The following is a 52,507-nucleotide window of genomic DNA, read 5'->3' as shown; positions in this document are numbered from 1 at the left end:
ATCCTTCTATACATGCTTGATATAGTTCCTATTCACAACTCAATGCACAGATCAAATACCAAGTGATTTGTCATTATCAAAACCGGATTGGATTCATAGAGTCAACAATCTTTCTTACTGAGAGGTGTCTCATCCCGTTGTACAACATATCTTTTCAGGGAATCCTAGGTATCGAGTTTAGTGGGATCCAAGGGTGGAGACTAGTTTAGTTACCTTTTGTGAGTGTCTTCAAGAATTTAGATATGAGTAGTTTATGTAGTATGCCTTCGGGCTTATATTAATGATCGAGTGGACCAATTTAGTTGACTTACTGTTATGAGATGTAATATGTGAATGGAAGAATCTTGATGTATATTGTAGTTTAGACTCTAGTAATAGAAAATGGAAAATGTTTCATTATTCCACTGCATATCTTGTATGTTAAGATGGTATCAGGTATACAAACATTACTAAAGTAGCACCCTAGGCCCACCTGTCGGGTCGGGGCATTACATAATCCATTTGACATTCACAAAACCATTTCTCCTAAAAATGAACTCCCTATTATAAAACCTCCTGAAAAGGAATCTCCTGAAGAGAAAACTTATGAAGAGACACCCTTGAAAAGGGATAACTACCTGAAAATAATAATGAGATCTCAATTCATTACACAAGAGAAATGTGGGATAGAAATAAAGTTATTGTCTGTCAATAACGCATTTGCATATGCAGTAGCTACTGACATTACCAGATGTAATGAGGATCCTGAATCTAAATCTGTTAATGAATGACGATATAGAAGTGATTGGCCAAAATGGAAAGAGGCTATCACATCAGAATTAAACTCTCCATAAAAAAGAGAAGTTTTTGGACCTATAGTCCGGACACCAAAAGATGTCCAACTCGTTGGATACACATGGGTCTTTGTGCGCAAATGAAATGAAAACAATGAAATTACTTGATATAAAGTAAGACTTGTGGCACAAGGTTTCTCGCAGAAACCTAGAATTGATTATGAGGAGACATATTCTCTCGTAATGGATGGAATCACTTTCAAATTCTTAATTGGGCTAGCAGTTGCTGAACAGCTGAGCATGCGCCTTATGGACGTAGTAACAACATACCTATATGGATCGTTGGATAATGAAATTTATATGAAAATCCTTAAAGGATTTAAATTGTTGGAAGCAAAACCCAAAACATTATATTCAATTAAACTCCAACATTCTTTATATGGATTAAAGCAATTTGGACACATGTGGTAACCTTGTGAAAGAAAGTTTCATAAATGATCCAATCTGTCCATGTGTTTTTGTTAAAAGATCAGAATCTAGATTTACTATAATTGTTGTTTATGTTGATGATTTGAATTTAGTTGTGACTCTTGAAGAGCTCACTAAAGCTGCTAATTATTTAATGACTAAATTTGAGATGAAAGATTTATAAAAGACAAAATATTATCTTAACCTACAGATTGAACATGTAAATGGCGAAATTCTTGTTCATCAATCTAAATATATCAAAAAGGTATTACGACAATTCTATATGGACAAAGTTCATCCTTTGGGATCTCCGATGATGGTTCGATCAATTGATGTTAAGAAATATCTATTTCGACCTCATGATGAGGGGAATGAATTACTTGGGTTTGAAGTACCATATTTAAGTGTTATCGACCCTCTAATGTATCTGGCCAATTGTACAAGACCCGGAATTGCATTTGCTGTAAATTTACTGGCAAGATATAGTTATGCTCCTACTCAATGACACTGGAATGAAATTAAGCACATTCTACGCTATTTGAGAGGTACATCTGATTTGAGTCTATTCTACTCATTTGATTCCAAATCTCAATTAGTAGGATATGCAGATGTTGGATATCTATCTAATCCTCACAATGCTAAATCTCAAACTGGATATGTATTTTTTTACGGAAAAACTGCTATATCTTGGAAATTAGTAAAGCAGATGATTACAGTAACATCCTCCAATCATTCTAAAATATTAGTTATCCATGAAACTAGTAGAGAATGCGTATGACTCAGATCAATGATTTTTCATATTCAAGCAAATTGCGGTCTTCAATCAATCAAGGATATTCTAACAGTTTTATATGAAGACAATGCTGCATGTATAGCTTAACTAAGATGATGATACATAAAGAGTGACAGAATAAAGTATATCTTTCCAAAATTCTTCTACACACATGAACTCCAAAAATATGGTGATATAAATGTTTAACAGATTCGATCAAGTGATAATCTTGCAGATTTGTTAACCAAAACTTTGCCTACTATAACATTCAAGAAATTAATTAATCTTATCGAAATGAGACATCTTAAAGATTTTAATAGAAGGAGTTAATATATGAGTGACATCCAAGAGGGAGTATTATGAAATATATGTATGTCACCCCATCTTCCATCTCTTAGATTTTCACCCCAATAAATACTTAACTATCCATATTGCCTTATAAAAGGACACCCTCCCCTTCTACTTTGGGACACATACATTTGATGCTTCCATGTAAGTAGATATATAGTGAGGATAAGAGAAGAAGAGTGATAAAGTGAATAGAGATATTTTGTGGAGGGATAAAGAGAGAAGTGATATTTTGTACATGGTCGGTTCCAAACAATCTTATAATTCCACCTGAGATAGTGAAGTTTTTGATCCCATTCATCCGTAGAGTAGGTATATCCAAATAACATAAAATTTTTGTCTCGTCTTTATTTATTTTCTACATCTTTTATAACAAATTATAAAATATGGTTCATTTTGAGTTGGTTTGATTATTGAGGGAGTTGGGTTATATTGGCGGTTTAACCTTTTCAAAGAAGAAGAGTTAGAAGAATTAATGTAAAGGAATATATGAGTTTAAAAATTAGAAAAACATGAAAATATACATCACCTTGAAAATAAAAGTTTCATTAAAGTTAAATAAATATTAAATTTCTAATTTTTTTTAAAAATAATAATATCAATTATCTTACTAATATATTTAGGCATCTTTACTATTATTTCATTAACATTCGATTTGAATTGTAACGGGTAGGTCTTACATTAACCCTATAATACAACTCATATTTTTAATTTATACATAAATTAAATCTTCAACTACTCTAGGAAGCCATTATATTAATTTTTCATTTAATGAGGTTCCTTGATTTTATTTTAATTTTTTTTTCAACCAAACTCGAAGAATGATCCTTGAGTTTGCACTTACTATGTTTTTGAGAGGCTGAAACTCTAATTTTGCTCAATTTTTTTGGGGGAAAATTGTAACCGGAGTTCAATTCAAAAGATTTTAAAAAATTGTGAAAAAAACTCGAATTTCGGTCCCAGAAAAAGAAATACGAAACCCGTTTGGCTTCAAGGGAACCCCTCCTGCAACAGTCCGTCGAGCGGAGGCAGAGGCGCACTCAGAGAGAGAGAGAGAGAGAGATGGAGGGAGCGTCGTATCAGAGGTTTCCGAAGGTGAAGATCAGAGAGGTGAAAGATGACTACATGAAGTTCGAGCTCCGGGACACCGACGCCAGCATGGCCAACGCCCTCCGTCGCGTCATGCTGGCGGAGGTGCCCACCATCGCCATAGACCTGGTGGAAATCGAGGTCAACTCCTCCGTCCTCAACGACGAATTCATCGCCCACCGCCTTGGCCTCATTCCCCTTACCAGTGACCGCGCCATGAGCATGCGCTTTTCCCGTGACTGCGACGCCTGCGACGGCGACGGTCAGTGCGAGTTCTGCTCCGTCGAGTTTCACCTCCAGGCCCGCTGTATTAACGACCAGACCCTGGATGTCACCAGCAAAGATCTCTACAGCTCTGATTCTACTGTCGTTCCTGTCGATTTCTCTGATTCTTCTGGTTTCGACTCCTCCGAGCAGAGGTCTGACGACACATTTCTCTCTCTCTCTCTCTCTCTCTCTCTCTCTCTCTCTCTCTCTGTCGTCTTACATATTGCCTTATTTATTTATTTATTTTTTCATTTTGGGTCGTAATGCAATATTCTCATTTTTTTTTTATCAATATTTTGCGTTTAAGATCACACTGAATTTTTTTATTTTTTGGGAGGCTTGAGTGGAAATTTCCCAAATTATTCCGCTCTTCAGCTGGAATGAGAAATTACACCGAAATTTGTTATAGTTTTTGTTACATTATGCTCCAATTGGTTGTTGAGAAGGGAAATAAATGGGAAGGAAAAAAAATCAGAAATTTATATATCTTTTAAGTTTAGGAAATGGGAAAAAAGCAACTGAATGGTGCATAATATGATTTAAGTTGAGGTTTTCTTTCTGAAGGGCAGCATGTGTGCTTTATTTTGTTCTTGCATCCCTTTTTATTTTTATTTTTATTTTTATTTTTCATTTCCGCTGTTTATAGCAGCGTGAGTAAGCCCAAGGATTCTGATGTTGATATTCTTATGTTTCATTTTAATCACTTATCCTTCTCCATAGTTGGTGACTGGATATAAAGCTGTTTATTTTCAATGTAGGTTGCATTGAAAATTTGCAACATTTGGGGTTTGTAGGATTGTGGAATACAGTTCTCATTTTCCATTTTCAAAATTTCAAATCATTTGAAAATGCCACCTGTTTTCCCGTCCTTAATGTTTGTATTGAAAAGCTGGACAACATCTTTTTTTTTTTGTTTCGCAGCTTTCCCGTATAAATACTGGAGAATGGGAAAACAGTGGCATTTTCATAAATATTTGGAAACTGAAAATAGAAATAAAAACTATTTTTTACAGCTGCACATGCCCTTAGGATTGCTAGCGATTTATTGAATCCAGAAATGGATAGAAATGTTTATCGTGAAATGATGAGTTAACTTTGCACGTAGGGGTATAATAATTGTAAAGTTACGTCGTGGGCAAGAACTGAGATTAAGAGCGATAGCCAGGAAAGGAATTGGGAAAGATCATGCAAAATGGTCACCTGCTGCAACTGTCACTTTCATGTATGAACCAGAGATCCACATCAATGAGGATATGATGGAAACATTGACGCTGGAGGAGAAAAGAAGTTGGGTTGAAAGTAGCCCTACCAAAGTGTTTGACATTGATGCTAACACCCAACAGGTACAATAATTATTCTGCTCATCCTTATAATGTCTTTTCTGTTGCTTGTTAGAGTTTAGATTTATCTAGACTGTTGCTGTAGATTGATGTTTTATGGGGTTTTGATTTGTAATTTTATGTTGTTTGCATTTCTATATATTGTCCTTATGATGCTTACGCTACAAGCCTTCCAACTTTATTTATCTTCTTGCTGAAACTGCAGAAAAGAAATGGTGCTTTGTGGATTTGCACTTTGCAGTACCTAAGTATTTGATTTAAGATTCTTATCTTTTCAAGGTTGCAAGTCCTAAAAAAATTGCTTGTTTATGGCACATCACCCTTTACAAAATGTCTAGGTTGAATAGTAGTATACTGAAAATAATTTGAAAATGCATGCCACAAAATGAATAAATAAATAAATAACGTGCTCATCCTAAAACCTCACCAAAAAAGGGGTTGAGGGCAGCTTGGGGGGAGGATTGATGGTGGTAAGTAAAAAAAAAATTATTATTGTGAATAATTTAGAATTTATTTTTTTCCTTGGAGAGGACAAGATATCCTCCTTCACAGCAAAAACATAAGGAAAAAGAATTGATGTACTTACAGCAATGGTGGCTTCCAATCCCTTTGGATATCAGACAGCAAAGTACCCTCAAAACCCAAAAGAATAAGCCCAAAATGCAGCCAAAAATGAAGCTTTCTACCAAATAAAATGCATTGGAGTCTTCTGATCTCCGAATATCTTGCGTTCTTTTCAAGACAGAGAGTCCACAATATAGCGAGAACAACACAAAACCAAAACCTTTTCCTTTTCTCTTCCTTCCAAAGCCCCAAAATTGTATTGATAGAAAATCATAAGTAGTCTTTGGAGCCACCCAATCCTCACTGCTGCAGGCAAACAAATTATTCCACAGCGCCCTGGCCACCTCACAATGTAGGAATAATGACAATTAGTCTCATTTCCCTTTCCACACAAGAAACAGAAGCAAGTCATTTGTATTTACCGAGCTGAGAACTAAAGTCCATTGAAAGCTCGAATCTTAGAAGCAATAGCAATCTTCCACGCTATTTTATTCAGATGAAAAGGACTGGGAATAATAGGTTTGGCCAGATGAACAAAAAATGACTTTGAACCCGCAGAGTCCCCAATTCAAAGGCTACTATCCCACGTAGTCCTTGGTTTTGGGATGGGATGAATTTATAACGCTCATCAGGCTAGTGAGCTCTTCTATCTCTGTCTTATTGAGATTCCTAAAGAAATGGAAGTCCTGAGACACAAGACCCTTCTCAAAAGAATAGAGTACAAAAATAGGAGCATAATGTGCAGATGATAGTATACAATCGTGGCACAAGGTATCCAAGCAAGTCATTTGTATTAACCCTTTTGAGAGCTAAAGTCCATTGAAAGCTCAAATCTTAAAAGGAACAGCAACCTTACTTGCTATTTTATTTAGATGGAAAGGTTTGGGAATATGAGGTTTGGTTAGATGAAACAAAAAATGACTTTGAAACCGAAGAGTCCCCATTCCAAAGGCTACTATCCCCCTATCCCTAGTTTTGGGAATGAATGAATTCAAAATGCTCAATAGGCAAGTGAGCTCTTCTATCTTTGTCTCTCATTGAGACTCCTAAAGAAATGGATGTCCTAAGACACAAGACCCCCTCTTAGAAGAGTAGAATTCAGAATAGGAGCATCATGTTCAGATGAAAGTCTATAAAATCGAGGCACAGGTATTCCAATGAAGTCTCACCCACTCAAATATCTTCCCAAAAGCGAACCCTATCACCAACACCAACAGAAAAACGAATGAGAGGAAAGAAAAAAAAAAAAAAAAAACAGAAACTGAGAGACAAATTTCCAAGGGCATGCATGAGATCCAATTCCACTCCCCTTATTATCCCACCCATTCGTATGAATACCATACATACTCTTTATTACTTCATGCTGTAAGGAACCAAACTCTAGCAGGAATCTCCATAACTATTTGCCTATTAAGAAATGTTTTTAGAAACAAAACTATTGATGTCTAGGCCTCCCTCAGATTTTGGTCTCTTAACCGCTTTCCAACTGAAAAGATGATCCCTCTTATCTTCCCCAATACCAAACCATAAAATATCTATCATAAGCTTCTCTAAATTCCTGGCTACTTCCATAGGAATTTTAAGAAGAGAGGTAGTAAACAAGAATATAGAGAGACAAGCGCTGATGAGAATAATACTAACACCCAAGGAAATAGAGCCTTCTTCCACCCTTCTAGTCTCTTCCCTACTCTCTCAAGCACCAGATCACAAAAAAGCGGTGGAAAAAGGATTACCCCCAAGAGGAAGTCCAAGATATGAAATGGGCCAAGACAAGAAATCTCACTCCACAAGAGATCTAAAATCCTCCAATTCCCTATTGCTCAAACTAACACCATCCAAACCACCTTTAACCAAATTAATGTTTAGTACTGAAATCGTCTCTAAATGTTTTAGCAAAGTGAGTACCTTTTAATTTCTCTGTACTATTCTTGAAAAAGAAACTAGTATCACCTGCAAATTGTAAGTGAGACACCTTCACCTCATCCCTACCTACCCCTCCAGACCCCTAATCACCATAATGCTGAGCTTGCGACACCAGCCTCCTCAAACCATCCACTACAAACGTGAACAAGAATGGAGATAATGAATCCCCTTGTCTTAACCCCCTAGACATCTCAAACCACTCCCTAGGCTTACCATTAATAATTACAAACAAATTGGCTGATCTAAGGCAACCTTTGATCCATTTATGCCATAAGAACCCAAAGCCCTTCTTAACCATTGCCTTATACAGGTTTCCCAATTAACCATATAATAAGCTTTCTCAAAATCTAATTTAAAAATAATGCACTGATTACCTCTCTTTTAACATCCTGTACCACTTCATTAGCTATCAGAACCGCATCCAAAGTTTGTCTCTTTAAAAAGTGCGAACTGGGCTAATGTAATAGTATCCCCCTATACCTCCCTAAGTCTCCTTGCCTTTATATTTTATTGTTAGCTTTTAAGGATATGGGAATCAACTATTTAGGATTCGAGACTTGGACATCCACACACGTTCACTCAACGCTAGTAAGAGTTAGGTTCAATTGCTTAAGTTCGATAATGTGAACCTTCTGTGTTATTATACTTTGTCAGGCGCTACATTATTAAGATTTATATTTATATGGATAAGTACGCATCTATGAAGGAGCCTTGTCCATGTTAGTCATTTTTTGGACACCCTTTTGACACTCCTCTATGTTTCTTTGACGCACCAATAAATTGAATATTATAGGTATACTTGTGGTTTAGAAAATAATTATGACGTTTGTTTATTTAAAATCATTATAAACTTGGCTACATTTACAATAGAAGTTACAAAAATTCTTTGGATTTGTGGCATTGTATAAATGCTAGGGTATATAAACTGCACAATTATTTGGCTTGCTTGTAAATGGGTGGGATTCTATTTTGGGAATACAATGTTCTTTTGATAGTCCTTGGAGGTGTGTTTCACAACTCTAGTCTCTCTTTATTCCTTATACTAATTTTGTTACGGGGAATGGTTCTCTTATTTGTTTATGGGAAGATAATTGGGAGGGTAACTTTGCGCCTTTCATTTCTTTTCCTTTTTTGTATTTTCTTACCTTGGTGTATGATGGTGTCATTTTTTTGCGATCTTAAATTGTCAAAGTTTCTTTTGGGATTTCCTTTTTCACAAATCTGTTAATGATAGGGAAATGGAGGAGCTCTATTCTTTTTTGTTGTTGTTGAGGCCTACTTTCCTTCCAATAAGTGAGGATTGATGGTTGTCATTGGACAAGAATTTTTATTGTGAATAATTAAGAATTTCTTTTTGACCTTTAGCTTTTGCCTTGGAGAGTTTTGCTTCAAAAAGCCTTGGGATTTATTGAGTTTTTTGACATTTGTAAAGTCTTTGTCTTCCTCACTTGTGACGTTCTAAGAGTTAGTCTAAGAAGGGTGTTTCTTATGGAGGATTGTTCTTTTGCTTTGTATCAAGGTGCTTGCTGCAAGAGCTATGAGAATCTTTAAATAATTAGGGACTAGTTGGACAAGGTGTTGAGAAGAAGGCTTTTATTGTTTATTGTTAGCTGTGAGGGATATGGGAGTCAATTATTTAGGATTAGAAACATGGACATTCATGTGCATTCACTTAACTCTCGTAAGTGTTAAGTCAGTTGCTTAAGTTTGATAACGTGAACCTTTTGTGTATTATACTTTCTCAGAGGTTAATTAAGATTCATGTTCATATGGATAAATACACATCCATGTAGTGCGAACATATAAAGGAGCCTTGTCCATGTCAGACGTTTATTGGACATCCTTTTGACACTTCTCAATGCTTCTTTGATAGTCTAATTCCAATAAATTAAATATTATAAATATAGTGTGTGGTAATGGTTCCGAATAAAGTGCAGGTTCAAAATTTTGCTCTTGGATATTCGGAAATGAGTATTGGGGAGGACTCTAAACATTCTGCTAATGGAATCCAAATCCAGCATACAATTTTCTGAGATTTGAGTTGGAATGACCAACAAGTTCAGAATTCTAGCAGCATATTATATTCTAAACAAGATCATGGGGTGACAATTGTGTCAAGTATTGAGGAGGTATTAGAAGGCGGTTAGAAAAAGAGTAAAAAATAAGACGCTGGGTCTGCGGAGAAATCTGACCATCAGAGTCTTAATGTTGATAGATTTGAGGGTAAAAAAGTTTATGCTCATAGCAGGGCAGCTTGTATGGGTGCTGAAATGAAGGTTTTTGAAGAAAAGAGAGAAAATTCTGGTGAGTCAGTGCTTAAGCTATCAAGGAGAAATTCTAAAGGAGAGTTGAGTTCCACCTTAGTTAAAAAAAAGAAGGCTGGATGCAGTAATGAGGTTAGTAAAGGAAAGGTGGGACCCGGGCGGGTGGGGGAGATTTTTCAGATTCAGAGAGTGATAATATTAGTGGGTTTGATTGTAGTGAGGGGTTGTTATTGTTATTGAATGAGATTCGAGAACAATATGGGTACGTTGGTGGTGCTTGCTATGAAATAAGGGATTTATCATATGTCCATCCACCCATTGGAAGGCTTGGAGGGAGTTTCTATTTTTGACAACAATAGGTTGGTGAACATGTTACGGAGTAGGGATGGAATTTTTCCTACAACCATGATGGAGATTCCTTAGAAGGATTTAGAAGCTCAAAATCTTTTGCATAAAATATATTAAGTGACATTGCAGGAAATGAAGTGTGTGTGGATGGTGGTAAAATATGAAGGGATAAAGGGAATTAGCTAATTTGAAGAGCTCAGTAAACTATGATGGAAAGGGTTGGAAAAGGGGGTTCTTTGGCTAATGTTGTTTAGTTTTATATTTATTTGTTTATCTCTCTCTCTCTCTCTCTCTCTTTGGTTATTTGGTGTACTTTTTGTCCTCGCATGTTGTACCTTCTTTTCTTTTCATATAATATATCTTCTTTTGTTATAAAAAAATTATTACATTTGTTTACTTAAAATCATAATAAACTTGGCTACATTTACAATATAAGTGATTATGTTAAAAAATTCTTTGGATTTGTAGTATAAATGCCCGGATGATAAGACCATGCAATTGTTTGGCTTGCATGAAAGTTGATGCGATACTAATTTGGGAATACAATGTGCTTCTGATAGTCCTTGGAGGTGTATTCACAACTCTACTCCCTCTTTAATCCTCATACCAAAATTGTTGTGGTGAATTGTTCTCATATTTGTTTATAAGAAGATAATTGGGTGGGAGACTTTGCGCCTTTCATTTCTTTTCCTTGTTTGTATCGTCTTTCCTTTGTGCATAATGGTGTCATGTCTTCTTTCTTGATCTCGGATTTCCAAAATTTCTTTTGAGATTTCCTTTTTATAAGTCTCTTAATTATAGGGATTTTCAGTCCTGAGTATTATATTCTTTCGGGATGTATTCTTGCAAATCGTTTTCTGGGCATTTGATTCGTGCTAATATGTCCGTTCCACTTCGTTTCAACGAAAGAGAGGTTGATAAGCTTACTATTCTTCTTTATTTGTTGGATTAGGATAATCCTTCTATTAGTTTTTTTTTTTTTGATGAGCAAAGAAAATTATCAGAAAAATGATGGGCATCAAGAAGATGCCAGTCAGGTACACATAGAAAACTAAGAAAAACAAAACACCAATCGCTGAAGTACATTGAGAATATCCAGAATTACAGCAAAGTCTCTCTCAGATATCCCACTATGCGAACTAGAGATCATAGAAATCGAGATATTGACAGTGTGTAGAGAAGAGTTCATCCCATTGGAAGCCCTTCTGTTTCTTTCTTTCTAAACCACCTAAAAAAATAGTGAGGGGAATAAGGGAAAGAGCTCCCTTTTTGAGTTTGTTGGAGCGGGTCCCTTTCCAAGCTCAAATCTCACCTTTTACCGAAGCTGCAATGACCCAATTTTGACTGACCATGGAAATGGCCAAGCTCCAGAGGTTCCTAGTCTAGGGGCAGTGAAGGAGGATGTGATCCATAGATTCCACTTCATCAAGTGACAGGAAACACCCCTTCACAATAGTGGAAGTGTGAAACCCTTTTTTTGGAGGTTGTCAAGAGTTATCTTCCCAAGAGCAGCCTCCCAAGTAAAACAGCAACCTCGCAAGGGGCTGCTGTTTTCCAAATGGGCTTCCAGGGAGGAGAACTGATGCATTTCACTTGGCAAGGTGGTTATAATAAGATTTGACTATGAAAGTTCCTTCCTTGCTCAGGGACCATATGGGTTTATTGGAGTCGTCCTGGCTCTGAACATTGTAAAGGATACTGTAAAAATTTATGAGAGTATCTATCTCCCAATAAAGAACACTCCTGATCAGGGGGATACTTCAAATGGCCCCATGGATTGAGCATCCTCAGTGATGGCAAATGATGGCATTTTTATAACATGCAAGTTTGTAAATAGATGGGAATGAGGCACTAAGCTGGTAGCCACTGCAACAGATGTAATGCCAGAAAAACACATCCACCTGTGAGAAAAGTTCTCCCACGCTCCTGTTAAATTTCCAGACACTTGTACCATAGCCATCAGATGCCTCCCCGGAGGCCCAACATTGTGGTGAAGGCCATATTTAGTAGCAATAACTTCCTGCCTAAATTTCTTTTTTCCTCAAACATGAACCTCCAGAGCCCCTTCCCCAAGAGTGCCTTGTTAAAAGAAGGGATCTAAGTCCAGGACAACCTTTTGCATGGGTTGTTGGACCACCACCCATGTCACTAGACGATAATTGAAATCCTCTCCTGTGTTTCCCAAAGGGAATCTTCTTTGAATGCCCTCCAATTTACTGGCCACTGTACTAGAGATGGGCAATAGAGGCATAAAAAAACTAGGAAATTGGCTAAGGTGATTTCGATAAGAGCGAGTTTGCCACCCTTGGAAAAGTCGTTCCTTTTCCGACTAGCCGTTTTCCTTTCAAATATGCCAATAATAGGATCCCAAACACCCTGGTCTTTAAACTTGGCTCTTAGAGGGAGTTTTAAGGTAAGAAATAGGAAAGCTTTCAAGGTTGCAGCCTTGGATGCTTGCGAGGAGAGGGCCACAATCACAGGCCCCATAGCAATGATAACACTATTCCCCAAGTTCACCTTCAGATCTGTGACTGCTTCAAACCCAAGAAGGATGCATCTGAGGTTAAGAATTTGCTGTGGATCGTCCTCACAAAATATAAATGTTGTCAGAAAAAAAGAGATGAAGCCTGCAAAATTACCATTGCTCCCTCCAATGTTAAGCCCCTTGAGCAGGCCGCCTTCCTTTGCTTTGGATATCATATGACTCAGAATCTCCATAACCAAGATAAATGAGAGGGGTGGGGGGAGAGGATCTCCTTGCCTCAAATTGCACAGAGATCTGAAAAAATCCATAGGGCAGCCATTAAGCCGCACAGAGAATGAAGGGTCAGAAACACAATGACTGATTCAACTGCACCAAATTTATCCAAAACCAATTCTTTTGAGAGTATAAAGCAGACAGTTCCAGTTCACAGGTCAAGGGCCTTTTGCATATCCAATTTACAAATGGTTCCTCTTTTTCCTCCCTTTAAATAGGTATCCACAGCCTCACTCACAATGGGGGCAGCATTCATGATCTGTCGGCCAGTCACAAAGGCATGCTGTTTTCTTCCCAATCACTTGTGATATTGCCAATTTGAGCTTGGCAGATAGAATTTAGGAGAGGAGTTTATACATGCTACCAAATTACTGATGGAATAAAAATCTTTTATGCTTAGAGCTTCCTCTCTTTTCGGGATTAGAGAGACAAAGGTTGAATTGATGCTAGTCACAAATCTGCCTGAGCTTTGAAATCTTTAAAGATTCCAATAATGTCTTGTTTTAGGAAGTCTCAATTCCTTTGGAACAATGCCATGTTAAAACCGTCAGGTCTTGGGGTCTTGTACCTGTAGCTCTTGAGAGCTAAAACTATTTCCTCTACCTCAAACTGTCTCTCAGGCCACGGAGCCTTGGAGTAACTCAGTTTTTTGAAAGAGATACTGTTAACAGTTGGTCTCCAAGATTTCTTATTGTAATATAAATTTCTGTAGTAATTGCAAGTTCCCCTTCAAATATCTCCCTCTTCCTCAAGGAGTGTGCCTTCTACTTCAACTTTTGTCAGCAAATCAAATCTTTGATGCACGTTAGCTGGATGGCGGAAAAAACTGGTGTTCCTGTCTCCTGCTTTCAACCAAAGGGCCCTAGATTTTTCTCCAGGCTATCTCCTCCAACTAATCTCAGGAAAGTCTTTCTTGAGAGCAATTCAAATGACTCTATCTTCAGCATTAAAGCGTCCTCTAAACTCCTGATTGCCAAGCTCCTTTATGCCTTTCATGATCCCTCATTTTCCCTCTGATATTGCCAAAGATATTTTTATTTCATGACTTTTAGATTTTCTTTTAGCAATTTTAATTTTGATATGGCCCGCACAGCTGGCCTTCCCTTCAATTCTCATGTTACTCCACCAATTCTTTACTAGATCGCGAAAACCTTTGTGTTTAAGCCACATGTTCTCAAAACAGAAGGGGGTTGGCCCCCACCTGATTCCTCCCATGTCAAGTAAGGTGGGAAAGTGTTCTGAAATGGGCCGATAAGGATTGTGTCACTTTCGAAAAATGTTCCTCCCAATGAAAGGAGATAAGGAATTTATTGATCCTTGACTGAGAGGGGGACTCCCTAAATTTAAACCGCATGAAAGAGCCTTTAATGAGGGGGTGGTCAATGAGGTTACTCACAAAGTCATGAAATTCCTGCACATTGGATGCGTCTGAGGATCTCCCACTCCTTTCATACGGACACAAAACCAGAAAATATCCCTCCCCCTTTCCCCCCCAAAAAATCCCAGGGGGCCTTCCCATTTATTTATAATTTCCACAAGATCATTCCAAAAGAGATGGCTGGAAGGGCCTTCTCTAAGACCATAGACCCTGGTGTAAATCCTCAAGAAGTTGCCATCCAAGTTCTTGAACAAGCAAGACACCAAGAAGGAATTAATGGAATGATCAAGTAATTCTGCAACCCAATGGTTCCACATTATGAGAATCCCTCCTGCTGTTCCTGTAGCTTTTAATGCAATCCATCTGTAGCTTTTTGCACCTCATAAGCTATTTACCAACCAGCAGTTTTGAGTTTTGACCTTAGTTTCCCGAAAACAGATGACATCCCCTTCCAATCATTGAGAATTTGAGAAAGGATCTAATAATTGCTTTTTTGGCCTTGTCGTTTAGTCCTCTTACACTCCCAGAGATTATTTTCCTCAACATAAGTCCACAATAGTCCTGCTACTACTAGCAGCACCCGTGTCTGAAGCTCTATCTTACTTATCACAGTTGATGGAACATTCCAGTCTTTTTAGCTCCCTATTCGTGTCTTTTTTGCGGTTGCTACCCTGTTGTTTTTTCTCGCCAACCAATCCTTCATCTCTTCTCCTTTTTTTTTATTCCCAATTTTCTCAAGGAGACACAAGGCCCTTTTCTCAAAACCTCAAAGGAAACACCAATGGCCTGACCCACTAAATTCATTTTGTTGAGAACCTAATCTGAAACCTTCAACTTGAAGGTGGAAGTGCCAAAATCCAGTTGATTAAGATCAGTCAAGGGAATAGAGGGGTGGAAGTCTGCAGCATTAGAAGGATCAGGCTCCTCCATAGGGATGATAGCTAGATTGTCCATCTGATTCCCATGCTGCAAAAACTCCTCCCTTTGCTGATCTTCGGCCAAGACAATAGTCGAAGGCGAAGGATGATCAAGACGAGGGACAAGGATTCTAAAAAGAGGCTTAGGCCTTGCTTCTGGATGGGCCAACAGAAGAAGGGAAAGGGGAGAAGGCATTAGGCTTGGAAGGTGGCAAAATTCTAAAATGATGAAGAGGGGGGGGGGGGGGGGGGGGGGAATGGGCCTGCTGAAAGATAAGATCCTGCATCTCTGAAACAAGTAAAAAATTTTCGCTGAGGTGGATAAGGCCCAGGAAACTCAAAAACAGTTGACTGCAGGTGGACCTGAGATCCACCACGAACAGCAATCGCAAAGGAGTGCGTGCCTCCACTCATCATCTCCAATGCCAGCAACTTGGAGATGGAGAAGTTCGGGCAGCCACTGCAATGAGGGCAGCCACATGAGGCTGTTGTTGAAGGAGTAATGCTGACTTGATATTTCGAAAGGGGAGGAAACTTGATTAGAGCCTTTGAATTCTCCAAATTGGGTCTGGAGTGAGCATGGTGGCTGGGGAGTTTGTCTGCCTAGCTCCAACAAGGCTACAAAGAACTTGAACCACCCTTCTGAGCCAAAACCCTTGGGGAAGGCTACGAGTCTACGACCCTCCGTCCACCTTCATTAGTCTTTGTTAGGGCAGGAAATCTGCTAAATCTTTTTTTTTGCAGGGGTCAAGTTGAAGGGTCTTCTTCTTTTCACTGATGCGTTTCCTCCCAGAAGAGGGAAGACATCCCTCCTTACAGCAGCCCCAGAACTCCTTGAGCACTAAGAGGAGCCATTCGACTTCCCCCTTTCTCTAGGAAGATCGACGTTTTCCTTCCTTTTTGATTCTCAGTAATCTGGTGGAGATTGACCCTGTCCCCTTCAATTGCAAGGTTGAACGACTGTCACTTGATGAAAATAGAGATTATCCTATTACCTCTCGTGGCAGCGTTGCCAGGTGTCACGGTCCGCCTTTTTCACACCGTTGTGAAGGGCCGTGCGGCGCTAGCTAAAGCACTCTTGCTTAACTAGCCAGCCTATCGTTTACCAACATTCATCCACGAAGCACTTTCATTAACATTCAATCAGATAGCAGCGGAAATTATAATCAATTCATGAAAGCCGTGGCAACCAAGCAGTAAATATTGAAGCAAACGTAATTCATTAACAAATCCTCCGTTGACATGTTGTACTTAGCGAGGGAGGCAAGTAGGCTAAGCACGTTGACAATTGCTAGTGAGTTTTACAATGATTGATGAACACTCACCCTCCCCTAAAGAGCTTTCTAGGCCATTCTCACTCTGGCACTAGGAAACATCAAAGTGACCGAGGAGTCATACTGCCTTATTTGGCTTACAATGAAATAAATACTAGAAAATAACCCTACACTAGTATTTACATGATGGAAACCCATCCCAAACACACGAGATAAGCAGTCATAGGCAAGCATAATGCCCTGAACAAGCTTAGCCCGTGACACCAGGCACAAGGCAGCAGAGGTGCGATGTTTAGGGGATTTATTAGTGAGGATGAGAGAATGTGGGAGGGTGATTCTTCAGTTTCTTAGGGTATGTTTACTTTTAAATCTTTTCTGTCTCACCTTTTGAAATCTCCCTCTTCAAACCTTTTTCTTTCTAGGAACATTATTTGGAGGGCTAAGGTGCCTGGAAGATTTGACCTTTTTGTCTGTATCATGATCCCTAGAAAGGATTAACAGTTTAACACACATGATTTGCTTTAGAGGAGAAGGCCCTATAAGGCTCTCAGTCCTGTCATGTGTACCATGCGCTGTGAAAGCAACGAAATGGATGCCCATCTCTTCATGCATTGTAGGTTCCGCATTGCAGCTTTTGAACACCCTTTTTTCATTCGCGGGGGGACGAGTGGGTGGCTCTGGGGAAGGCGGGAGAGCTGCTTTTGGTTAATTTCATGGGTTTTAGAAATAATAGAAATGGTAGAGCTTTTTGGAGTGTGGTTGTTTGCACCATCCTTTGGACCTTGTGGATAGAGAGGAATGATAGGATTTTTAAAGGTTGATCAACCTGCTCACGGCTTTTATGGGAAAGACCAAATTTCCTTGCCTCCTTTTGGGTGCCGGCCCCAGGGTTCTTTTGGGAACTTGCTGTGTGATCTTGTAAGAGACTGGAGGGAGTGCTTTTGTAATGGTTACTTGTATTGCTTTTTATGTTTTTCTTTGCTGCATTACGGATTTACTGCTTTTCTAGTTTTCTTGGTAGGACTCTTTGTCCTCTAAAATTCTAAATCATGTACTCTGGCTCTCAGTTTTGATAATATTATCTTTTATAAAAAAACAAAAAGAAAAAGGATGCCATAAACTTCTAGGATTATGGAGATGTGCATCTTATGTGGTGTTGTGGGGTTTATGGCTGAAGCATAATGGACTTTTTTTTTTTAGTACTTAGCCTCGCTTTAGTGTGTTTGTATGGGGTGCTTTAAAAGGAGTGAGCTTCTTTGACATGCATTGAATTGGCTGTCTTTTGGTTTGATTAATATTTTTCTTTCCCTTTTCCTACTTTTTTTTTTTTCAGTCTTTTCTGTTTAGGAGGATTTCTTATTCTCCTTTACCGTACATTCTTTCTTTTTTAATGAAATCATCTTCTTTTGTTATCAAAAAAAGAAACATTTCTTTGGGGTTATTTTATTTTATTTGGATTGTTTTGGGGTTGCTTTTAATTTTTAGTAGTTTTATTGTTTCTTAGTTGTGTATAGGCATAGGCTTATGGTGTAAGAATAAAGAGCTTTTGATGATTAATTGAATCTGAAGTTGTTTTTCCCTTTCTGTCTCTTATAGTAGTCCTGTCTTCCTCTTCTTCATGTCTATTGTTTCTCTCTAACGCATCTTTACCATTAATTCTCTCTCTGTTTCTCTTTCGGTATCACAGCCAACCCTGATTCTCCACCATCTGCACTGCACTCCCCTTCATCCTACCCATTCAGTTGCTGCCTTCTGAATCACCAGCAACAGTTACACTTACATAGCCCTTCAGAAAAACCCTCAGAAAACAAAACACTAACCCTTTTCTCCTTTAAAAAAAGGCCCAGAAAACTAAAATCTAACCCTTTTCCATTCAGCAAAACCCCAGAAAAAAAAAAAAGTCTCTGTTGCTGTGACAAGGAAGACCGCAGCAGAAGCATAGGAAAATGGCCCCCGAAAAAGTGAGGATTTATTGCTGGTGCAAAGGGAAGACTCTTGCGGGGGCACTCAAGCAGGAAAAAAAAAAAAACCACAATCAACCAAAGAAAGTTATAATAACCTGGAAAAAAAAAATGGGGGAAAAAAATAGAAAGAAGGCAGTAGGCAGTGCTCTGCTGCTTCAAAATTCTAACGGGGAAAGAAGTTTGGAAATAAGTGCTTCATCACAACTACTGCCCTACCAGAACTTCTTGTTGTTTGAGCTAACAAACAGCAGCAGCATCTCCTTCACATCTCTGAAATCTGTCCTGAATAGACCCTTCTGGTCATTGACTCAACTTGCATCACTGGCTACCCATCCTGAAATCCTTCAATCTTCACAGCTCTTCTAACGTCGCAGTCCATTCATGACAACTTTCAGTTGCAGGTTGTCAAAAGCCCTAATCTGCCCCTCCTATTGTTATTCTTCCAGTAAGAGTTTTCTACTTAGAGTTGCAAATTTTCAACCCCTATTTTGTTTGTATCCTGGCCTTGTTTTCTAAAATACATTTACATCCGCCCTCCGCCCTTCCTACCCTACTACCCATAACTGGTGGCTGAAGCCTAGTTATTTTGAACAGATCTGGCATGAGAAACTGTATATAAAGAAGTGATATTTAAAATCCTGAGAGTGATATTTTGTCTACAACCACAAGATTGACTGTATCCAAGGAAAATTGGAAATTTGCCTTGAAGAATAGTGAAGATGTTTGATCTAATCACAATATATTGAAGATTTGCTTTTAGATTTTCTGAATAATGATATAATGAACTGATCCTGCCAACATCAGTTATAGATTTTCTTATCTTGCTTGCATCCATTCTAGATTTGCTGCACAGTTTGGAGTATTAGTGTGATTAATTGACTGCCATTGGGAGATTTTGACGCTGGTCTTATAATTCAACTACAAGTGTTTGATATATATTCCTGGATGAAAATTCGGCACTGTGAGCACCTAAAGTCAGATATGAATTCAGGAAATGTTACATGGGCCTCTATGCTTTGTCTTGATGATATTGTGTGTTTCATTGGAATTTTTCCAAGATGAGAATTAACAGATTGGCTGTTTTATCTTGATGCTTATTTTGAATCTTGTCTACACGAGGAACGAGAACAAGGTTTGCATCTTATTAGCTTGTGAGCTATCCAGCTGAGTGGTGGAATAGAACCATAGAATACAATATTACTGAAGACAACGAGGTAAGACTCAGATTCTTTTTGTTTAGAATGAAAATTTTGTTAATATTATAATTTTTCCTAAACGGCTATGGTGAGATCATCTTCTATCTCATATAAGGAAGAATACTTATGTTTAGGGGTGAGCAAACGGTCGGTTCGGTCAAATTCGGTTAATTAACCGAATTAACCGAAATTTTCGGTTAATGATTTTTATTAACCGAACCGACGGAATAAGAGATGTTAACCGAACCTCACCCGACCGAATTACCTTTTCGGGTAATTCGGTTAACCGAATTTAACCGAATTTATTTTAAATTAATTATTAAAAATAGATTATAATTATAACTTTTTTATCAATTCTGGGGCTCATTTATTAATTTTATTAAAAAAAGATATTTTGCTTCTATTAATTTTATTAATAAAAAAGAATATTTTACTATTAATCTATAAAAGTGGAATTTATAAATCCTGTTTTCCAGATGATATGCAGTCATAGAAACGGAATGCATTCCCCCTGGTGACTTCTAGTGGGGTTACTACAACTCAATTCCATAATTCTAAGAGAGCAATGGACATGACCTCATCATCTCATGGCTTTCATTTGTGGGAAATGACCTGGCTGTGTTATTGGAACATTCATCACAAAGAATAAGTTCCTCCTTGCATCAGATCCCATCAAATCATCAATTAATTGGCTGGAGATTATTTCTATATTTTCCATTAAGGTGGCATTGTGCCACCACCAGGGCATGGATATGTGGTGCATTTATTTTGCAGGCCAACCTTTGGACAACAATTTATTTTGCAGGCCAGCCTTTGGAAAACAGTTTCTGGAGGCAAGAAAAATGTAGGCACAGGCGCACAGCCGCACAGAGACACGGTTAATAAAACTGCCCCCGCCTTTTCCCCATCCCGCGTATATATATATTATTAGTTTATATTTAAATTTTAATTTATTATTATTTCGGGTAATTCGGTTAACCGAATTAAAATTTCTCTTAACCGAACCGATAACCGATTAACCGAAATTTGGTACATCCATAACCGAACCGAACCGACCTATTTTTTAACCGAACCGAACCGACCGAAATTGATCGGTTAATTCAGGTTTCCCCGAATTATGCTCACCCCTACTTATGTTGGATAACACGAGCTTCCAATCTCAAAACAGCCTATAAAGTATGAAGCAGCAATTGTTGTTGTTGGCCGACACATATGATGATAGGGAAAAAAATTGCAAGTGAATGTGAATGTGTTGTTGTCATGGATTTGTGGATGGTAGTCCACATGATGTCCATACCTGAAGAGAAAGCAAATGCAGTGGGACAAAAATTCAAGTTGTAGAAGGGTCAAGGAGCAGGAAGCAAAATTCAATGTTAAAATTGGGAGTTCAATTCAAAAGCAAGAGCTTTACGAATATGAAATTGTTGAATCTTGTGATACATAGGCCTCAAGTCTTCAATCATCATCCAAAATGTGATAGTTCTTGACCTATTGACTTTATTAGGATGGGAATCTTGAGGAAGATTTCAATAATTTGTTGTTGACTTTTGCATGCCAACTGAAAATGGACTGCATGTCAATTAAAATTGGACTATGTGAAACTAGAAGTTGTATGGCTCATGGATTTATATTCCCCTCTATTGTTGCGCCATTGTAAAACTCGAGGTCAAATTTTCTCTTATGAGGGGAATTTGATGGAGGATGCCTGCGGATAGTTCTAGGTGATCAAATTTGGTTTGAAGATTTTAAAACTAGAGATTTTAGATTAGTTTGTGGATATTTGTTTACTTAAGTAATTCAATTACTTTGGAGTTATTTTATTTATTTTTGATTGTTTTGGGGTTATTTTGTAATTTTTAAAATATTTTTATCACTGAGGTTTCTTAGTTGCCTAAAAATATAGGCTTATGATGTAAGAATAAGGAGCTTCTCATGACTAATTGCATTTCATGTTTTCTTTCTCACAACAGCCACTCTCTCCCTCCTTCTCACGTCTATTCTTTCTCTCCCTCCTTATGTATTCCTTCTTTCTTCTTTTTCTGCCCTTAACCATGCTCAAACTTGTTTATTAGGGTTAGGAAAGAAAGTGAAAATGAGCTCTTACTAATATTGACTTCCCCCCAACTAAGCCAGCCTAGCCTTGGGTGTTGGCCTTGTCACTAAATTCTGGTTATGAAGTTTTAGTTTAACAAGCCCATGTTGAGACAAGACCTACTTTTTAGCCTGCTGCAATTGATTAGGACTAATTCGGCTTTATTAAAAAAGCCTTGAGCCTAATCCAAGCCTGTTAAATGATCCCATGCAAGACTATAATTGAGCTGCACACGAGCCGAAAAAAGCCAAGCCTGTTCATGTTCTGGTAACGAGCCTTTACATTGGGCTTGGGAATCACTCATTTATATAATGAGTGAGCCAAGCTGAGTTCCCGAGCTGCTCGTGAGCATCTTGGTTTGTTTGTAACCCTAGGGTAGGACTCTAAATGAGCCAAGCCAAGCTTTACCATGCTCAAACTTGTTTACTAAATTTTTAATTAGAGCTCGAGTTGAGCTGATCTTGGATATACTTGCGCAAATTTGTTCATTTTTGCAAGTGAACAAGCTGAATGAGCCTTTATTGAGCCGAACTACGAGCTATTCACGAATGGCTTGGTTCTTTTGGAACCTCTCGCTGTGAGATGCAAGAGGCTTTTCAAGTTTAAAAGTGAAGGAGGACTAGTACTAATACTATCTTAGTGTTTCTTTGCCCTTATTAGGCCAACATATTAAACTTGGGCCTTGGCTCTATCACTGAGTTCAGATTATGGAATTTGGGTTAAAAAAGTTCACGTCCAAACAATCCCTACTTTTATGCTAAATAAACCTACTACATGCATTCAAACCCTGTTCAACCATATTAAGCGGGCTTGCCTAATCTGAGCTCATTAACGAGCTTAACCAAGCCTAAAACCGAGTCAAACAATTGAGCGTTCATGTTCAAGTTTGGCTCATTTATTAAACAAGCCCCAAAATTGGGTTTGAGAATTGCGTATCTATGTGATGATCGAGTTTGAACAAGCTCTTATCGAGTTAAGCTCTTGGGCGACCATGAGTGGTTGGTTTATTTACAGCCCTATCTGAGTACAACAATTTTTTTTATCCTCCCTTCTTTTTTATTCTTGTTCTCTCCTTTTGTCTCCATTCCTCTCCCTCAATTCTTTCACTCATTTTCCGTTTCTATACAATCCTACATCACAAGGATGAATGACAAAGGAAAAAGTGGATCTCATTGCTTTAAGTCTCTTGAAGACTTAAAGAAGTCCATTGGACGACCTTTTTTGAGAATGGAGAAACTATATGTGGATGTGGAGTTTTGAGCCAAGAAACCCATTTTTCTTTGAGCCCCCAATCTTCTCATCATAAAATGGATAATGTTCCAACTTAACATGCTCAAGGACCTTCTCCATGTCAAGATTGCAAATACCACCCATCTCATCCCGGATAATCTGGGAGTCGACCACTTCATTGGCCACGAGTTCCTTGTCATGAATCCACCTCCGTTCAACAAAGGCATTTTGGAGGGTTCTATCACTGTGCTTATCGTCTTTTTTTAACCCTCAAGAGTAGGACTTTTGAGGTGATTTTATGAGAACTCTAGACCAAGCTGAGGGGTGGTAATCTTTTATGTTTTACATTGTCCACAAATTCCCTGGAGTTGTGAAGCTCCTCAAACCCCCCATAAAGTTATTTTTTAACAATTCCCATTAGCTTTCCAAAAAGCCATTATAAACCTATCTGGTCTCCATTGCTCTCCTTGAGGGCTTAAAAACTTCGTCATCAATAAGAGGCATGCACAACCATTTAGATTGCTCTGTACCATTTGGAAGTCAGGGCTACTCAAAGAAGGCCTTCCTTACATTGATTCAACATATAACCCCTTCTAGAGGTTACATTGGATTCGTCATACCCCTTTAATCTTCAAATAATTCTCCCTCGACAACCACCTTATCAATGAATTTTGGGTTCTTGTGATCACTGGTCATCTTATGAAAGAAAATTGCCTTTTTATCTCCCTCCAGCTAAATGGTCTGTTATTTTATTTATTTATTTATTTTTTCTAACGTTGAGTGATTTCTTCGAGCCCAATTATCTTGTTAAGATCCCTTAAATTCATTATGTTGGAGATGTGACTCATATTTGAGTGGAACACATGCACTGGGGAAAGCTTAGTGATGCAAAGAATGGGGAGACTAGTTGCAGGATCAAACCATGGTTTTAGCCTTGATATCTTTCCGTCGACTGTTTGCCTAAAACCGTCAACGGTTTCGTTCGGCGCAAGTCACGGAATTTGAATCGGAGATCAGTAGATTGGGAGATGTTGAAAGATTTTCCTCCGAGGGATCGCTAAAGAAGTGTTTTAGATGTAGTATAAGTCTTTTGTACGCATGGGGTTAGTATTTAATCCATATTTGTAACCCTAGTTTGATAGGCTTGATGTAAGCTTCACATGTGATAGTGAAAAACAACCACTAGCTCTTGTGGACGTAGGCAAATTGCCGAACCACGTAAATTCTTGTGTCTTTGATTTTGTTTGCTTTCCTTTATTAATTGTGGTTGTTAATTTCCGTATATTCATCGTTGAGTGCTTGCATTACTTGTTCTGGATTGATTTGAGTTTGTGAGGTCTTCCGCTGCGCATTTGCATCAACAATTGGTATCAGAGTGCCAATTTCAACAATTGGTAGTAGAGCTATTGGTTGCATTGGCTGGGATCTCTTCGGTGAAGTTCAATGTTAGTAAGTTCGATGGAACGGGAAATTTCAGACTTTGGCAAGAGGAGGGTTAAGGACTTGTTGGTGCAGTAAGGTATGGTGAAGCCACTATGCAGAAAGAAGCCGGAAGGCATGGCCGACATGAGTTGGAAGGAGTTGGAAGCAAAAGTTATGTCTACTATCAGACATTGTCTTGCTGATGATGTGATGTATCACGTCATGGATGAGGAATCGCTAGCAGTGGTTTGGCTAAAACTGAAGAGCCGGTACGTGTCCAAGTCATTGACGAACAAGTTGTATCTTAAGCAAAAACTATATTGGCTTAAGATGAACTTGACTCAGCACATCAACGTATTCAATCAGATCATTAGTGATCTGAAGTGAGTTGATGTGAAGTTTGAGGAAGAAGATAAGGCGTTGATGCTGCTTAATTTCATACCTATGTCTCTTATGTACGGGAATCTCATTACGACTCTGACATGGGGGAAAGAAACCCTGGAGTTGGAGGATATCACGAGTGCATTGTTGGGGTTCCAGTGGAGGAGGGAGGCCAGCGATGAGAGTTGACAAGGTGAAGAGCTTGTGGCGAAGGGTAATTAGGATCGTGAGAGAGACGAGTCTTGGAGCGGATCAAGTGGTAATAAAACTCAGTCGCAGTCTAGGAGGAGGAAGGACGTTTGCTGTTTTAAGTGTGGGAAAATAGGGTACATAAAACTAGAGTGTTTGGAGTGGAAGAAGGAGAATGAGGGAACTCAATAAGGTTTGTCAAACACGGCGAATGTAGTAGGAGACTTTGGGAGTGATGACGGTGGATACGCTCTCGGTTTCATCTGTGTTAGATGAGTTTGCAAATTCTTGAATCTTGGACTAGGCGTGTTCTTATCATATGGCACCCAACAAAGACTGGTTCACTACATACGTATGGGTGAGTTCTGGTTCCGTTCTGATGGAAAACGATGTTGCATGCAAAGTTGTCGGGATGGGGAATATCAGAATCAAAATGTATGATGGTGCGGTGAGGACGTTATGTGATGTTAGACACATCTCGGAGTTGAGTGAGAATCTGGTTTCGTTAGGCACCTTAAATTATAACAGGTTTAGTTACTAATCTGAAGGTGGGCTAATGAAGGTGAGCAAGGGCATTCTGACCGTGATGAAGGGGAAGAGAGTACCGGGGAATATATACACACTGCTAGGTACTACGGTTGTAGGTGGTGCTGCAGCCGCAGAGTCTGATAGTAACGCTTTGTGGCATATGCGTTTAAGGCATATGGGTGAGCGTGAAATGAAAGAACTTTACAAAAGAAATTTTTTGAAGGGGGTCAAATCATGTAAGCTGGATTTCTGCAAGTACTGTGTGCTTGTGAAGTATAATGGGGTTCATTTCATGACAACTACACACAAAAAGGAGGGTATTCTTAACGACATTGTTTTGGATGTTTGGGGACCGATGTGGGTAGCATCACGGGTTGGACATGGGTACTTAGTGAGTTTATCATGAAATGTCTGGGGGTACTTCATGCACACAAGTGGGAGATGTTTGCCAGGTTTAACTTGTGTTTGAGGTGGAATACCATATCGGGAGAAAGTTCCTCAAGTCTGACATTGGAGCTAAGTACGCTGCTGTTCAAGGGGTTTTGTGAGCATGACAGGTTGTATGTAGGGCTTGCAAGGAACTTCTTAGTAAAGTCAGCGAGTATGACGTGTTTCTCGATTAACCGATCGCCAAAGGTATCACTAGATGGGAGAGTTGCAAGAGACGTTTGGACAAGTTATGTGGTAGACTTCTCTGGATTGAGAGAGTTTGAAGGTCCAGCCATGCACATTTCTAGTGAGGTGAGATCTAAGCTTGATGCGATGTCCGGACGGTACATCTTTCCAGGGTATAAGAAAGATGAGTTCAAGATGTATGGTCCAATAGCAAACGGGGTGGTGATCGGTAGAGACATGGTTTTTGTGATTAAAGCCATGGTGTAGCGTACTTAGGTAGATGAAGAGAAACTGGTGCTAGAAAACTGCAACAGCAACGAACATGTTGTGCTGGTGGAGTTGGAGACTAAGGGCAGAAGTGCAAGGAGCTTTGGCTCAGGATGCCAATAGTATCATAGTATAAATTGGAGTAGAAAGGAGAATGTGATGCAGGTGGAGTTACAGATTCTGGGCAGAGATGACATCGTTCATATTGCAAGGATTTCTAACTCAGGAGACCAGCAAGATCACAATGGGCCTAGATGCATTATTAGGCTACCGCTCAGGTATGAGTTTGATAACCTGATGTCTTATGCGTTTATCATTACTAGCAAGGTTCCTACTATTTTTCAAGATGCGGTGCACAGCAAAGGGAAAAATAGATGGATAAGTGATATGGTAGAGGAGATGAAGTTATTACATAAGAATCAGGTGTGAGAGTTGGTGGAGCTTCCATAGGGGAAGAGGGTGATAGGATGCCAATTGCTGGGAAGATTTCGACTGAGGTTAATTATTCGGAAACTCTGTTGAGAAAGGAATTTGACATGAAGGTTTTGGGTGTTGTCAAGAGGATTTTTGGGTTGGAGATTCGCAAGGATAAAGCTGCAGGTAGATTCGGGTTATCTCAGGGTGGCTGTTTGGACAAAAATGAGTGGAGATTGTGGTTATCTCAGGGTGGTTTTGTGGAGCAAGTGTTGGAGAGGTTTAGCATAGTTAATGTTAAAACCGGTCACTGGTACATTGGTGGCGAATCAATGTAAACTGTCTACCGCTCGGTACCCAAGAACGAACGGTGATGTTCGGGACATATCAAAGGTTTCCTACCGCAGTACAATGGGGTGATTCAACGGGCAGCAGAGTGATCCGTCAGTTGTGAGATTCGTGGATGCAGACTACATAGGGGTCTTGGATGACAGAAGGTCTACAACAGGGTATGTTATGAGAAGGCCTAATTGTTGGAAGTCGAGGATACAGTCTCAAGTTGCACTTTTAACAACTGAGTCGGAGTACATGGCAGTGACTAAGGCTGCCAAGGAAGCATTGTGGCTCACAAGATTGGTCAAGGAGCTGGGTGTCCAGCAAAGTGGAGTTCGGCTGCAGTGTGATAGTTAGAGTGCCATCTACTTGGCGAAGAATCAGGTGTATTATATGAGAACAAAGCACATTGATGTGCGATTTCATAGGATCAGGGAACTGATTGCTTCAGGTAAACTTATACTTGAGACGGTTTACACGTCTGGCAATGTAGCTGATATTTTGACGAAGCCGGTCACAATGGACAAGTTCAAGGATTGCTTGGACTTGATCAACGTCTCCAGGTGTTAGACAGGAGACGGTCCCAAGCTATTGTCTCGAGTGGAGCAGGGAGTAGGCTTTCAGTTTTCTCCTAAGTGGTGAATGTTAGCCAAGGTGGAGATTGTTGGAGATGTGGCTCATATTTGAGTGGAACGCATGCATCGGGGAAAGTTTAGTGATGCAAAGAACAAGGAGGCTAGTTGTAGGATCAAATCGTCGACGGATTGGTCGACGGTTTCAGTCTACAGAAGATTCAACCTCAGTATCTTTCGTCGACGATTTGAAACTGTCGATGGTTTTATTCGGCGTAAATCACGGAATTTGAATTAGAGATCAATAAATTGGGAGATTTTGGAGGATTTTCCTCTACGAGATCACTGCAGAAGTGTTTTAGAACAGCCGCTTACTTTCGTGGACGTAGGCAAATTGCTAAACCACGTAAATTCTTGTGTCTTTGATTTTGTTTGCTTTCCTTTATTCATTGTGATTGATTGTTAATTTCTGTATATTCATCGTTGAGTGCTTGCATTACTTGTTTCGGATTGATTCGAGTTTGCGAGGTCTTCCGCTGCACATTCGCATCAACAATTGATATCAGAGTGCAAATTTTCAACAATTGGTATCAGATTGCCAATTTCAACACATTCGATTTTCAATCTCTTCCGTGATCCACCCTGCAGCTGCCTCTTTAGAATTCAGTGGGATAAGCTCCTTTACATGGATCTCTTTTTCAGTGACATTGCCAAAAATCTTTCTTTATTCCAAATCTTAATCTTCTACATGAGAGTTCTTTTTTTTTTTAATTATTATTATTATTTTATTTTATTTGCCACAACAAAGCTAGCAGTCCTCTAGTTGTAAAGTATTCTACTAATCTTTGATTCTGTCCATGAATCCCTCTAATTTCAGCCACATATTCTTGAACTGAAAAGGGGTGGGGCCCCAGATAAGTGATAATTCCTACTATGTTTTATGTTATAAGCCTAACACATGGGAGGGAGTCCTATTGAACGTATTTGAATGTCCATATCTATAACTCTGTCCACCTAGTATGTTTTTACCCTTAATTTATGTTATAAACCTAAGGGGGCGTTTCATATTAGAAATTATGAAAATGAAAACAAGAAGTGAACACTAAAAATGAGAAACAAAACTAAAGACCTTCAGCAACATGTTTTAGTTAATATTTATAGAACTAACACAAATAAAAAACTTGATTGAACAAATGCTCATTTTTGTCCTTGAATCAAATAAAATTTAAAAATGAATGAAATAATAAAATACAAAGAATACAAATTGACAATATTATAATAAAAAAAAATTATCACTATTATTGTAACGTAATAATTGTATTTCAAAGCACACTTTTTAGCGGTACATGAATAATCATATTGTTCATGAAACGTGATAATTGTATTTCAAAGCTCACTTTTTAGTGCTACATGAATAATCATATTGTTCATGACAATTTAAAAGTAGTAAAAATATTTTTTAAATGACTTTATTTTTCCTTGAATTTTTATAAATTTTATGGATATTTTATTTTAATTATATTTTTTAAATGACTTTATTTTTCTGCAAAATTTTAGAAATTTATGAATGTTTTATTTTACATGAATAATCATATTGTTCATGACAATTTAAAAGTTGTAAAAATATTTTTTAAATGACTTTATTTTTCCTTGAATTTTTATAAATTTTATGGATATTTTATTTTAATTATATTTTTTAAATGACTTTATTTTTCTGCAATATTTTAGAAATTTATGGATATTTTATTTTAATTATATTTTATATTCATATGGTCATTTATTTTAATTTTAATTGAAAATTATGTATAAAATGAGTGCTTCAATTTAAAAGAGTTAATTTCTGGATATTAAAGTACTGTGGCAGTTGCCAAAGCAAAACAATTTAAAACTATAAAATCTGGTTTTTAGTCTTTTCGAAAACAACTGAAAACCATTAGAAACAAAAAAACTAGCAACATAAACAAATTTGGTGTCATAATCTGTTTTTTCATGTAGAGTAATGGAAACAGAAAACAGAAATGATACCAAGCAACCCCTAAGATTTATACATTTAGTGTATTCACACATATATGTTTATTTTGTTATCATATTTTTGCTGTGTTGTGTCCTTTATTTTTAGAAATTGTTATGTTCTTGTGCTTGTGTTGTTGTGCTGTATACTGTGTTCCTGTGATCATGTCTATGTTTCATTTATTCTAATGAACATTCAGTATCTTTGTGTGTGTGTGTGTATGTAATGGGTATTCTTTCCCTTTTATGGTAAGATGTGCTTGTTTCTTTTGGTTCTTTTTTCTTCACTGTACACCTTTGTGCATTAAATTGTTAATGCGTAGGTTATCCTATCTATGATAGAAAGCTACTCTTACCTAGATGCAGAATATTTGGGCTTAACAAATGAGGACAGTTAGGTTGGAAGAAGAGTCACTAAAAATCTGATTTTTGATTCAAGAGGCATTCTTATTACTAATATAGAAAATGGTTCTGGTTTTTTCTAGTTTGTAATAAACATAAGTTTTTGTGGAACTGGTTTGGTTATGGTGATTGTGAGATATATTACTAGCAGGGGAGGGCATAGTTCTGTGGCCCATGCAGTTTAAGAACTGGCATCAGTTTTGGTATTGATGGACCTCTGTACAACTTGGGTTCACCCATACAAAATGTATATTCCAGGTTGGGACTCAAACTAGTTCTCATCCTCCCTTGCTTGCCATTCTACCTAAAGGAAACCAAAGTTGCCATGAGCAAATTGAACATCTTGTCCACAAAGAGTCACCAAACTATTGCTATTCACAATGTGAGGGAAACCAAAGTTGTCATAAGCAAATTGAACATCTGTCACTATATACCCCCTAAGAATTACCACACTGTTGCCATTCAAAATGTGAGGGAGCACTTGCATATTTATGGACTAGATCATGTGACAGGCCATAATTTCGGAAAATTCAATGGCCTTTGGAGGCATATCAGAAAATGTTTGGAAGTCTTCACCTGGATTACCTTTGCGGTAGGTCATGGAGCTTCTATTTATTTTTGGCAAGATGTGTGGTGTGGGATATCTCTTTTAAAGGAACAATGCCCATCACTTTACTGATATTCTACCAATGGGAATGATTTACTTGGAGATGGCCTTGTGGTAACTGGAAAGTGGGAATCAATAGGCTTGAGATCCTACTATTGGAAGAGACCCTAATTGCTTGGAAGGTGGGATATGGTCAGATTTCTAGTTTCTCATTATCACTTGGGAAGCCACATGACATATAACATTAATAGTGGACAAATTGAGGACAAGAGGGAGTTTTTTGATAAATATATGCTGCTTCTGCAACAAACAACAAGAGTAATTTAATCACTTACACCATTGTAATTGAGGGGAACTCGTAGGTGTTTGTTTTTTTTATGTATTTGGTGGCAGATGAGATAAAATAACCTATAGCTTGAAACAAAGCCCATTGTAGAGCTAGAAAAAAGGTTTGGGATGATATTCCTTTAGATTGCGTTTGTTTCATTGGAGTGTCTATTCCTAGGAATAGAACTGAATAGGACGAGTTTAATAATAAATATATATTCAGATATAATAATTTTAAAAAGGTTGCTCATGCAAAAGCTTGTGTTATTCCATCCATTATGGGTAGGATTGGAATAGACATTCCATGGGAATATTCATTCCTGGTCTATTTGATGTTATGGATTTGTAAAAAATTTTGCATTGCTTTATGATTGCACCTTTCTTTTGTATGTTGTCAAATTCTTAGACCATGACTGCACTGTTTGAGGGCTTTAAAAGGAACAAGGACTCCTTGGAGAGACTAAAAGAAAGATATTTCTTTTACATTGCATTTTTGTATGAAAGGAGAATTCTGTCCAAAATTCAGATATTTTTATTTTTAAAATTTTTTATATTATTAATGTTTACTTTATTTGAGATGGTGTATGCCTATTTACATGGATGACTTGCTTTTTGGAGTTTTTAGTGGTACCCTCTTCTAGCTTCTCAAAATATAATAATAATAATAATAATAAATTTTAAATAACTGGAAAAGATGCATCAATACTCTTACATTTGCTGGGAACTACAAGTGCTCTTAACTAGTGAGTCGGTATATTGATTTGATGATGCTGGACCTGGTTGGTTGACTTCCTTAAACAGGGGATCAGTTTTTTGGTGGCCCCGAGGACAGGTGTGTACCATGTTTAAGTCACTTTAGTTTGAGCAAGCCCTTTCCTTCTGGCCTACATAACATGAATTAAATTTGAAGAAAGTGGTAAAGCAATGAAAATTAACATGTTTTCTTTGTGTAGAGTTTTGCTTGGATAAGGGAACCAGCTCATTGATGGTTTAGACTCATGAGGATGGACGAGTACGATGTTTAAATCAGAGCATTTTGAACAAGAATTTTCCTTTTGGCTCACATGAACATTAATTTCTATGGTCAATAATCTCCTGAATGTGGTGATGCAATCAAGAATAGCATGTTTTCTTTGGTAAAAACAGTTGCCAAGATGGTTGCTCGCTGGCCTTTTTTTCTGTAATACATGAGTGTCTTGACTTGTAAAGTTGATGCCATTACCCTAAAGAATGTGTGAAAGTTGTATGACTGATGAGTGTAAGCTCTTCCCAAGCAAGGGGATGTTTCTGCTCTGGTATACCAAATCCGTAATGGTATAGTGTGAGAGATAAGTGATACCCTGACATTGAGACCACTTGCCTGATTTTGGCTGCTTTGCCAGTATGATGGTTCTCAAGCTTTATTATTAATATATTATTTAGAAATTGTAGCCTGGGGTTGTTGGATCGACCAATCAACATTTATGATGGCTAAAGTAATCTTGGAACATAGCTTCCTCGGCCTTTTTGGCTAAGATCAAGAGTATCAACTATTCTTATTAGTTTAAGTGATCTTGGAACATCTTAGCCAATGTGAATATCCGTGGCTGCTGGGCTTGAGTTTAGGCTTTGATCAGTTTTAAGGGTAGTTTTGGCAGTGGGTTGTTTTCAAATCTGTCCTGTTCTTACTGTGTGTAGGCCTAAAAGGGTGGGAGGCTTGGGTCTTGGTTACTAGGTGTCCAAAAACATATCTTTGGTGGGGAAATAGTTATGGTGCTTCCCTTTGGAACCTAATTCTCTTTGGCATAAGGTAATTTGCAATAAATTTGGAATACTAAAAAATGGGAGGGATGCTAAAGTGGGAACTAATGTTTTCTTATTTGAGTCCTTGGAAGTTTGTTTCTCAGATTTATGATTATTCCCTTCCTAATATCCATTATTCAGTGGGAAATTGGGAGCGAATTTGCTTTTGGGAAAACCATTGGGTGGGGGAATGGATTTGTCTATTACGTTCCCTCGTCCTTTTCGATTATGTATTCTTCATGAAACCCCCATCTCTGCTTTCTTGTTTTGCAAGGAGATGGGCCTTTTTGGAATTTTCCATTTTTGGAGAAAATCTTAATGAGAGAGAAATGAGTTGGCCCTTCTAGGCTGCCCAATTCTTTTCATGCTCATTGGGGAGTGATAAGAGGATTTGGAGCTTAGAAACTTTTGGGTAATTCTCTTGTAAATGCTTTCTCTTGATTCATGACCATTCTGTGGATAAATTATTTTTGTATCCAATGATTTTGAAAAAGCCAAAGCAGAGCTCCCTAAGAAATAAAAGCTTTCATTTGGACTGTGATACTTGAAAGAATCAACACCAATGATTTGCTTCAGAAGAGAAGACCTAGTAAAGCCCTGTCTCTGGACATTTGTGTCCTTTGCTTGAGTGGAGAGACTAGTGCACATATGTTTCTTCATTGCCCCTCCACATTGAAGGTGTTTTGTACCATCATATTTACAGGTTTTGGTATAGGAAAGGATAGGAAAACTTTATGACATTGTGTGGTTATGGCGATTAGTTGGCGTGTTTGTTTTGAGAGGAATATTAGAATATTTGAAGGTGTATCTGTGTTTAATAATTTGCTTTGGAGAAGAATGGTGTCTCTTGCATCGTTGTGGGTGTCGGCAAATGGATTCTTATACCATCTCTTTGGACGACATGCAGAGGGACTAGTCGGCTCTATTTGCATTGAGTTGGTTTGAGTTCATTCTGGAAGTTTTGTAATTATTTTCTCTTGATGTAAAGGTTGGTTTTTTAATTCTCCCTGTTTTCCTTTTTCGTTTTTCTTTTCCTTGTACACTCTGCTATTTATAATAAATTTTCTTTGTTTATCAAAAAAAAGCTATCCCATTCTGCTGCTGAAACTGTAGTGGAAGATGGGAATTGCATGGGGATTCCCAAGGAGGCATAGGTGCCAACATGTGCGGGGTTGGCAGGACGACTCTGAACAGATACAGTGATTATTATCGATTTATGTTTACAATTTCAAACTGTTCTAGTAAGAGGTTTGTTGCCGTAGTTTGATTGAAAACTTATTCAATAAATTCACTGTAGTTTTACCATTTAAGAAACTCTTCCTTTTTGTCTAGAATTTGTAGAGAGAGGGGAAACATTTTCTTTGTTGCTGATATATATTAAATGAAGTATCTAATGTGACTTTTTGTGCATGCAATGCACATTTGTAATGAGAACTCAATAGTGTTCCTGAAAAAGGTTGATATCTTGTGATGGCAAGCTAGGTTTGCCTGCATTTGTCATTTTGCATGTTGTATTTTGGATTTTTTTTTTTTTTAAATTTTTTTATTGAAACTTGTTTGGTATTAGCAATTATTTGCTGATGTGATCTATCCTTGGTTACACACCTTCACCAAGTATATCATTTTACACTTTCAGGTCATTGTCGTTGATCCTGAGGCATACACTTACGATGATGAAGTGCTCAAGAAAGCAGAAGCTATGGGGAAGCCTGGGCTTGTGGAGATTTATGCAAAAGAAGACTCTTTTTTATTCACAGTTGAGTCTACTGGTGCAATCAAAGCCTCTCAGTTGGTACTCAATGCGATAGAAGTCCTTAAACAAAAACTAGATGCTGTTCGTCTGTCAGATGACACTGTTGAAGCTGATGACCAATTTGGTGAGTTGGGTGCGCATATGAGAGGGGGATGATGTCATCAGTGCATATGGCTCATTTGATCTCTGAATTTCTTGGAGATCAATTGACTTCCATCTGCTTTCTCGGGTTTTGTCTTTAAAATTAGTGAGGTATCCACTGTACTTCCTCTGCCACTTAAACTATGGATGCTAATCTCTCTCTCTCTCTCTCTCTCTCGTTTATGTTTTTGGTTAGAATATGCATTGGACTCGAGTAGAACTTTAGATGGGTAGCAGACCTTGGAGCAATATAGGTTATCATGAACTGTAATCATCTTTCAGGTGTCTTGAAAATATAATGTTCTTAAACTCTGGAGAAGAGCCCCCACCCCCCAATCACGAAGCCCCTCATTCTTTCCTATCCTTGGGTTTGTGCTTGAGTTTTGATTCTGTTCATTTTATGAGCCCTGGTTACTAAAATTCTCAATGTTTGCCCCCTTGAAATGGAATTTTGGCTCTAGGGATGAGAGTAATAACTTCCACATGTCTGCCAGAATTGAAATGTCAGAGCAATTTCTTGGACTTGGGTGTGTCGAGGGCCAGAACCTTAGAAAACAAACTTGTGAATTATCTGCAGCTTTTAATTTTGTCCTCTTGAGCCAGTAGCTGCACTGTCGATATTGGGACTGTTACACGTGAACCTGGATTGACCCTCTGCAATGAAAGGTTGTGGTTGCTGTGTCGTAGAGCGGCATGAATTGAGTTCCCATATCCACCTAGGCTGCCAACTCAGCATGGCATTCACAAATGCTGATGATGGATATGGCTCGAGATTTTTATTAACTAGCCCTTATACCAGTAAACACTAATTTGACCCAAAAGATTAATTTATTATTTCTTTTTAGAACCCCTCTCTGAATCCCTCTTTTTAGACATTGGACCATTCACACCTACATATTTTTAACAAGTCTGGATTAAGATCTGAATATACTTATATAAAAATAAATAAATAGATAAAATTTGAATTTGTATTGACTTGCGCCAATAATTCAAACCCAACTAGGACAGCATGGGGGGTTGTTGTCTCCAGGAATCTGCTTTTTCTTCTTTTTAATGGGCACACCCCAATTGTTGGTGGCTTACCCTTTACCAGGTAGAAGAAATAAAGCGTACAAATTCCTTATCCTCGTAGCTGTTCTTTTACCTTTTTATTTATTTTTTATTTTTCTAAGGTACAAGTTTATTTTTTTCTTTTTGCCTTTTTCTTTTGGAGTTCTTGCGTGATCTGTGTACTGCATTATTTATTATGAACGAAGCTGAATGAAAGCTGGGGTTGTCTCATCGACGGTGGCCGCATGGATGCACTCACGGGTTTCATCTTTGCAGAGGAGAATGTGGACCTCCCGCTGCTGCCGCTGCTGCAGCTGCTGCTTTCATTCTTCCTGCCGCAGATGGATTGCCATCTATGCCCACATCACTTTCACCCTTCAGCATCCCCATTAAACCTCCCAATTTTTTTTTTTTTTAAAAATAATAATAAATGAAAATTGAATTCTTGTTTTATTATTTTTTAACCTTTCGAGAATGGCTGAGAGAAAAGGTTGGAAGGCTTAAAAGATGAGTTGTAGCGTCGCCATCATCGACATCTTTTCTTATTCCAAACTGTAGGCTTCTCTAAGCTATACATGGAGAGAGTTCCCTGCGAGCTGTGGCAGATCGCCAAGAGGCTCTGCAGGCAGAGCAAAATAAACCTTCCAATTTAATTACAAGCTGTTGGCCAATCTTTGGGCATCAAACACTTCGTGTTATAAGCTGCTCTTATGAACAATTTTGCAGGGTTGATGCTGTCTCCTCAACTTGGGCAAACAAACGCTTGTTGGCATGGTGATAATTGCAGGCTGCTTAGGTCAAATAACATTGTTTCCATTTTGTTGAAAAGAAAGCTATGCTCGGGAGATGGTCTTACAAACTTGATTTAAGCATCTAAAGATAATTTATAAAACAAACTTGGCGACATGGGTACAAGACATTGCCCTTCTAATTAGCTTCTTGTTGTTGATTTGATCACTAATATGATAGGGATTCAGAACAGAGCATCCGATGTTTTGGTTGACTAATTAGGCTGGTGCGAATGAGGGTAGATCCACAATCTTATAGATCCCTTTTTAGGGCTGGTGTATTTTTTATGTACCATATTTGTAGGATGTGAAAAATTGAGCCAAACAAGTCATTGAATTTGTTTTAAGCGTTCCCCATTAAGTGATAATATGAATCGGTAATCTTACTCCCCTAGTGTTTCTCCATTTTTCATATGGATGCATGTTTAAAAACATAAACATCACTCATGTGCAATTAGTCTACCATAACTTATATATAGAACACAATATGTTATAATAAATTTTAGTCATTTGAATATTTGAAAACCAAACAATTCGTTAATTTGAAGAGTCCAATCATTATTCAAGATTATTGGTTACATAACAATTGTAATAAGCATTTATGTCATCTATCATAGATATGTACTTGCTATTTCTATATGCTATTTCCTTGAATAAAATTCTAGCCCTATACATTTTCACACCTAGCTTTGTCGTTGTAAGAGCTTCTACTGTAGTCTTTCTCTTTATTTGATCTACTTTGCATGGTTGTGCTTTAGGTCGATGTTGCTAATCTCGGCTTTGCCCTCATAAATTACCCTTTACTATCATTGCTGATCCACTTGAGTCATAAAGGCATCGAGATTTTTCCCGTTGTAGATATCTAGTATTTGAAACACAAAAAAATGATGGGATGTGTCTAGCTCTTCGATAAGACTAATGGACATGCAAAAAATTTATTGAATCATTTGATATCCCAAGATATTTTCATATATGCCTATGTGTCGCCTTTAGTTGGCCCGGCAAGGAAATCTCTTGTTATTTGTACCTAATCAATTTCGATTGTTCATTCCTAATATTTGAACATGCATTGGGTCAAAATTTCATCTTCTTCCTCTCTTCTAGGCTCTTCTTCTTTGATTTACCTTTTCTTCTTAGCAACTAGGTATACATTCTACAATCCTCTTTTGTTTTCTCTTTGTTCTTTAGTATGTCTTGCCATTTTCTTTGACTTTTGTTTGTTCTTTTCCACATTAACCATTCATTTGTAGAAAGCAAGCACTATCTTCTAAGTTTGACGGGGCAGTTCTGCAAAACCTTCCTTTTTAACTTCTTTTGCAATGTATAGAGGGTTTGACCATTCTTCCAAAGAGCGTTTTGATAGTATCACACCAATGCCATGTTCCATTGCTCAATGAATGGAGACCTTAATTAAGGGGGTATGTAGGAACTTAGTGCTCTAGCACAATCTAGGTTACTTGTCTTGTGAAATATGCCCTAAGGTTATGCACACAAATAACAAATGAAAGAAACAAGAACAAATTGATTATATGTGGTTCAATAATGTGCTTACCTCTATGAAGCTTCTAGAAAATCTCTATTATATCATTAATGAAATTGCCTTAGGGTTTCAATCCTTTATACAAGGATATATACAATCCTTATGAAATCCTCAAAATACTTCTACATAACAATATAACGACACTATGTCATATCTTAAGTACCACATTGTAGCATTGGGGGGGTTTCACTGGGAAGCCCCCTATGCAATGTTGTATCCTCTCTATTAGGTAGGTTTTGCGCATGTGGCCCTTTGAACCCTTCACCCTCCACAAGGAAGCTCCTATTGACATATTTGAATTAGATAACATTATAAATATGAGCCATAACTCAACGACTTGCTTGACACGCTTAGGTTTTCCTCGAGGTCATCCAACAAGTGCCTTAAGATATGATTGCTCCTTGACCTAGTATAACTTATGGGAGCTCCATCCCCTTTAAACAAAAAAAAAAAAAAAAGGAAAAAATGCAACACTAAATCTTTATTATTAGGGAAATTTGACACATGGGGCCTTTCAAGCCCTCTTGCCCTCTTTACGGAAGCTTGTACTTGCATAATTCAAGTGGATAATCTTATGCATATGAGTTTGTTGGCTGTGGAATTATGGCTTCCCATTTAACTTGTGTTTTAACATGTTTCATGTCATTAGAGTTGGACGATTGAGAGAATTCGATGACTTTATTTTTGTTCTCTACTTGTATTTTTTCTCTCACTTTGTAATGTTATGTGCACAAAAACTCCATAAGATTGTCATATTGAGGCACAAAAAATGAAATCAAATGAAAATGAGGTTGATATGGGTTGCTTTGTCTAATCATTTGATCGGCCTTGGTAGGGTGGTTGCTCGATTAATTGGCCTCTATATAGGTTGACCATATTGATTGATAGGTTGGTTGACACATCCTAATAAGAAAAAAGACAACTAGTTTGACTCCAAACTTTATATATATGCCCTCTAAGCCTAAAGAACATAAAGAAAGACTTTTGCCTTAACACTTGCTAATCCAATTATTCTCTATTTCTCTCTTATCTCACAATTTGCTAATCTTCATTCAAAGAGAGAAAATATCGAACTCTTGTGTTTGAGTTTGATCATTCTTTTAGAGAGTTTTTATAATTACACTTGCTCTTTATTTGCAAATTATTCTTTGTGAGGACCTTTCTTTTGTAATCAAATTCTTGTGGTGTCCTTGCCTCCATCAAAGCAAGGAGTGTGTTGGTGACCTTACCTCCGTCAGAGCAAGGGGTTTTGTTAGTGTAACCTTAGGTGGTTGGGCATTGAGAGAGCGGATGTAGGCTTGAGGTAACTGAACCACTATAATAGGAGTTCAAATCTCTCTTCCTTACTCTCTTTATTTAATTTGCTTAAGTATTTTCCTTATTTGATTGTATTATTTGATTTTGTTCTATATTTTGGCAATCAAGCACTTAAGTTTAGTTGAACTCAATTTATCTCCCTCTTAGGTTGTCATTTGGGCCATGAGAGCCATATGTCAACAACTTGCTTGATGCTTCAATTGGTCTTAAGGGTCATCCCACAAATGTATTAGGATTCGAATACTCCTCCACTTAGTAGTATATTTCAAAGGATTTCTGATAGATATAATACATTCTTTTCTCTTCACCTTCCCTTGCGCTTTGTTTGGCTTCCACGTATACTTTAACGAAAAATAAACATATATTAGGATGTGTTTGAAATTCTTGTGACTATTTTTGAGTACCAAGAGTGAAACCGCTTCAAGTACTCAATTGCCCAACTAAAGAATGGCTTGATAAATTTCACGAATTAAGAAATTGTTGGGATTACCTTAATTACTTGGCTTAATTACTTGGCTTATAGGGGTTATGATATATTAGATAGTTGGATAATAACAAACCCCCACTTCCATGAGCAAACTTAGATTGATGTACCAAAGTAGATATTTTAGCTAGGGCTTGTTTAATTATCTCTTTGGTTCCAAGTAGCGAGTAGGACTTGAGAACCTCATTCATTCCCTTTTACCTTTAGTTAAACATAGGTTCAAATTTTTATAAGCATCACTTAGGAGTTTGGATAATTCCACATGTGATACACTTAATATCCTAATCTTTTCACACACAGCCGGTCCTAAGCCTAGATAAAGTAGGAATGTTGTGTTAGGTAGCTGACAACTAGTTTAAAATTTGTCAGATCACTATGATATGAATCCAAGCCGGTCCAGTGGGAATTAAGGCTTGTTTTTGTTGTTTGTTGTGTTGTTGTTATACTTAAGAGTTTGGATCTAGGGTCAAGAACAGGTCTTAACTAACCACTTTGAGATTTTCGCATGCTTCAAGATTTAAGAATAGATCTTTACTAAACTCTATAGGAAGTGTTTGCTCTTTCAATGTTTTTGGAAATGTACGTAATGCCCATGAAATCTCATTTCCACATTTGTTTGGACATCAGAATCTTACATGGTTGGCATCTTAACATTTATGTGAATGAAAGGATTTATAAGAACATAGGTATTCCATCATGACCATACTCATAATTAAGTTTCATGGGAATTCCATGGGTATCCTACTTTTAGGACTAAACTTCTATAATACAGTACTATTATACTCTATTATTATATTTAAAATATTAAATTATTAATAAAATGAAAGTAATATTAGTTAGCATAATCAAATATAATGGTCAGTATTTAGAATCATATTTCTCAGTTATTTTAATTAATTGGATTATTTAAGTGTTGACATTTTTTAATTTATGATTGTTGATAATTTTAGGACATATATTTATTAATTAATTACATATTCTTGTATATAAGAAAGTTTTGTATATTTGTTAAATACATATCAAGAGTATAATAATCATCTTGAAATGTTTGTCATGATTTTCATGTTTAACCAAACATTGACATGAAAGCCTTGTGTACACTTCTTGAGAATTTTACAATGTGAGCCAAACAAAAATATTTTCATGAGATAACCATTGCATTTTCGATGATGGTATTCCTAAAAATGTTATTATACTCTTAAAGTCTTTACCAATCTATCCCTTGTATTCGTTTTCCACATGTACCACTTGTCAATTGAAAAATACATCAAGTATTTATGTCAAGACTAGTTATGTCATTAGTTACAGACGATTTTCCAACCTAGCTATCCATTTTTGGACTAATGTGGTTGCCCCTTTTGATTGGCGCTGTCAACATTGACTTTATCCTTAATATATAGTAACCAAAAGCAAAGAACACAATAAAGTTTAATGAAATGTATCGGAAGATTATTTATTGCGTCTTGTCTAAGGTAGATCTTCTAATTTGGTGCATCTTCCCTCTTCCGCAAGCACATTCTTGTTTTTCACCTCTCAGTTGGAGAACCTTAAAACCATTTTTCAATATATATATATATATATATTTGCAAAAAGAGGGCGACACCTCCTATCTTTATTAGCAAACCCCTCAGTTATGGCGGATGAATACCGTTGTTTCAATCTTGAGATTTGGGAAAAACAAAATCAAACCCCAAGAATTTAAAACTGACTTAACCAATTTATTCAAAACTAATAAACTAATGACCAACAACCAAACAAATAAATAAGAGCTAAATAACTATAAGTGGAAAACAAACAAAACTCCGGAAGATCTTAAGAAATAAACCAACCACTCCAACCTTCACAAACACCATCACTAAAATATCACGAGCGCAAAGAAGGAAATCTCAACCTATGATTGCCACTCACTGTCATTGGCACTATTTTTTTTCTTTCTCCCTTCATCTTTGGTAAAGTGATATTGAAGTCAGCATCTTAATTTGTCTATAAGTAATCAAATAATGTATTAATTTATTTGATCAGTCATCATGGCTGTGCAAACATAGACTAGTGTCCTCTAGTTTTCCAATTTCCATGTTTCAAATTGGGAATTGGGGTCATTGCATGCCCCGATCCCCATTCCCCAGGGTCCAGGGAATCAGGGATTGGTCTTATCCATGGTAGGGTCAATTTAAAGATGACCTTTTGGCTGTTGACAAACACCCCCTCTTCTCTTCCCACGAGACATACACTGTAATTAAAAATGCTGAAGCTAGGGGTCCTTCGCAAATGGTTGCTGCTGATGGCTGATGGCTGATGGCTGGGTTGGGCAATGGGCACTCTTGCCTGTCAAAAGATACTCAAAAATCTTTGTCTGCAAAGCAGACATGCATGCTGTGTGGCAGCTAAGCTTCACAGATTTGGGACATTGCCTAACCCCTGAGAACACCTAAAGCACACATTGTCCTTTTCTTCTGACGCTGTGAAGGCCACTCTTAAGGCATTAAAGGGTAACCCTAGCTACATGGCCGTGCCCTTTGGTCGTTGTTTAAGTTTTATATTACCCCGGCCCCTGAATCAAAGAAGGGTCTTCTAGTTGTAGTTGTAAGAGAGACCCAACTGCCCTTGAATTGCATTTAACCCAGCAGGACCACTCACCCATAAAACTGTCCTTGCCATAATTTCCCTATTCAATGCCCCTCGTCTTCTTCAACATTTCCTTTTTTACTTTCATTTCCAAACAAAAAGAAAAAAGAAGAGGGATTGTGTGCATGGTGGGGTAGGAAGTTGCGTTTTGGGCAACAATATTAATAATAGGCTCACTTTTATTTACCCACTATTTTGTGCATATTTTGTTTTGTGTATGGTACAAGCATATAAAGTAAGTAAAAGTGTAATATTTGAGTAATAATTAGTATTGTAATACTCTAAAGAATTTTATGTTTTAGCTCTGAACTATTCGAAATACTTTCATTATAAAATTGGTTCTCAATTCCTCTTCCATGCATTGTGTTCATATTTTGGGTGTTAATATTTTGTTATGTAAAAAGATAATGTAACATTATTTAATTAAGCATATAGGCAACATGTGCAATAGTTCGTAAGTTTTTCCTTTATATAAGTTAGAAATCTCTTTTTATGATCAACTCGTGCAACATAATTCTTAACTCTTCTACAACCTTTAAGGAGTAAATAATTCATAAGTTCCTTCTTTATAGAGCAAAAATTTCTATACAAATGTTTGTTAAACTTGTGTAATATAATTCTTAACTCAACACATTAACTCAACTCGATTACCATCTCATTGAGAGCAAATTAATGGATTCGGTTGAGATTGATGTTTTAAAATTATTTGTTTTAGCCAATGTGTTCAATAAATGAACGGAAAACACATGAGAGCAAACATTCCCATTAGCATTATGAATGAATGAGTTTGAGATGGCATGGGGTAGGTTTGTGTTTCAATGCATTGGCATTACATATATATATATACATATGAGATGGATGGATGGATGATGTGGTGACCACCTTGGGAAGGAAACCCCAATAAACAGCAAGACATAGGATGCCCATTGCCTGGCTGCATATATACATGCCAAAAAATATTAATTAATAACTCTTATTGTACATATATATATATATATATATATATATATATATATATATATATATATGATCCATCATCAGTCGAACCCACCAAAGGACGACCACTCCATCTCACAATTATTTGCCTCACGCCTTAGCTGTGCCTTTGTCCAATGCCAATGCTGCCAATGCCAATGCATGCAGCACGTACGTTTTACAGTTGTTTTTGGGGGCCATGGTCATCGTACTGTTACTGCAGTTGACTGCTTTTTTAAATATACATGTACGTAAACTACAGTACAAGTATCCCAAGTTACATTCAATTGTATTGGTACTGCATTAAGAAGTACAGTTAGAATTAAGTTTGGGTTGGGGTAGTTGGATCCTTGAAATTGTGATAGTTTCATAGGATTTTATATTTATATTAGTTCAAGTTCTTATTCAAGGGCCTCCTTGTCAAAGTTAAGATTAAATTTTTAAGAACCTAAATGTCGTTCAATCAAAGATAGTTGTCTTAAAAAGGCCCGCATAAGTAAGGTGAATCATAACTTGCTTAAAAGATGGAATCACTTATTACTCAAGCTACACAGAAGTTGCAAATAGTCACTTAGACAACAGAGAATACGTAGTCATTAGGTGACGATGGTTGCCTAAGTCATGAGTGAAGTTCATCTATCATTAGGCGACGATGATCGCCTAAGTTATCTGACGAAGTTTGCCTATCATCAGACAACAAGATGAATAAGTATTAGGCAGACATGTTAACTATAATAATTAAATCTTTAATATTATAAAACTGACCTAATTTATGGTTATATTTTAAATATTTATAAACATTCTTTGTTATTAGGATTTATTATATTACATTTATACTTGCACCATAAAATTAATGTAAGTTTAACCTGAGAAAAGTATAAATGTGTATGAATAGTTATTGTAAGGGGATCTCCAACTCAATTCAACAAATATCATGTAATAAATAGGTCCCATTATCTTTTATCTCTTTATTTATTTATATTTCACTTTCTTCTCTCCTTAATCTTTTCCCTCTCTATTTCTCCTTCCCTCTTCTAATTTGAGCCTTTTAACCTTCTTATTTTCTCCCTCCTACAATTTATACGATTCTTAGTGATATGCCCTAAATGTATTAGTTTATAAAAGGAAGTCAGATCCTAACAATCATTATCCAAGTCAAATATTTTGGTAGGAGCAATTAGATCTCACCTAATAATGAAGGGAGAGATCCACGCTGGTGCTTTAAACCTCCGGAGCGGTCCACGTGGGACGCCCCGATTTTCATATAATTTTTTTTTCATAATACATGTACTACATATCGGCCATGTCAACCACTGATACCATAATACATAATCTGACCCGAAGTTGGGTACCAGGTATATAATCATACTCATAAACACAATCATAACAGTGGAAGTCATTTCATATATATATATACACACACACACACACACACACATACCACAATGAATACACATACTAGAGTATTACTATCCATATAAACAAGTCTAATACAAAACCTCTAGGGGAATCAAATCTCCCTAACTCAAGATACTCACCTCGTCTACCAAGGGGATCGACTCCCCACTATCTCGGAGCTCTATCACCAAGTCTATTTCGGTCTCCTGAAATATTTAAATGATTGGGTGAGACACATCTTTGTAAGACGGAATAAATTATCTACAGTGTGTGGCAGTATGAGATTCATTATATCATAACATATATTCGTTTCAGTAATAATATCTTCTGAGAAAATATACCAATTCCATAATCATAATCATATAGATATAAAACACAAGTTTTCATAAGCTTTTACTTTTAGTTCCAAAATCATTCGTTCGTAACCCAAGTTTACCGGCAAAGTTCCTGAGAAGAGGGGCACATACAAGTAGCTTCCCTTTGCCCTGATCTCGTTTGCAACCTAAACCCGATTAACTTGGTTTCAGCTACAATTGATACTTATTAAAGCACTCACCTTACTCGGTAAGCCCTCAGGCGATGTGTTTACTTCGCTTTAATTATTTATTAACTCACGCAATTTCATTTCTCATTTTCTTTCTTGTTTCCATTTCATTTCCATTTCCATTTCATTTCCATTTTCATTTTCTTTTCATTTCCATTTCCATATCAAGCTCATGAGTGTCACTAGTTACCAATACATCCGTGTCTGTACTCATGGCTACCTTGAGGATATCTTTTCATGTCATGCTTCCCCCCATGAATAGGGTTGTGCGGCTCAAAGGCTGGACCTAACCGCGGTTGGCCGACCCAGTGAGGTCAAATATCATCATATATCCCGTATCTGTAGTACGACTGGCCGGCCAATAGCCCTGATCCAGACTCAGAGGGGCATAGAAACTCTACTATACAACTCAGTCGACTGTCACACCGCACGCTCCACGAGCCTGTGTGGTTGCACTAACACTACTAGCAACGCTACCGTGCTCAATATCACTATCCATCATTAGGGTTTTCATATCCATCCATCAGGGTTATCATTGTCACATACCAGCAATTATTATGTGGTATTGATATTTCATCAATCACATGTCTGTATTCCCCTTTCAGAATTTCACATTTCATTTCTCATAATTTAATATTCATATTACAGAATTAACGGTATAATATTCACATTTCACATATTCACATTTTGCATAATCATATTTCATATTTTCATATTGCAGAATTAACATTACAATATTTTTATTTCACATATTCACATTTCCCATAATCATATTTCTCATTTTCACATTTCTCATTTTCATATTGCAGAATTAACATTGTAATATTTTCTTTTCACGTATTCTCAACATATTTCATTATTTCAATGATATTTCCTTAGTTCATAATTCATTTCATCTCATACTATCATATACATATCTCATTTCACAATTACTCAATATTTTTCAAAACACATTTTTATATTTCATCTTTCTTCATTTTCTGAGAAGATGCATTTTCTACACAATTCGCTTTCATCATTTTCCCACTTTTCAATTCTCATATCAAAACACATTTCAGTATCACATATTTCACAGGGTAAATCATTTAACTTAGTTTAAACATTTCTCAATATAAATCATATGTCACACAAATTTCATCTGATATTTATATCATAATAAATTTTAGGTAAATTAACATACACCAGTTTTACATATTTCTCGACCCACAATTTTCATAAAAAGACTATTATAATTTATTCCTCTTACTCGATTTACTGAGAGGTCCACTAACACCCCAAATCTGACGCTTCTTGGTGTTCACAGCCCAAAAGCCTAAAAATCACATTTTTACCAAATTAAACAACCCAACTCCCAGAATATTTATCATTTAGAAATCTATAAACTCTTTATGCTCCAAGTTGACTTAAAAATCCTTAAAGTATCTCACTTACCCTAGTTTTGGGATGGTGCACCAAAACTCCAATATGAATGTCTACTCCACCTATGTTGCAGAGAATCTTCCTAGGAACCTTGTGACGGTTCCTGATCGTCAATCCAGACTTTAACGAAGCCGAAAATGAAGAGAGAAGAAGAGGGGACCGTGGCTCTAGTAAGAGAAAGTAAGAGAGAGAAAAATCATGAGCTAAAATGAGGGTTTCCAACCTTTATAACCCAACATTCGTCAACGAATTCAAGTGGTTCGTCGACGAACCCATGAAGACACTTTGTCGACGAGGGGTCTATTTTGTCAACGAACCTAAAAGTCCTGAAATTCCCAAAACTCTTGGTAATCTCTCGTCGACGAGACATGTAAGGACCCAGGAAAATATAAAAATAAAAAAATTGAGAAAATAGGATTTTGGCTCGTTCAGGAGAAAACCGGTGATGGTTTTCTGGAGAGGAAGAAAATCAGTGACAGTTTGGATCTACCGCGGGTCAATAACTAGGTTAATGGTAAAATAGGGCTAGTTAAAGAGAGAACCGGCAAAATTTTTCTGAAGGCCAGAGAAAACCGGTGATGATTTTCTGCGCAGAGGTGATATTAAAGAGAGATCTTGCGAGCATTTTTCAAAGAATCAAATTTTCTTCTTCTCCTCTCCAAAACCCTACAGTTTCTCCCTAATTTTTCTTTGATTCTCGCTTTGTTAAGTCCCGTTTCAATGATCAGGAACCACCACGGGATTCCTGTGAAGATTCTCTACAATCTACGTGGAGCAGATTTTTAGTTAGAGGTTTTGGGGCACCATCTCAAAATCAGGGTAAGTAGGGTATTTTTAAGTCTTATTCTTAATATGGAGTATATAGGACCTAGGGAATGATAAAAATAGCATTTAATTGAAGTTTGAGTTGTTAAGCTTGAGTTTCCGAATTAGGATTTGAGTGAGTGCCGTAGGCGACGTTTTGGGGTTTCCATGGGCGAAATTTAAGAAAAACAGGTAAGGGGAATTAATTATAGTAGGTTTTATTAAATTTTATACCGGTTAATCTGGGTATACAAAATATATAAATTTAGGTATGATTTATCTGAACAATTGAGCATTTGGAAATATTGAATTTTGAAAAATAATATATAAATGGAAAAAAAATTGTGTGGCAGGAATACAACTTTCACAACTTAATTGGCTGATGTGAGTGCAAAATGATGAAATTTACTGTTGGTTTGTGAACATTGGATAGCTACGGTACAGTTATTGGTAAATAATGATTGTTTGTGAATACTGCTGCTTGAGATTGCTGCGTGACAAATAATATGATGTGTGAATATGGGCCATTTTGTGTTGTTATTTGTGTGTCACAATATAATGTTGGATGGCCCGAGGAGTTCGTTATATTGCCTAGATGTAATCACGATATACGTTGGCAGGCCTGAGGAGTTCGTATATTGTCATTACATATTGGGGTAGAGCATTAGCAGGCTTGATGAAGTTGTTCTACTGATATACTATGAGTAGGTCATGGGGATTGGTACTGGCAGTTAGTGGTGCCTATGTGGGCCGCGATATATTTTTGTGTGATGTTAGTTCTATGTGGACCAGTCTTGTATGAACTAAGTTTCTGTGTGATGTTAGTTCTATGTGGACTAGTCTTGTGTGGACCATGTATTTCTGTGAAGATGTTAGTCTTGTGTGGACCATGTATTTTTGTGAAGATGTTAGTCCTGTGTGGACCAGTATTGTGGGGACCATGAATTCTGTGATGAGGTCAATCCTTTGTGGACCATGTATTTTGTATAAATGAGAATCCTGTGTGGACGGGGTTCTCCTATGTGGAATGTTTATGTGGAATGTGAAGTGATAAGATGAATGATTTATTAAATTATTAATATGTGTATTTATGGCAAGGTAAAATTTTTCTGTCAAGAGCTTGCTGAAAAAGGCGAGTGACCTGGTATTTTTAGTTTGGTACCAGAGCAGAAGGAAATTACTTGTATGGGTGGGTAACCTTTCCTATTCTTGGAGACTTTGCCTATATACATAGTCTGAGAGCTTACTGAGTAAGGTGAGTGCCCTGATATTGGTATTAGAGTAGAGGGAAGCTACTTGTATGGGTGGGTAATCTTCCCTATTCTCGGGTATTTTTATTATTAAAAGATATTTATGAATGCGTGTATGTTATTAGATGATGATTTTGTCGTTAATGCATTTTCTCAACTGTTGTTGACAGTGAATTAGAAATGAATATATGTTCTGTATTATTTAAACTCTCTACCACACACTGCTATGATTTATTCTTCCTTATTGAGATGTGTCTCACCCTAGTGGATGATCATATTTTTAGGTCCATCGGGAGATCGAGCTAGGGCTCCGTCAGGGTAGCGTTTTAGTAATTTTGGGGAGCTTGTAAAAATAACTTATGTTTTGAAATACTGGTATGTGATATAAACAAATGGTGGTAGTTGTTTATGGAATATATATTATAGATAGACTTTGGTATTTAATTACAGGTTGGTTATCTTATTCCGCTAGATATTTGTGGTGTTTGGTATCAGAAACAGGTGATTGAAACACGTAACCTTCGGGCCCCACTTGGAGGGATAGGGGCGTTATAGTTGATATCAGAGCCTAACGATCTTGCAGACTTTAAGAATAATTAATACCAGAGCATAGGTTCGAGTTAGGGTAAGGATAAGAGTGGGTAGGCTAGGAGGGATAGTGGTCTGGAAATTTGGAGGCAGTAATCGCTTGATGGTCTTCTGTATTTTTCCAGGGATGCCGATTTCTGGAAAACTACAGCAAATCCATTAATGATTTCGTTTCTGGTTTGAGAGACTGAAACTTGGGGCACATAAGTTGGAATGGTAAGTCGGTTGAGGACGTTGTGGTGTTGGTGTTATGATTCTGTAGTAAAACGGTATAAATGAATTGTGGATTATAACTTATATGTTCTAGTAACTTTTCATGTTAAACTTGTTTCAATTATGATAAATAAGGAATTAAAAGCTTATTTTTTTTATTCTATTTTCAGGATGGATCTTAGGGGAAAGGACGTTGATACTGAAGGAAATATACACGTGGATACCTCTAGTGAGGATGATGTTGATGTTTCGGCGATGCTGCGTAGCATAACACATCATGTTAGGAAGGAAGCTCGGAGAGAGCAGGGTCAGCCACTGGCAGTTGGGGGTTGCACATTTTAGTAGTTCACCCGAACAAGTCCACCGACTTTTGAAGGAGGTGCAAATCCGATCGTAGCTAAGGATTGGATTTAGGAGATGGAGGAACTCCTGACTGTTCTACGCTGTACTAAGGAGCAGAAGGTACAATATGCCACCTTTAAGTTGGTTGGGGAAGCTAAGAGGAGGTGGAGGTTGGCAAAACTGGTGGAGGAGCAGCGACCAGGTATACATCTATTACCTTGAGTCGTTTTAGGGAGGTTTTCTTCGGCAGATACCGGTTTCCACTCGAGAGGTGAAAGTAGAGGAGTTTCTACATTTGACCCAGGGATCCATGACGGTGCAACAATATGTGACAAAGTTTGTGGATTTTTCACGTTTCGCTCCACACATTGTTCTGGACGAGCCGCTGAATGGCCGAATGTTTGAGAAAGGATTAAGGTTAGGGATATGCGCTCAGGTGGTGGCATTGATGACTCAGAGTTTCTTTAAGCTAGTGGATAGGTCCATGGCAGTTAAGGTTAGTATACAGGAGTGTGAGGTAGTGGCGAAACAGAAGAAGAGATCCATATCTTCTAGCTCACATACCAACATTCGACATGATTCCTGGAGGGGAGATCGTGATGCTGGGGGTCAGAGGTTGGATAGGGCTGATCGAGATTACCGAGAGGATGCATTTCACCCCCTTTGTGCTAGATGTAATCGGAGGCATTGGGGGGAATGTTGGGGCGAGAATACCATGTGCTATAACTGTGGCAAACCTGGCCACATAGCTCGTGATTGTCGTGCTCCACTAGGCAATGCCCCCGCTCCTAATCAAAATAGGAGGAACAACTTGGTGCATGGTAATGGCGGTGGCCCGACGCATGTTTGCATGCTTGGTACGACTGAGGGTGACAATGCTAAAGGTGCTAGTAATATATATTTATGTTTGAATGAGTGATAGTTTTGCTTTATTTTGGGTGATTCGATGCCGTATATATATATTAGAATAGATTAAATTGTATAAATATGATTAATTAACTTTTAAATTGTGAAAAATAATGGATTAACGAATTTCGAGGATGAAATTTTATAAGGAGGGAAGAAAGTAAGGACCCGGGAAAATATAATAATAAAAAGAAAATTGGGAAAATAAGATTTTGGACGGTTCAGGAGAAAATCGACGACGATTTTATGGAGACGAAGAAAACCGGCGATGGTTTGGAATTACCGCGGGTTAGTAATTGGGCAAACGGTAAAATAGAGCCGGTTAAAGAGAAAATCGGTGATGGTTTTCTAGAGACCAGAGAAAACCGGCGACAGTTTTCTGCGCATAGGTGATATTAAAGAGAGATCCTACAAGAATTTTTGAAAGAATCAAATTTTCTTCTACTCCTCTCCGAAACCCTATGGTTTGTCCCTCCATTTTCTTTGATTCTCGCTTCGTTAAGTCCCATTTCAATGATTAGGAACCACCACGGGATTCCTAGGAAGATTTTCTGCAACCTATGCGGAGGAGATTTTCTGTTGGAGGTTTTGGGGCACCATCCCAAAATCAGGGTAAGTAGGACATTTTTAAGTCTTATTCTTAATATGGAGTATATAGGGCCTAGGGAATGATAAAATAACATTTTATTGAAGTTTGAGTCGATAAACTTTGGTTTCTGAATTAGGATTCGGGTGAGTGCCACAGGCGACGTTTCGGGGTTTTCGCGAGCAAAATTTAAGAAACATAGGTAAGGGGAATTAATTATAATAGGTTTTTATTAAATTTTAAATCGATTAATTTGGGTGTAAAAAATATATATATAGGTATGATTTATCTAAACAATTGAGCATTTTTTAAATATGGAAATATTGACTTTTGATAAATAATATATAAACGGAAAAAGAAATTATATGGCAGGAATACAACTTTCACAATTTAATTGGCCGATGTGAGTGCAAAATGATGAAAGACTGTTGGTTTGTGAACATTGGATAGCTGCGAGTACAATTATTGGTAAATAATGGTTGTTTGTGAATACTGCTGCTTGAGATAGCTGCGTGACAAATAATGTGATGTGTGAATATGAGTCATTTTGTGTTGTTATTCGTGTGTATCACAATATAACGTTGGAAAGCTTGAAGAATTCGTTATATTGCCTAGATGTAATCACGATATACGTTGGCAGGCCTGAGGAGTTCGTATATTGTTATCACATATTAGGGTAGAACATTGGCAGGCTTGAGGAGGTTGTTCTATTGATATACTATGGGTAGGTCACGGGGATCGGAATTGGCGGTTAGTGGTGCCTATGTGGGCCATGATATGTTTTTGTGTGATGTTAGTCCTGTGTGATATTAACCCGGACCTGTGGGTACTGAGGTAATACTTGTCATACATCTTTGATACGTAAGTAGCTGAAAACATAAATTACATACATACCATCCAACCAGTCACAATACCAAAGTTTTACTGAATCTGCCATATATGAACAAACATCCCAAAAGGACCAAAAAGT

The 52,507-nt window shown here is 37.5% G+C and overlaps 1 protein-coding gene across 1 annotated transcript; it reads left to right on the top strand.

Moving 5' to 3' along the window:
• The first annotated feature begins 3,144 nt into the window (after positions 1 to 3,144).
• On the top strand, positions 3,145 to 35,020 carry LOC131154894 (DNA-directed RNA polymerases II, IV and V subunit 3-like). Its single transcript, XM_058107705.1, has 3 exons — positions 3,145 to 3,869; positions 4,823 to 5,060; positions 34,451 to 35,020. The coding sequence occupies exons 1-3, from the start codon at positions 3,424 to 3,426 to the stop codon at positions 34,721 to 34,723; spliced, it is 957 nt and encodes a 318-aa protein (XP_057963688.1). The 5' UTR covers positions 3,145 to 3,423; the 3' UTR covers positions 34,724 to 35,020.
• Positions 35,021 to 52,507: the final 17,487 nt, after the last annotated feature.

This window comes from Malania oleifera, chromosome 5 (assembly GCF_029873635.1).
Source record: "Malania oleifera isolate guangnan ecotype guangnan chromosome 5, ASM2987363v1, whole genome shotgun sequence".
Classification (NCBI taxonomy): Eukaryota; Viridiplantae; Streptophyta; class Magnoliopsida; order Santalales; family Ximeniaceae; genus Malania; species Malania oleifera.
Note: the sequence above shows the minus strand (reverse complement) of the source record. Positions and strands in the feature narration are given on the sequence as shown.

Excerpts from the sequence above, each read along its gene's own strand:
- LOC131154894 (XM_058107705.1), top strand. The coding sequence starts at position 3,424 with ATGGAGGGAGCGTCGTATCAGAGGTTTCCGAAGGTGAAGATCAGAGAG. Across the intron at positions 3,870-4,822 it reads TTCGACTCCTCCGAGCAGAG|GGGTATAATAATTGTAAAGT; the intron begins GTCTGACGACAC and ends CTTTGCACGTAG. Across the intron at positions 5,061-34,450 it reads TTGATGCTAACACCCAACAG|GTCATTGTCGTTGATCCTGA; the intron begins GTACAATAATTA and ends TTACACTTTCAG.